This window comes from Phaseolus vulgaris, chromosome 8 (genome assembly GCF_000499845.2).
Source record: "Phaseolus vulgaris cultivar G19833 chromosome 8, P. vulgaris v2.0, whole genome shotgun sequence".
Lineage (NCBI taxonomy): Eukaryota > Viridiplantae > Streptophyta > Magnoliopsida > Fabales > Fabaceae > Phaseolus > Phaseolus vulgaris.
In genome coordinates, this window is record NC_023752.2 from 29,094,544 (window position 1) to 29,166,632 (window position 72,089).

General features: G+C 39.4%; 1 protein-coding gene and 1 long non-coding RNA gene across 2 annotated transcripts; one reads left to right on the top strand and one right to left on the bottom strand.

The window, feature by feature from the left end:
• The first annotated feature begins 18,924 nt into the window (after positions 1-18,924).
• On the top strand, positions 18,925-19,493 carry LOC137826887 (uncharacterized). The gene is made up of 2 exons (XR_011083610.1): positions 18,925-19,069; positions 19,215-19,493. It is a non-coding gene; the product is annotated as an uncharacterized lncRNA (long non-coding RNA).
• A 19,509-nt stretch (positions 19,494-39,002) lies between these two features.
• Positions 39,003-40,285, bottom strand: LOC137824902 (uncharacterized). The gene is made up of 5 exons (XM_068630580.1): positions 40,224-40,285; positions 40,021-40,147; positions 39,667-39,942; positions 39,497-39,586; positions 39,003-39,371 (listed from the first exon to the last, which is right to left on the bottom strand). The coding sequence occupies exons 1-5, from the start codon at positions 40,283-40,285 to the stop codon at positions 39,003-39,005; spliced, it is 924 nt and encodes a 307-aa protein (XP_068486681.1).
• Between the last annotated feature and the right edge of the window lie 31,804 nt (positions 40,286-72,089).

The window sequence follows — 72,089 nt, forward strand, 5'->3', positions numbered from 1 at the left end:
TGCTTTCTTACTCTTTGCTTCTCTTTTCATCCTTCCAACTTCAACTCTGGCTCGACAACTCAAGGGTACGTAATAAATAATATATACTCTCTAAGTTCTCTATACTTCCTCAATTCTCATACGCATGCATCTTAATCTTCATAATATATTATGTTTGTTTGAATTGAAATACAGCAGTATAGTAATGATGTAAATATGGTAATCATGCAGGAGTGTCGCCTGGGACACGAGACCCTAATAATCCTGCTATTAAATGTGATCCCGGTAAGTCTTATAGGACTTGCAATCCAGCAGCAGCGAAACCAACACCACCATGCTCACCATATGTACGTAATTGTTGATGTGTAACACTTGCTGTGTTAAACCATGGTGTTACCATCTCTATGTATGTTTTTGCTTTATAATTTCCACTGCTTTGGCTCAATAACACTGTTGTTCCAGTTTGCTATTAAATAAAGGTTTGGCCTCTAGGCTTCATTGTGTAAACTTCTCATTTTTATTTAATAAGTTTGTCACTGCAAGAAATGCTAGGAATAATTATCATACTTAAAGTGTAGACTGAGCGTGGAAGGCAAATTGAATGGTTGGGTTCAACGGACGCAAAATAAATAGACTTAAAGAAAATAAGTAAAATAAAAATATATTCCGTCGGTCAAGACACAAATAAAATTAATTTTTTATTTATTTATAAAGAATACATGGATTGGTGTTGGTTGGACTTACACATAATTATGATATTTTTTCATTAAACTTTATTTCTGAAATGCATCAGCTAGATGATGCATGTTAACTTTTAATTTTTTATTTATTTTAGAGGATGCCATTTATTTTTTGTTCATGATAAATAAATGTAATTGAAAAGTTAATTATTAAAGGGATTATAAGTGTTAAAAGTGAATTGAATGATTATTACTGTTTTGATTAATATTTAATATAATTAAAAAAAGCTTCTAGTATTAAAATTATTAAGAAGAAAAATTTGAAAAGATTAAGAAAGAAATGAAAAAAAAGATAAAATTAGAGTACAAAGAAAATAACAATAGGTAAAAGAAGTACTTCAAAATAAATAAAAATGAGAAAAGAAAGAAGCTAATTTCACACTTACAATTTTATATGAATTAATAATTTTGGAAATTAAAAAATAAGGACTGAAATAAAGTTGCAATATTTAAAAACAAACCTACAAAAAGAATGACTGAAAAACTATGTTTTCCTAATGTTGTTTAATATGAAGGTTGTAATTAAATTGAAATTAAATAATGAAACTAAATTAAAATTTTAATTTCTCGTGGGGATGCAGGGAGGTACGAGGGTTACACACCTACTAAACACGCTTTTGTTACCTTGCTTAACATTTTGTCTACTTAAGTCAATATATGAGAAATCAAAATATTTTTTATTATTTTTAATAATGGTTTGATATTTAAATGTTTTTTTTTAAATAACTAAATTTTAATTGATCAAAATCTCAAAATTTAATAAGAAATTACAAAGAAATTAACTAAAAAGTTTAACTTTTTATGAGAGATAAAACAAAAGTATTAAAAAAGAAAAGAAAATTAAATCTAGAATATGTTTGTTCTTATAAAACGCCATTTTTTTTTATATTTAGCATAAAAAAAATCACCAATCAAATTTAACTTTTTGATGAATTAACACATGACATAATCTTTATATCACTCGTAAATTTGATAAAAGGATTACATTTGGTTCGTTTTTAAAAATATAAGACAGAAATTGGGATAAAAAACTATGAAACTTATTTAGATATTATTTGTATCTTATTGTAAAGTTAGTGCTATACATTTTTTTTTATAAAATAGGATATTTTATAAAATTTTTAAAATATATGAAATTAAATTCATATAATTCTTTCAAATTTCTTAATTTCATATTTTATAATTCTTTTAAAACTAAATTATATAATCCTAACCACAAAAATATTTTAAAAATTTATTACATTTTTTACAAAATCTTTTAAAGTCTAAATAAATCCTTTTTATGTAAAATAATGTTTTGAAAACTAATTGAATACATTGTTTTAACATACTATGAAATGACCATAGCATATTTATACACATAAAAAAAAGCTTAATTTCATGCATTTGTAAAATATTTTACAACTGAAAATTAATTAGAAACATTTTAAACATTTTCATAAAGTATTCATCATAAATAATTTTTTTGAAATGTTTCACGACCAAATAAAGATCCGATCGCAATGAGATTTATTAAAACTCCAAATTTAGTCTCCTTAATGTATGTACTTTATTAGTAGCATCTTTATCTTTATATATAAGAACAAAATAGTTTGAATATGTCTACAAATATTGATTAAAAAAAAAATAAGAGACAGAAAGTTTAATCGTACTAGAGACACAAACAATTTATGTGAAACAAGAAAACTTTTTAGGCAACATTCTTATGTTGGAATTTAAGGTTGTTTTTGACATGCAAGAAAGAACAACAAGTAGTCAACTTTTGGATTCCAATAATCATGCCTTGTAATCTTTTAGAAACTCCCTCAACACTGTATGAAACCTTTTGTTTTTAAGGTTTTGAATGTCACTCAATACTCATCTTGCCAAGTATTAGGTATATTCCGAAACAACAAAATAATATAATAAGTTTAAATATATAATTCGGTACTTTGCAACTTAAGAACATGAATCATAAGTGTATCTTAAATAGTAGGCGAAGTGTCAATAATCAGACGAAAACACGAGAACAAGATTAAAAAATATATAATTTTTAATTACTACAAGGTTTTATACTTAAAGTAGAGTCTTTTAACAAAAATTAATGTACTGTCATACGCATAAATCATCTATTTAGAAAAAAAATCTAGGAAATATCATATTGTTAAAATAGTTAATATTAAAAGGTATTTTTTTAGTAAACTATTTTTGTACTTATTATTATATGCATGATTTAAGAGTTAAAGATTGCAATATTTACAATAAACTATAATTTAACTATAAATGATGAAATAATTTTACCTTTAATATTTTTAATATTTTTTATGGGTTATGACTCACCTTTTTCGTTTTCTTGGCATAATTGGGAGGTCACTTACCACAATTAATTGAAATCAAAGGGAGATTACTTACCACAATTAATTGTTATCAAATGGAGGTTACTTACTATTAATTGTTTTTATTATTGTTGTCTCCTAGAACCACTATATATAGTGGCTTCCTTCAAGCAATGTAATACAACAAATAACAACATACACTTGCTTCCTCTCTCTTTTCATATACTCTTTAATTCTTCTCTTGGATGTAAGTGTTCAACCCATGTAGAGAGAATTTGTTTTGGGGCTATTTATCTACTAGCCTAAGAGGAATTCATTGTACTCTCAGTACCATTATAGTGGAAGTTTTGGCTCTCTCGCTGGTGGTTTTTTACCTCTATTTAAAGGGGTTTTCCACCTAAAAATTTATGGTATCATTCTCTTTCTCTTGTTACTTTAATTTCTCATAATCTTTGGCTGAAATTATCATGTTTCCACACACGATTTCCCTACAAATTGACATCAAAGCTTTTCGATAATTCAACCAGGATTTATTGTTCAATAATGCCAAAATTTGATATTGAGAAATTTTATGGTAAAATCAACTTTGCTATCTGGCGAGTCCAGATGCTAGCTGTTCTCACCCAGAATGGTTTACAGAAAATTCTGGCAGATAAAATGATGAGGCCAACCACTATGACGGAGGAGCAGTGGGATGAGATAGATGGAACGACATTGTTTACAATCCAGTTATACTTGTCCCCTGAGGTGTTGCGTGAGGTCATCAACGAGAAAACTACAACAGGCATATGGAGTAAATTAGAGTCTCTATACATGACCAAAAGTCTTGCAAACAAACTCAGGTTAAAGGAGCGAATCTTTACACTCCGAATGTCCGAAGGTACTCCTATCCAATATCTCCTTGATGAATTTAATTCCATCATAATTGATTTGGAAAATTTGGATGTTAAAATTGATGATGAGGATAAAGTCGTTCTAGTTATTGTTTCTCTACCACCCTCGTATCGACAATTCAAAGAAATTATGTTATACGGTAATTATCTTACCTTAAGCTTGGATGATGTCAAGACTAATTTACTAGCCAAAGAAAAATTTGATACTGAAATTCATTCCGGAAGTTTTGGTGAAGGATTAGTAGTTAAGGGAGAAACCAAGAGAAAGGTAGGAACAATAAATATAAATCTAGGTCAAAATCTAGAGGCAAAAACTCCAAATATTGTCGTTATTGCAAGAAAAAGGGACACGAGATCTCTGAATGTTATAAATTGAAAAATAAGCAAGATAGAAAATATAAGGGAAATGGTAAACAACCAGAAAAATATACCGAAGCCAGTATTGTTGAAACTGAATCTGATGGGGATTGTTTTGTAACTTCCAACACTGAAGAAAGGTCTAAAAATGAATGGATTCTTGATTCTGGTTGTACTTTTCACATGTCTCACAATAGAGACTAGTTTACCAAATATGAACCAATTTATAATGATCTTGTTTTGATGGGAAACGATGCTCAATGCAAAGTTGTTCGTGAAGGAACAATCAAAATCAAGACACATGATGAAATTGTTAGAACTTTAACAAGTGTCAGATATGTCCCTGAGTTGAAACAGAATCACATTTCCTTAGGCACCCTTGAATCTCATGGGTGTAGATACTCAGTTGAAGGTGGAGTTTTAAAAGTGTCTAAAGGTGCTTTTGTGTTACTAAAGGTAGTTCGATGTGATAGTTTGTATGTGCTGCAGGGTTCAACAGTTACAAGTTTTGCAGCTGTTGTTTCACCCAACAAAGATAACACCAAGTTGTGGCATATGAGATTAGGCCACATGAGTGAAAAGAGAATTCTAATCCTCAAGAAGAAGGATCACCTTGGTAACCACTGTACTGGAAAGGTTGATTTCTGCAAACATTGCATTCTTGGTAAGCAGAAAAATGTTAGTTTTTCTAAAGCCATATGCCGAACCAAAGGTACTTTGGATTATATTCATTTGGATCTTTGGGGTTCGTCAAAAGTTCCCTCCAGAGGTAAATGTCGTTATATGATGACAATTATTGATGATTTCTCACGAAAACAGTGGGTGTATTTTCTCAAATATAAGAATGAAGCATTTTCCACTTTTAAGGAGTGGAAATTATTGATTGAGAATCAGACTGACAAGAAGATAAAAAGGCTAAAGACAGACAATGGCCTTGAGTTATGTTGGAATGAATTGAATGATTTCTGCAAGAAGGAAGGCATTTCCAGACACCTCACCATCTCCACAATAAAACAGGGTTGTAGAAAGAATGAATAGAACTATCCTAGAGAGAGTTCATTGCATGCTCTCCCATTCTGGTTTGAGAAAATCTTTTTGGGATGAAGCGGCTTCAACGACATGTTATCTGATAAATCGCTCTCTTAACAGATCAATTGATTGCAACATTCCAGAAGAAGTTTTGGTCAGGTAACCTTGTTGATTATTCTAATCTTAAAATATTTGGTTGCCTGGCTTAATCTCATGTAAACGAGGGAAAATTAGAACCTCGTGCTAAGATGTGCATTTTCTTGGGTTATGGCTCAGAGGTTAAAGGCTATCGTTTATATGACCCAAAATCTCACAAAGTAATTCATAGTCAGAATGTGACCTTTAATGAAAATGCTATGCTCTATTCTGTATAAGATATTGTCATTTTCTCAATTGATACAGGTGACCAGAAAGATGCTCGAGAAAAGGTGGAGTTTGAGATTAAAACACCCGCTCATGAGGAAAACGTTCCCAATTCCTCTAGTACTCAAGATGATCAAGTCACTGTTATTGATAGTACCAGAAGGAAAACGAGTCATTAGCTGCAAGTGGATCTTTAAGAGAAAAGAAGGGATCCCTGGTGTTGAGAGTACAAGGAATAAAGCAAGATTTGTTGTAAGAGGTTTTGATTAAGAGAAAGGTATTAACTTTAATGAAGTATTTTCACTTGTTGTTTGTCATACTTCAATACGTATATTACTTTCTTTAGTTGCCTTGTATGATTTGGAGCTGGAACAATTAGTGTGAAAACTGCTTTTCTTCATGGTAATCTTGAGGAAGAGATTTACATCTAGCATCCTGAGGGGTTCATTTTTCCTGGAAAGGATGACCATGTATGTGGTTTGAAGAAATCTCTCTACGGCTTGAAGCAATCACCAAGACAATGGTATAAGAGGTTTGATTCTTTCATGGTTGGACATGGATACTCCAGAAGTAGCTATAATAATTGTGTCTATTTTCAAAAGACATCCGATGGATAATTTATATACTTGTTGTTATATGTTGATGACATGTTGATTGCCGCAAGAGATAAATCTTTAGTTAACAAGTTAAAGGCCCATCTTAGTAGTGAATTTGATATGAAGGACTCAGGTCCTGCCAAGAAAATTTTAGAAATGGAGATCAACAGAGATCTTCAAGGTGGAAAACTTTTTTTATCACAAAAGAAGTATGTTCTTAAGATGCTTGACAAATTTGGAATGCGAGATTGCAAAACTGTTAATACTCCAATTGCCGCCCACTTCAAGTTGTCATCAAATTAGTGTCTAAAATTAGACGAGGACAAAAGGCGCATGTCACATGTCCCATATTCAAATGCATTTGGAAGTCTCTTGTATGCTATGGTATGTACTAGGCCTGATTTAGATTATGCTATTAGCATTGTTAGCAGGTTCATGCATAATCCAGGCAAGGCACACTGGGAAGCCGTTAAATGGATACTTCGTTATCTGAAAGGTTCTCCAGATCTTGGTTTGGTATTTGATCAACATAGAGCCGATCCTGGAGAAGTAGTTGGCTATGTTGATGTTGACTATGGTGGTGATTTAGATCAGAGAAGGTCACTTTCAGCATATATTTTTACCTTATGTGGGTCTGCTATCAGCTGGTATTCTTCACTTCAAGCCATTACGACTTTGTCCACCACTGAAGCATAATATATCGCTGCTACAGAAGGTACGAAAGAGGCTATATGGCTTCGAGGCTTGGTAAGTGAACTTGGTCTTCAACAATATGTTCTTGTTATATTTTGTGATAGTCAGAGTGTTGTCCACTTAACCAGGAACAACAAGTATCACTCAAGGACCAAGCACATTGAAATTAAGCACAATTTTATCCGAGACATTGTTGATACGGGAGATATAATTGTTGAAAAAATTCATACGGCCAAAAATCTTGCAGACATGTTGACCAAGCCACTTCCACTGGCTAAGTTCGATCATTGCCTGAACTTAGCTGGTATTACCCATACTTAATAAAGGCTTCATGACGAGAGAGTGTTCCACTCAAAGGCAATTCAAGGTGGAAATTTGTCAGTTATGACTCACCTTTTCCATTTTCTTGGCATAATTGGGAGGTTACTTACCACAATTAATTGTTATCAAAAGGAGGTTACTTACCATTAATTGTTTTTATTATTGTTGTCTCCTAGAACCACTATATATAGTGGTTTCCTTTAAGCAATGTAACACAACAAATAACAACATACACTTGCTTCCTCTCTCTTTTCATATACTCTCTATTTCTTCTCTTGGGTTTAAGTGTTTAACCCATATAGAGAGAATTTCTTTTGGGGCTTTTTATCTATTAACCTAAGAGGAATTCATTGTACTCTCAGTACCATTATAGTGGAAGTTTTGGCTCTCTTGCTGGTGGTTTTTTTTACCTATTTAAAGGGATTTTCCACCTAAAAATTTCTGGTATCATTCTCATTTTCCTTGTTACTTTAATTTCTCATAATCTTTGATTGAAATTATCACGCTTCCACTCACCATATCCCTACGTCTTTCTTTTAGAGGAGACATTGAATATCCTAGTTGAAGTCGATCATTATAGGAGAGGAAGACATTGAATATTTCAATCTCATATTTCACCCATTTTCTTAAAAAACAAACAAAAACACACACCATTAAAACAGATAAACTTATATATGATTTAATTAATAATTTAAACCAACTGTTCCTTTAAAAAGCTATTGAAATTGGATGTCAAACTAAACGTATTGTTGGTTTAAAAATTTGAATTTGATTTTATCGTGATTTTATATTTTAAAGAAAGGGTTGATACGTTAAAAGTATGAAATATATATGAACTAATTTTGATATCTACTTTTAATTAATGAAGAATTTTTTTTGGATATACGAATATAACAAGTTATTAATTTCAAATATGTTAATATAATATTATAAAAATAAATATTTCAAATGTATAATAAATTATCTAATGTAAAAATTTCTGTATATTCTAAGTATAAATTTATAAAACTTTTAATATGTTGATTAAAAAAATATAACTTTTCTTTTGTTCAACAAATAATTTTTTCCTGTATTGACTCATTATCCATATGTTTTCCAATCAATTTTTATTTAATATATATATATATATATATATATATTTATAAATCGGATTTATTTTTGAAAAGTATAAAGAAAATTAAAATAAATTTGTGGGTTATGACTCATCTTTTTCATTTTCTTGGCATAATTGAGATGTTACTTACCATTCACAATTAGTTGAAATCATTGGGAGGTTACTCACCGTTCACAATTAATTGTTATCAAAGGGAGGTTACTTACCATTAATTGTTCTCATTATTGTTGTCTCCTCGAACCCTTCAAGCAATGTAATACACAACAAACAACAACATACACATGCTTCCTCTCTCTTTTCATATACTCTCTATTTCTTCTCTTGGATGTAAGTGTTTAACCCATATAGGGAGAATTTGTTTTGGGGTTATTTATCTATTAGCCTGAGAGGAATTCATTGTACTCCCAGTACCATTATAGTGGAAGTTTTAGCTCTCTCGCCGGTGGTTTTTTACCTCTATTTAAAGGGGTTTTCCACCTAAAAATTTCTGGTATCATTCTCATTTTCCTTGTTACTTTAATTTCTCATAATCTTTGGTTAAAATTATCACGCTTCCACACACGATATCCCTACAAATTGGCATCAGAGCTTTTCGATAATTCAACCAGGATTTGTTGTTCAATAATGTCGAAATTCGATATTGAGAAATGGTAAAATGAGTTTTGCGTGAGTCCAAATGCTAGTTGTTCTCACCCAGAATGGTTTAAAGAAAATTCTGGCAGGTAAAATGACGAGGCCAACCACTATGGCGGAGGAGCAGTGGGATGAGATCGATGAAAAGGCATTGTCTGCAATCCAGTTATGCTTGTCCCGTGAGGTATTGTGTGAGGTCATCAACGAGAAAACTACAACAGACATATGGAGTAAATTGGAATCTCTATACATGATCAAAAGTCTTGCAAACAAACTCCGGTTAAAGGAGTGACTCTTTACACTCCGAATGTCCGAAGGTATTCCCATCCAATCTCACCTTGATGAATTTAATTCCATCATAATTGATTTGGAAAATTTGGATGTTAAAATTGATGATGAGGATAAAGCCGTTCTACTTATTGTTTCTCTACCACCCTCGCATCGACCATTCAAAGAAATTATGTTATACGGTAATTATCTTACCTTAAGCTTTGATGATGTCAAGACTAATTTACTAGCCAAAGAAAAAATTGATACTCAAATTCATTCTGAAAGTTCTGGTGAAGGATTAGTAGTTAGAGGGAGAAACCAAGAGAAAAGTAGGAACAATAAATATAAGTCTAGGTCAAAATCAAAGATAAATAGAGGGCTAGAGGCTCAACCCTAGTGTGTCAGATTGAGAGGAAAACACCATAAAGTGAATTGTAACCCAAATGGGAGAATGGAAGGTGCTAGAAGTATGTGTGGCTAATTCTACCCTTTTGGATTGGGAGTAATCTGCTCAAACTCTTATGTATTGAGGTGATATCTTATATATTAATATTTAGTTCTTGATTGATTATTGGTATTGTTGTTTTATTTTAACTTTTTGTGACAAATTGAGAATCTTAAATCTGACCGAGAGGTATTTTTAGGGTTCAGACCTAAACATCAATACTTAACATATTTGAGTGCTAGAGATAGACTTCAAATGTTAATTATCATTAACGCCTGATTGTGATTTCTAAGTTGTTTTTATAAGTACACGAGAGATCGATATTTAGGAAACATTCTTAAAAACTTTATATGTGAGAGATCGATATTTAGGAAACATTCTTAAAAATTTTATATGTGAGAGATCGATATAAATGAATTTTCTACGGGCATCAATTTCAATCAAAGAACTCAATATTAACATGCTAATCAAAATACATGAGAGTTGGAAGATGAAACCTAATCCCTATTTTTCCAACTGAAACAACTAATTCTTTGTTTGTTTTCTGATTAATCAGTGCCTCCACAATTACTTCAAAACTATTTTTATTGTTCTATTGTTATATTTAACGAATTTTGTATTCGATAATTCACGGTTCCTTGTTGGATCGATATCCGTCCTCAGGGACAATTATTACTTCTGACCAACGTGGTGCACTTACCGTAAAATGTCAAGTTTTTGGCGCCGGGGGAACAAGTTTGATTTGCTGAGTATAATTTCCTAAATATTGTGAATATACTAACTTTTTTTTTTTATGTGAATAAATTTTTTAGTTTTTAATTTTTTTTAGATTTGAATATTTTTGTAAAGATTTTGTTTTTCCTTTTAGATGTGAATAATTTTGTTTTTTTTTTAAATAATTTGTTTTTTTTCCATAGTTTTGAATATGTAAAAAGGTTTTTCTTAGATGTGAATATGTTTGTTTTTTTATAAAACTGTTATTTTTATGTTAATATTTTTTTCTTATTAGTTTTTGTTTTCTTTAATTTTTTATTTGTTTACTTTATTTATTTTATTTAATTTTGTTTTGATTTTGTTTTGTTATATTTTATTTTATTCTTTAGTTTTTTGTTTTTATGTTTCTTACGTAGTTTCTTTTAAGTTTTTTTACTGTAATTATTTTATTTTGTTTTTGTTTTTATTCTTATTTTTATTTTATTTTTTATTTGGATTTGGATTTTTTTATCATATTTTATTTTATTTTATTTTATTTTATTATTATTTTTTTTACGTTTAGCTTAAGTTATTTATTTAGAGTTTACAAGTTGTTTATTTAGAGTTTACGTAATTTTTATTTATTTATTACTACTACTTTCTGTTTTATTTTTGTTTCATTTTTATTTTATTTTATTTTATTTTTCTTAATAGTTATTTATTTAGTTAGTTATTTTATGTTTTTATTTTATTTTCATTTTTAGTTTTATTATTTTCTTTAATTTCATTCTTAGTTTTTATATTACGCAAGTTTTTTTTTCTATCCATATATTCTGTTTTAGTTTTCTTAGTTAGTTAGTTATTTAAGTTTTTTTTATTTGTTTTATTTTGTATTTTTTGTATTTTTTATATATTATTCTTGTTTTATTTATTTTATTTTTCTCTTTGTTAAATTTTTGATTTTTTTGATTTTTTTTTTCTGTTTTTCATTTACTATCTATTTCTCTTTCTTTTGTTATTTTAAATTTTCTTTTTTTTATTTCATTTTATATAAAAAAAATTATTTGCTTGTTATACTAATCCATACTTGAGTTGTCTTATGATATTAAGAAAACAAGTTGTTATAGATTGAGAAATTGAGAAGACAACTCGAAAGAATAGAAGTTAAAAATAAAGAAAAGAGAAGCAAGGAGAAGTTAGAAAAGATTGAGAGATGATGATGACTGTATCTATCACAAGTTGAGAGTGTACCTATCACCAGTTGAGAGAGAACATATGGTTTTAATAATGAAGTGACTAGGAAATTCTATCTAGCGAATCACTCCTATCAAATAAGTCTAGCTGGTAAACCATGGAGAATTTCAAGGGAAACCCAACCTATGTATGTCGACCTTGAAATAAACCGGCGTCAAGCTAGATGACGTTAAACGAGCGCTTACCGGGAGGCAACCTAGTCCACATTTTAGTTTTATGTTGTTTTGTTACCTTTGTTAATTTTATTTTTTCAAAAAAAAAATAATAATAATAAAAAAAAAAATAAAAAAAAATCCTATATGCCTCCTAATCATTTTGCAGGTTATGTATTTTGACCTGGGGACATGTTCTATTATTTAGGGGGCAAATCCAGCAAATGAAGCAAGACTATAGATAAAGATTTTTACAAAAAACTGGATGACTTCGTAAGAAGATGGGATTGAGCAAAAATATGGTTTTATCTTTCTAATTCTCTTTTCTTTTTAGTTATTTGAATTTTATTTTCAGTTTAGTTTTTATTTTTATTTTTTTGGTTATTTTGTTTTCTGCTTATTTGCTTATTTGTTTAGTTTGTTTAAATTGCTTATTTTGCATTTTGAATAAATTTGTTGTTTTGTTAGTTTGTTAGTTTTAGGTCTTGAATTATCTTTGTTGAATAAATTTCAGTTTTAATTTGTTTGTTTTCCAGTTTATTTTTCTCAAATAAAAAAGAACTAAAACATTAATTTTGAATTGTGGAAAAAAAAGAATTTGTGTTTAAATATTAAATAGTGAGATGAATTAGACACAAGTTAGAAAAGAAAATATGATTGAATCCCTATTCAAATATAATTGAAATTCTGATACATGAAAATTTAAGAGGATGATTAATTAAGACAGAGAATGATAAAACAAAAAGGAATGAGACCAATTAAACCAAGTGAGTGTGTGAACCTTAAACAGTTTTGAGAGTTTTACTGATGAATTGACAGTTGTGGTTGCTTAATTTTTATTTTTGTTACATCATAAAAGAGCATGAAGATGATTGAGGCATTTGTTGTGTTAATTAGGAGACCAGGGCCGAATAGCCAACCTGTATATTGTTAGAATTCCATTTTTTTTATATATCCCCTTTGGGCCAATAAATTTTTTGTTAATATTGCACCTTTACCTTTATTGATATAATTTCCTACCCTTTAGCATGTCTAAGGAAGGAGAACATAAATGCAATACATATAGAAAAGGGAATGGTTGATTCTGATTGTGAAAGTTCAAAAAGTTGAAAATAGGAAGAATCTTTTCCCATTATTGAAAAAGTCAGAAAGAAAATGAGGAAAAAGGTGACATTGAAAGAAAGTGGTAATTAGATAACATATATGTTCTCTATAATTGAATTGTAGGTATGTTCTTTTTTCTTTAAGATGTGCATTTTGTTATCTAAGAAAAACCAATATTTTTTGGAAGCCCAGCCTCATTACAACCCTGAAAAAGACCTCAAGATTCATGTTTCTAATATGTTTGTGATTTGAAGATGAAATGAAAAACAATTGTGATTTGTTATGATTCAGTGAAAATAGAGAGAAACACTTACCCGTGAGCATATGAGAAGATATTCCTTGATGAATTGTCATTTATTTGTTTTCATTTGATTCTGGAAGTTGATTGTGTCTATATTTTTCTATATTTGAATTTGGAAGCATCATAAGTTTTTTTAATTTGATCTGTTGTTTAGTGAATTAAGCTGTTTGATATTTAAATTAAAAATATATTCATTTACTTTGTTTGAGGACAAACAAGATTCTAAGTTGGGGAGAGTGATAAGTGTCTAATTTCAGTAATATTTCATATTAAAATATAGGCACTTATGAGAATTTATTGCTAATTTACATATAAAATAATCCCTAATTTATGAATTTATACATTTATACATTTTTATGAGTTTTATTTGAATAAGAGCATTTTATTCTCAAATTTTGTGTTAATTGCAGATTTTTATGGAGGATTGAAGATTTGGAATAAAGGAGAATAATTTGAGCTAAAAAGAGAAAGTTGGAAGGTCCCAAAATGGAAAAAGATGCAAAGGAAGATTGGACCTTTTTTATGTTTTATCATTTAGCCCATTAGCGCGACACTAGAAGCAACCTAACCCTAAAAAACTAAGATAAATAGAGGGCTAGAGGCTCAACCCTAGTGTGTCAGATTGAGAGGAAAACACCATAAAGTGAATTGTAACCCAAATGGGAGAATGGAAGGTGCTAGAAGTATGTGTGGCTAATTCTACCCTTTTGGATAGGGAGTAATCTGCTCAAACTCTTATGTATTGAGGTGATATCTTATATATTAATATTTAGTTCTTGATTGATTATTGGTATTCTTGTTTTATTTTAACTTTTTGTGACAAATTGAGAATCTTAAATCTGACCGAGAGGTATTTTTAGGGTTCAGACCTAAACATCAATACTTAACATATTTAAGTGCTAGAGATAGACTTCAAATGTTAATTGCCATTAACGCCTGATTGTGATTTCTAAGTTGTTTTTATAGGTATGCGAGAGATCGATATTTAGGAAACATTCTTAAAAATTTTATATGCGAGAGATCGATATAAATAAATTTTCTACGGGCATCAATTTCAATCAAAGAACTCAATATTAGCATGCTAATCAAAATACATGATAGTGGGAGAGATGAAACCTAATCCCTATTTTCCCAATTGTAGCAACTAATTCTTTGTTTGTTTTCTTATTAATCAGTGCCACCACAATCACTTCAAAACTATTTTTATTGTTATGTTGTTATATTTAGCGAATTTTGTACTCGATAATTCACTCTTCCTTGTGGGATCGATATCCGTCCTCAGGGACAATTATTAATTATGACCAACGCGGTGCACTTGCCGTAAAATGTCATCAATCCTCTCAAGAAGAAGGGATGATAGAAATCGTCCAACCACACACGACCCCATAATAAGGAGGTTGAAGACCTAGATGTTGTTTATTGATTTAATTGCAAATATGGGTCTAATTGGGCTTTTGTTTATTTTTGTAGGCCCAATGAAGAGGACAACTCTAGGGTGAAGGAATGTACAAACATATCCAAGAAGACCTCCAAGTCATTAAAACATAAACTAGAGCTTTTGCTTGAAGAACACAAGAAGACTGAGTTTCTGCTGACTGGTCAACATTATTTGTGGGCCAAACTTTAGCTTAAATAAATTGTATAAAGTTGTTTAGGATTTCATGGGCCAAATATTTGGGTCAAGTAGCATAGGTTTTTAGGCTTGTATTAATTTAGGCCAATAGTAAAATATGACTAGTTAGGGTTAAAAGTGACTAGTTAGGGTAACAATTGAGTTTCTTTGAGCCCAATGTAACCCTAAAATGTTTATGGTATATTGGAGAACGAAAATCACCTTGGTATGGAGCACATGGATGTCCACATGGCAACATATGAGTGGAGAGGTGTTTGGCTCTTATTTTACAAGATTAATGAATGAGTGAATTGTTGCCCAAGTTGCTAGCCAATCTCACTCTCTTGTCTTGCCTCTTTAGGATAAACACTTTGCTCTTCTTCTTCACCTAGCTCAAGTGATATGGCCCAACCAATCACTATCCATACTTAGCATGCACCTTCAAGGAATCCGCAAACTGCAAGTGAGTCTCCTTGCACGCCTCCTCCATTGATGCTTCCGCCATTCATCTCAAAATTTAAGAATCCAAAACGGAATGAAGGCACAATCCATCAGAAGATACCAAGAGTTCCCATACCAAGCTTGAGACACACTTGATGAAAACTTAATACTTTCATTATAAAGGACACTACAATGAGAGATAAACACTTGGGAGAACATCATAAGTCATTTCCAAAAATTAATATTAGTTCCTGCTCCCATAGTCCAAGAAGTATGCTCCAAAACAACATCATAAAAGGTTTTAATACCAGACCAAATAGAGAAAGATTTATGAGCAAGATTTTTCAGATGGTATTTAGAGTTGAGGAACCTTGCTTTAAAAAGGAGAAACCAATGTTTATTATTATAGGCAAAGTTCTATGTCAGCTTTAACAAATACGCATTATTCTCCACCTGGATGTTGGTAACCCAAATGCAACCTTTATCAGTAGGAGCACATAAATTGTTCCAACTAACAGTACAAAAATATTTCTTCATAATATCCCAAGTTCATATAATTTTTTTGATCCATTGCTCCACTTGTTTAATCAAAGAAGAAGGCCACAAGAAATCTATAAGAGAGATAGCAAGTGATAACTAAGTTAACAAGCTATATCTTGACTTTATCCACAAAAGGTTGAAGAAAACAAGATTTAGGAGCACCCATAAAAATAGAAACACCCAAAGAATGTCCGAGGGTAGACCCGAACGCACAAGGGGAGCCTTTGCTATCACCTTATCTAGGTCATCAGGTTTCCTAAGCGTCGTAGCGGTATTTCTAACGGCAATCTCAACCCAGTCATAAGTCGGACCCAACGACCCACTAGTACTTTCGCTACTACCGGACGATGACTCCCCACTCTCGCTCGACTCTCTACTAACTATTCTATTTGAAGAAAGTTGAGACGACATAACTAACCTTTTGTTCACGAATCAAAGCTCGGTCGGCAATTACAGATCGTACAGCAACACAACTCGCAATATGGACTTGGCGATCGGAGCGATTCGGATGCTGAACTCAAGAAAACGTGGTATCTCTGCAAATGCAAGCGCTATTTATAGCATTTCCCCCTCACCCTCATCTGTTAGATGTCCGCTCATCCTACGGCCTCTATCAGCCAGAAGTCGAACCGTCACTCAACCTACACCGCTAAATCCATCTCCGCCGCCTTCGACAAAAAGAAAACGTCCCATCATACCGTTATCATTAATTTCTGACACCTCGGAAACCCCAACAATCATTACGACTCTTCGGCTTTTATTCACCTCGAGCCTGGGGGGCAAGTGTACCGGTAGGCACCGAGCAAACACACGTGGCGGACCGACCGAGTGCATAATAAATACAACCATTTACATAACAAGATAAGGTGGTTAAGATACACCTCCGAAAAATGTGGCAAGCTAAGGTAGTTGAAATAACACCTCCGAAAACCAAGGAGAACGTGCTTATAAAAGATATACTCACCGGGCATCCCGGGGAAAACCGATCAAGACCTATCCACGACCACCCTAAACCCAAGAAACAGAAAGCCCATTAGGCAATCCTATAAATACTCTACCCAAGCCAGAGAAAGGTACGTTTTTCATCCACTTACTGAATCACACTTATAATCTCTCACTTACTTGAGCGTCGGAGTGCCTTCGCAGGTACCCTCCCCCGCCCGACCGAAGGAGACACCAAGAAGGAACGACCGACTGAAGAAGAGGATGATCAACACGTCAGCAATTATACTACGTCAACCGACCGTGCCTGAGCCCCATCTCTCCACTCAGGTACAAAGACTAATAGCGTATGAAGCAACACAAATACAATCCTTAATTAATCTTATTGCCTTGACAAAACCAAAATAATTCTGGCGACTATGATAGCTAATCTATCAGCAAGAATCTTGGGAATGAAGGAAAGTAGTACATCTATCTCCATCGTTAAACCAAGGCAGGCGAGCTTTTTCTTTCCAAAAAAATATTGATAATGTAAAACCTATTCCGACTCCTCTTTAACCTGTTTTTCTTAAGCAAAAAGAACATCAAAATCTTGTAAAAGAGGCAAATCAATCATCTTTTGAATGTTAAGAAGATTTTGTTATTTATTGTCCACCAAAAAGTGAATGTTGCCAAAGTTATGGTGATTCCAATGTTTCAATTCCAACTTCAAGCGTTTTAACTTAAGTTGAAGAGCTCTCATACAGCAACCACTAACCGAAACAAACCAAAAGTTTTTAGTAACCTCCATACAAAAGGATCCTGTAACCACATTTTAAAAAATTTGAAAGAGACCATCCTATGGTTGATAGCAGAGTAGGAAAAATGAGCAACAAGAGGTGCATGATCAATTTTATTTTATTTTTTACCAACACTTGATAATTGCATGATGTCCATTCATCCATACTTTCAAGATTATAAAAAACTCTATCAATTTTCTTATCAATTATGAATTGTCCTTTAATTCATAGTGAAGTCATCTAAAGCCAAAGGTGTATCAATCCCCCTGAAAATAGAGAAAATTGCTTTCGGCTACCAGTATTCAAGAGGCAGCCCGTGAATCGTAACCTAGACTTGTGTTTCTGTAAGCTTCATAAAAGCAGGAATGAAATCCTTTGTTCAGTCAAAGACCTTGAGATACCAGGAGACAGTTTCCAAGAACCAATAGCAAGCACCATCCATAAATCTTCAAGAGAGGAGAAAGTAAATTCATAAAAGTCTTTCCCTAAAGGTGTTGCTTTCGAGGGACTGATAAAGCTCCAAACCGAACTAAGTTTTTTTTTAAAATCATTATGTGTAAGTGGTATCACAATCATGTAGTGGAGATGATTCTTGCATTCTTCAAAACTTGTGATTATAACCTCAACAATTTGTACCGCAACCAGGTTCCCTTTCATGCAAGGAGGTGGCAATTAAGACAAAGGAATATCACAAACATTGTTTACAGCCTGAGCAAAAAATTTCTTCTGGACTTTCCACAAACGAAACCTTGATATGCGAAGAGGAGTCTTCATCAAAGAGACATCCCTAATAAATTTAAAAACCAAAATTTTCTGAATCCATCAAATCACCTCAAAAATTTATTTTAAATTAAATATATATTTTATTTTGATGTTGTTTTCAAAATTTATTTCCCTCTGCATACTCTACTAGTTGAAGACAACTTGGAATAAATTGGATGGAAATTTTTAAACATCCATTGATTTTTATAGTCCAATATCAATAAAGAAATATACATTTCTCTCAATGAATTTAATTCCCAAACAAATGTTTGTACTTCGAGGAAATAACCTAAAATTGGTGTGTGTGATCCAAAAAGTATAGTGAATGATTGGCCATCTTGATAAAGATGTGACAAGTAAACATTTTTTTCTCTGTCTCCCTCTGTATCCCTAGATATGAATCAGTCAAAGGTTAAACTTGACATTTAGATTTGATAAATGTGCAATGTTCTCTAATTTCTACAAAGTTTGGAAGCTGTCCAACTATCATTGAGAAAGAGAAGTTGATATGAATGAGGTAATAGGTAATATTTTGTGCAGCACTGTATGAAGTCTTGTTGGAAGTCTTCTTGCAGCACTGTATAGAGGTCCCTATTACTTCACTGAATTGAGACTATAAATACATCATAACATTCTTCACATATTCATATTTCCCAACCATGAAGACTATTCTTATTGCTTTCTTACTCTTTGCTTCTCTTTTCACCCTTCCCACTTCAACTCTGGCTCGACAACTCAAGGGTACGTAATAAATAATATATACTCTCTAAGTTCTCTATACTTTCTCAATTCTCATACGCATGCATCTTAATCTTCATAATATATTATGTTTGTTTGAATTGAAATAGAGCAGTATAGTAATGATGTAAATATGGTAATTATGCAGGAGTGTCGCTTGGGACACGAGACCCTAATAATCCTACTATTAAATGTGATCCCGGTAAGTCTTATAGGACTTGCATTCCAGCAAAGAAACCAACACCACCATGCTCACCATATGTACGTAATTGTTGATGAGCCATTTAACACTTGCTGTGTTAAACCATGGCGTTACCATCTCTATGTATGTTTTTGCTTTATAATTTCCACTGCTTTGGCTCAATAACCCTGTTGTTGTTCCGGTTTGCTATTAAATAAAGCTTTGGCCTCTAGGCCAATCCAATAACTTGATTGTGTAAACTTTTCATTTTTATTTAATAAGTTTGTTGTTATGTTTTTACATGTTAGAAAATAAAAATATATTAAGGCCCTTGAGATGTGACTAAAAAAATATCAAAACTTAAACATCATATGATTGATTAAGGAGAAAAAATAGAGGCACTTTTTATTGGGTTATAAACAAAGCGAAGATAAAGATGAAAAAAAGTCTTCGATACAGAAAAGAAGAGAAGAGAAAATACAGAGATGAGATAGCGTTGAGTTTTTCGTTAGACCAAAAGTGGTCCAAAAACAATTGTATTATTTCCGGTAATAAGTAAAGAAATCAAACTACAGATTAACTGAAATAATAAATAATTAATATCTTAAACCGGTAATAAACTTAATAAAACTGGAATTTAAAATTATTTTAAAGTGAAAGTTGGTACCTTCATGGAATCTTGGCGTATAGGTTTAGACTTTAAAGGAAGCAAAAGTGCATAAATATATTCCGTATTATACTACGTATCATTTATAGCATTATATAAACGAAAATGATTGTTTAACAACTCGACAACTCTGATGTGTAATGAAGGAATTGATGTGACTAACGGTAAAATTAAAACTTTTTGATAACTTTATTTTATCAATATAACAATATAAGAAAATATATCATACTTAAATTAAAAAAATTAAAAAATATGATTGTCAAAAAAATTATTTATAGATCATATATATGAAAATCTATTTTTTTTTCAAAATAAAATGAAAATTTTAATAATAAAAGTCACATGTTATTATTAATAATATATTTTATTATTTATTTATTTATAATTTATGAGATTCATAATTTTCAAACATAAAAAAATCCTCATAGTATCTTTAAAATAATTCAAAAATTTAAAACTTTAAACATAGAAAGTTAACTTGTGAAATAGTTATATTATTCGTATAGTAAAACTTAATAGTATTTTCTATTGATTATTTACATCCTTATTTCTTTCTTGATAGAATTTTAATAGACATTCTTTATAAGTTTTTACTAAATTATTGCGAGAAGTCTATATACAAAGTTTAACCTTGTAACCTATTTAATAAAGTAGATATGCATAATAATATACAATGGTTATGTGCAACATAATAAAATACTATCATCAAAAGAATTACAAAATTTACAAAAATAAAAGAAGTATTAAAAAGAGAACAAAATAATTATATGTATTACGAATTTCAGAATCATTTAATCAAGAGGATATCACTAGTGCAAATAACATTTTCTACAACAACATATTAGGTCGGTTAAAAGAGCATTTATTAAATAAAATTGAAGTGGCATTTTTGTAAATATTGGACATATATTACATTGGTTGTTACTTCCAACCAATGTATATGTATTGATTTTGAGTAAAAAAATATTTAAAAAATTACATTTTTCAATGATATATTACAGGTATAATATGTGTTTATTTTTAGTGTAAAAAAATGTTTAAAAATTTACATTTTTCGAGGTGATATATTACACAGATTGTGAGGTCCAACTGATGTAATATGTGTTGATTTATGTTTTAAATGAATAAGTTTTAAAATTTAAGTGATGTCAGGTTCATATATCACATTGATTATTACTAAGAAGCGATGTAATATATGCATTTATCCTTTTTTTTTCTCAAGCACAACATTGCTAATTTCACACTTGATTTTTATTGGCTTAGTGTAAGACATTCGCAACCATTGCCACGACCTTTGTTGCCATCGCAGCACATTGCCTTTGCTACCACTGTAGTACGCTACCTTCATCGTCACTACCACCACTCCTCATCGTCGTTGTTAAATGTCGTCGTTCATTATCATTGTTCACTTCCACCGTTGTTCACGCCACCTTTGTTGAGAACTTCTGGTCCTGCCACAAAAGGTTAGCTTTTATTAAGTTTTAAATATTTTTATTGTAATTTAATATTTGGTTTAGAAATAAAATTTGTATAGAAAAATAGTTTTAATATTATGTATTACATTTGAATAAAAGATGATTAAAAATTAATTTGATACGAGAACATGTTTATTGTGATGGTTTGTTGAAGAGTTATATAACGTGGATATAGCATGGTGAATTTGTAGACGTAACACCTCTATCTGAATTTCAATATTCTAATATACACGTGTGATTCGTTGAAAGCACACATGTGTGATTCGTTGAAAGATGATTCAAAGACATATCTATGTTTCGGTTGTTCAAGTTTCACATGTTAGTCAACAATATTAAAATTAATTAATATTAAGGCAACAAATTGGTGGACCAATAAAAGTTTCCCTGAATTGTTGGAGTTGTTGCATGAAATGTTTCCAAAATGTAATACATTGTCAACTCGTCATTATGAGATGAAGAACCCTACCCCTTCAAAAACCCTAGTGAAGATGAATGTGAAATCCCATGTGAAGGTGACTTATTGGTGGTAAGGCGAATGTTGGGAACAATTCAAAAACATTTTGATGAAACCCGAAGAGAAAATATTTTTCACACTCGTTGCCTTATCAACAACAAGTTATGTTCCATGATCATAGATGGGGATAGTTGTGCTAATGTGGCAAGTACAAGAGTAGTGGAGAAGCTTGGATTACCCATTATCTCTCATACAAAGTCCTATAAATTACAATGGCTTTGTGAAGAGGGTGAAATAATGGTCAATAAACAAGTCCTCATAACATTTGCCATAGGAAAATATAAAGATGAAATTTTATGTGATGTTGTGCCAATGAAAGCCACACATGTGCTTTTGGAAAGGCCTTGAAAATATGATAGAAAGATTTTACATGATGATCATACCAATAAAATTTCTTTCAACTTCCAAAGGCATAAGATTATATTAAAATTCCTCTCTCCCAAAGAATTTAATGAGGATCAAGTAAAAAGGAAAGCAAAAAGAGACAATGAAAAAGGTGAGGAAAATAAAGTCAAATCGGGTCTCATCATCTTACCACACACATTAAAAACGATAAAGTTGACCCGTCTAAAAATACAAACTGCCTATCCTAAGTATTCTTCTTCCTTATCTTTTTCATCTCCTAATCATTATAAATACTTGACATATTTGTTAAATAAATTTAGGGATAATTTTCAAACTCCTCTTAAAGGTTTCCCCCTTCTAAGAGGACCTTAACAACAAATTCACTTAATCCCTAAAAATTCTCTACAAACATCGCTTGTATATAGAACTAATCCACCTGAACTTCCAAAGCTCAACGAACATAAGTTTGTTTCACTTCACACCTCTCAAAATGTTTATATCTTTCCTGTGAACAAATTAACTATGTTATCAACAGGAATTTTAAATTTGTGGTCGGATTCTTTCCAACCTGGGGGCATGATACAACCCAACTCTACAAACAGATGACCAAGGGCACAAAAGATACTTCACACCTAGATCAGTCATCTCAAAATAAAAGACAAGGTCCCACCAGTCCTCAGAGGAGCCTCAGTAGAAGAAGACCTAGACATGGGCCAGAATATCACATGTTCTTTCTTCTAGTCTTTTTACAAGACAAGATTAGGTCTCTAGAAAACCTAGTTTCTAAAAGAATTCATCCATGTGTCGCCTATGATCTCTCTCTCTTAACCTAGCTTCTAGAAAGATTATTTTTAACCTAGCTTCTAGAAAGATCATTTTTAACCTAGTTTCTAGAAGGAATCCTACCCATGTGTGGCACCCCTAGGTTGCCCTACCTTCTAGAATACTTCTCATCATTATCGCCCCCTCTCTCTTCACTCTTACTCTCCAAGGCACTCACACTCATAAATAAAGTGCCTTGCCTCTTGTATTTCACATTGAAATTTGAGTAAAGAAGCTTTGTCAGAAAGATTTCTTGAGTGTTTTCCAATCCTCTCCAAGTCTTATCTTGAGTAGAGATTGCATCAAGTGGCGACTCACCCCTCACTCATCTTGGAGCTCTCTCCCCCAAGTGATGTGATTCAACTCCATTTCTCCACTCCATAAGCTTCTTCTTTCCTTCACTTTTCCTTTCAATTTCGTCATTACTCTTCATTTATTTTGTTCATTGTCTCTTTAATTATTCTGTCATTTATCTTCCTTTTCAATTTGGTTTCTTCATTCCTCTGTCTTGCTTTAATTTTCACAATCATCATCTTATTAATTGTGTTTCTTTTTTGCTCTTTTAGAGAGAACCTTCACACTTACTTAACCACTTGGTTAAGTTCATGTCCAATGACAATCTTCACTGAGTTTCACCTATCATTGTTAATCAAAATCATAATACATGTGAAAATTTTAAAACACATGTACAATTCTAAAATCAACTCACATCAAGATTCCACTAATGAAAACATGATTACAAGTACTTTTGTTGCTACTTTTGGCTTATAGTAAGCACACAAAGTTATTCTTAGCTATTTGCTAATTTTTCCATGAGATAAGCACAAGTATACGCAAGGCCTCTCGTGGAAAATTACACAAAGCTTCTTCAAAATATACAACAATAAAGTTTTTAATACAAGGTTCACACTCAAATGAGTGGTTATAAAATTTGAACACTCTTTGTGCTAAGAGATGGCTTCACAATAGTGAAGAATTTACAAATAGATAACTCTTTTTCTATATCGCCTAGTAAACAATTTTACCTAACCATTAAGAAGCTAAAATGAATAAATGCTTCTTGGTTTAACAAACTCGTATGCACGGTTAAACTTGTATGTATGGGAGTCACAAAATGATTTGTTATGGCCTGATTTTTTTGTCCTTTATGTGAGTGTTGTATCATAGATTGTTTAACTTTATGTTGTTACTTCTATAGAGTCCCATTTGTACTAGTGAAGGACAAACTTTATTTGTGTCACCATCACTACAAGAAAATCTGAAATTAAATACAGATTATTACATACGAATAAAAATCTATATATAAAGTCAATGTTACATACATATATTTATATACGGATTCTAATCCGTATGTAAGTTATTTAAAATTTAATTTAAAAAGCAGAAATTATTACATACGAATATATAATCTGTATGTAATTTATTTCAAATTTAATTAAAATATAATAAAAAGTTTTTACGGATTATATCCGTATGTGATGTATTAAAAAATTAATTAAAAAAAACTGTTAAATACGAATTAACTCCATATGTAACTTATTTCAAATTTAATTAAAAAATAAAAAAATGTATGTAATGTAAATTAAAAAAAAAACTGTTACATAATAAAAAAATGTTATATACGGATAAAATCCTTATATAACTTATTTCAAATTTATTTAAAAAATAACTAAATATATTATTTATATTTATAATATTTATAATATTAATAATATTATTAATATTACTAATATTAATAATATTATTATTAATATTTATAATATTAATAATTATAATCTATACCTATATATAAAGGGATTCCTTCTTTAACTGCTCTCAAATTTTTTTCTATTTTATCCTTAGATTAATATTTGATTTTATTTCATTATTTTGGTTATTGCGTCATTTTCTACTTTTTTTTAAAAAATATTTGAAATAGATTATCGGTTTTGAATTGAAAGATATGATTTATTTTAAAATTATGAGAGAGAAACAAATATTAGGAAACGTGAGTAGTGGCCAAAGTAGTGACAACAATTTTGAAATGTAACATCTTCTTTTTAACTTCATAAATATTTTAACTCCCCACTTCTTGGGTTAACTTCCACGATTCCCTTTAACTGTTAACTCCTTATTTTAAGTCATTTAATAGTGCTCCCCCTTTAACTCCTTGTTTTAAGTCACTAACACCCAACCTTCTCAGAAGAAATTATTACTTTTACTTTTGGAGAATAAGAAGAAGGCGAAAGAAATAGAAATGTTCTTCTATATGTTCCTTCTTTTTGTTAGTATGCTTCCTCTTAACTGAGAGTGACGAAGACGAAGAATGGTTCCGATGGAGTTATTGGAAAGAAGGCTTAACATATGCAATTCAGAGATACCATCACTAAGTCAGACACCTAATTGAAAGGGAGACAGGCGCAACTCCGTGACTCGATCATTGGTGCACGCTACTCCTCTCCAATCGGTGCATGCTACTGCCGCTTACTAATGCCATAACAACTTCCCTTTCTATTTTTTTTTGTTTCGGTTCGTTCTTTTATAATAATTTATTATTTACATCTTTGTCTCCTCTTTCCTTTCTATCTTTTTTTTTTCCGATCCGTTCTTCTATAAAATGTTCTTCTATAATAATTTATTATTTACGTCTCTCTCTTCTTTTCCTTTTCTCTCTTTTTTTTTTCTTTCTCTTGGTTCTTCTATAATAATTTATTATTTAGTCTCTCTCCTCTTCCCTTTTTATCTTTTTTTGTTCGTTCTTTTATAATAATTTATTATTTAGTCTCTCTCCTTTTCCGTAACTATACCAACCTTTTTTAAAAATACCATTATCTTTGAGTTGATTTGATGATTTGAGTTCTAATGGAATCATTATTTTTTAAATTGTTTTTGTTCAATATTTCTGTAATATAAAAATGTGTATATTTAATTGTTCTATAATAACAGAAACGGTTAGTAGATTTTAATTTTTTAAACACAAAAAGAATTTAACAAAATAAAATAAAATCAATAGATACAAGTTTATTATTTGTTTTTTTAATTTTTTTTATTCCCTGTTAGTTTGGGATTTTATAGAAAAAGGGTGTTGATTATTAAGGTAGTGTTAAAAAGGGTGTTGATTATTAATGTTTTAAAATAAATAATTAATATTATTTTGAAAAATTAATATATTTTGATGTGATAGATGAAAATCTTTTATTGTTAAAGATCCATTTTTTTTGTGAGTATCATTTGGAAGTGAAATATTTTATTTGTTCTCACTTAATGGAGAGATTGATACGTTAATTTTATTTTTTGTTATCACCTAAGTGGCAGAAGAGTGGAGAGATTGGTTACTTTTCTGTTTTAAACTGATATTCTTCTTTATTAAATAAGCATATTTTTAATTTTTAATTTTAAAATTTTATTTTATTTATTCTCACTTAAGATATTGGTGCCTTTTATTAGGAAAGAGTGGAGAGATTGATTACTTTTCTGTTTTAAACTAATATTCTTCTTTATTAAATAAGCATATTTTTAATTTTTAATTTTAAAATTTTATTTTATTTATTCTCACTTAACTGACAGGAAAGTGGAGAGATTGGTGCCTTTTATTAGGAAAGAGTGGAGAGATGGGTGAAATGTGGATTTATGGACGGTTACTCTTTTTTAGGCAAAAGAGTGGTATATAAAAAAACTGTGAAAGAGAATTAATATAAAAACATATGTCTCCAAAATCCTAATTTTGAGATTCTGAAACTGTATTGTTGTTCTTCCGTCTCCGCCACTTCACCAGGTCTTCCATCTCATCAATGCTTCAAAAACCCTAATGTTGAGATTTTGAAATTGTGTATTGCTAATTTTCTTCATATTTCATCTCTTTTATTTATCTTATTTTAAACATATTTAATTAAAAATAAATATAAACATAAATAATAAAAAATTAACACAAATAATAATATATTATTTAATTTGATTAAATTTTATATTTAATTATATAAAAGTAAATAAAAAATAAAAAATGCGGATACACAGGCGCGAGGGCCTGTGTACTCCACTAGTATTTATAATATTAATAATATTTATCATATTTATAATATTAATATTAATAATATTATTATATAGAAATAAAATTTGTATGTAATTTATTTCAAATTTATTTAAAATAAAACTAAAAATATTATTAATATTTATAATACTTATAATACTTATAATATTAATAATACTTATAATATTAATAATATTAATAATAATAATGATAATAAATGTAATAAAAATTATAAAATGACAAAAGAATTTGTGGTGTAGTGGTTAAAATTTATGTGTTTATTGACTTATTAGACATATTTCATTCGTTTATGGTATAAATCTTATTACACAAGTTTGATAGTACTATTTTTAAAATATACTAGAAAAGTTGTTAGATTTTTAAAATTTAGTCTTATTTGTCATCCTTAAAATCATGAGTTAAAAAATATTTAAATATAAATTTATGCTTAAGAATCTTTTAAGAAAAATATTCAAATGTAAATTTATGTTTAAGTGTTTTATTTAAATATTAAATGTAAATTTATGTTTAACTATGAATAAATAATTTATGCATTAATATGAATATGGTGTGAAAGGTTCATTATAATCATGTAAGGATATAAAGGATAAAAATTATGATGGGTTTTGGAAAAAAAAGTTAAGGACTTAGTCTCAAATTTTGTTTTATTCTAAATTATAATATATGGGTAGATTTTCAAAAACTTCATTAATAAAATTCATTATTTTGTGAATATGTTCGTTGAGAAATTTTGGATTATATTTAAATTATAATTTGAATAAATGTGATGTTTCATTAGATTAATTTGCATTTTTATCCGTTCTTTTAATATTTATTGACTCTTTTTCAAAAATTGAAAATTAATCCAGCTTAATCCAGAATAAATTGGATTGAACCACATTGAATTTGACTTTTTTCAAGAGGATTTGAATTCAATTTAAAAATGAAACCGAATTAATTAAATAATATATATAACTAAAACTAATTCAATTCAATCCACATACACCACTTATATTTATATAGACTTCAATTTAGAATTTGGTACAAAAGCTATATTTTAAAACTATAAACAATGACAAAATTAATGTATTTTTTAATAATAATTTGCCACCATTGGTTTAGTATACGTAAAAATAATTTGAAACATTAAAGTCGAGAATACTTAATTCATAATTTGGTTTAATAGTGGTATATATACGTGAATAAATCCTAACTACTAAAACTCATGTTTATTCAAAATTAAGAAGTGGATAAATTATATATTGTAACGTAAAACATATTGAAAAATATTACCAGAAAAAAAAAAACATATTTGCCCAAAATATTTCAAATTAATTAAGGTGCTGTATTTTTTCGTTCTTAAAAGATTTACTTATATATTTATGCATATACGTATAAATCAAACGTGGAGTTCGTACACTGTGCAAGTTCATTGTAGCTCACAGTTTCACTCTTTATAAGAACATTGTTCCACCATGACTTTAGCTAATTCCAACCACGAATACTACGAGAAAGACCATCAAATTTTCAACTTTGACAAAAATCTCTCTTCTTTCGACAATGTTGAGTACCTAGAAGAACCACTTTTTGTCCCACGTGATTCCCAAGATAATTTGGATTATTGGTTCATTTTGTGGAACAGCACGGATCTGATCTCCATTGATTTCATGAGAAAACCAAAACAAGGTGAATAACAAGGAATTACAGCAGCATGAGAAGGAAGATGTGACGAGAACATGAAAATCTATCATGGCTACTTGCAGTCTTTGTTAACGTTGCAAAACAAATCAACAAAATTTCGGAAGTCTAGAACTAAGATCTGGAAATCAAGAAAGAAGAACTGCATGGGAATGATGTTAAAATTGGAGGAAGAAGATGTAGTCACTGTGAATCGAGAGACACTCCTCAGTGGAGAGTTGGTCCTTTGGGACCAAAAACTTTGTGCAATGCTTGTGGTGTCACTACAAGAAAACAAGGATTTAACGTGAGTCAGAAACGGACGCAAAAGGCCAAAAACGGACGCACAAGCATCGGATTTTTGGTAGCCACAGTCCCGACGAAAGAACCTTGGAAGCAAATGGAAATTAGCATGGACCAGTGAGTTGGACGCACGTTGCGTGGGTTAAACCCACACAAAATGGACGCAAATTGCATAATCTGAGTGGACGTACAAACGACGCATATGCGGCGGCTTATGAGTGGGCCAAACCGACGCAAAATTTAAATATTGCCTATGCGTCGGTTTGGCCGACGATAAGGAAAAAATAAAATATATATATATATATATATATACACACACACACACATATCAGAGGTTGTGTGGCCTAGCCCACGCAAAAGTTGATCCTGCCGGTTGACTTAGCGCTAGAGCGTTGCCTCGTCACGAACCTCCTCACCAGCTTGACTCCACGTGCCCTTCAAGTCCACACCACAGAAAGCCTCTTCTGAGAACCTGAAAACACAAGGTGGCGCCTCTGCAGCCGGTGGCGCCCCGACGCTCAAAAACTGAGAGAAAATATGCTCTGTAGGACCATACTAAAGCACACAACCCTAGCAAATGAGCCGTAATGAAAACGTACCACTGCACATTATGTTAAGTTTACCTTTATAGCTAGGTTTCTTCTCTCTCCAGGCCGTTATGCTTTTGGACGTGTGGCTCGCATCCAGCCCTGAACATGTCGCCATCTGGGCTGGGATAGCAGGTAGCGCCCAGCCCTACACGTGTCGTCATCTGAGCTAGGGTAACTCGAGCGTCATTTCTCTATTGCATCCAATCCTACACGTGTCATCATCTGGGTTGGAGTAACAGGTAGCATCCAACCCTACACGCGTCGTCATCTGGGTTGGGGCAACTTGAACGTTATTTCTGTGTAGTAACCAGCCGTGCGGCTAAGTCCTCTACTCAAGGAGCAAGCTAACGTGCAATATGCCCTAGAACACCATCTGACCAGGCGAGTATTGGGTGCAGCATAATGCACCATCTCTATGACATCGCTTGTCGTTAGTGGTACCTTCCTTATTGCTACACCATGCATGTTCTAGCTGGGGGAACCTTGCCACTAGCGAATGTCCACTCTGGGAATCCTGTCGTTGATGGACAAGTTGTTCCCTTCCCCCTACTCGACCTCCATGCCCCATGCTAGCGCAACAATCATCTTACCGAACTTGCTCTTCTGAGCCTCCAGCAGCTTTAACTAAGTTTACTGGGAGATTCGGCGATGTGCTTCTTGCGGCGATGTCAAGCCACCTGGTCGCCAATTGTCTAACACGTCGACGTTATACAATCTAGGCGACAACCGATCATGTATGTTGTAACACGTTGCTTCCACAAACGACGACTACACTAGCTTCTGAACCACTCACCCTTCTTTAGCCACGTGCTCTGCTAAACCTGCCTCACGTAGTCACGTGCTAGACACGTCATCACACCCGATGACCTGGTCGGTACACAAGCCCCCCAGTCTCGAGCTGCGACTTGTTCAGGAAGAAGACTAAAGAGGTTTAAATCCGGCGGCCTACGTGGCCTCGCGCGTTGGCGCTCATACTGTTCACTGACTTGACATTTCACCAACTTCTTCAATCATTCGACACGTGGACTCATCAACGGCCATTATCCACTGTCGTTTGCGCTTCTCGCAACATTCGAAACTCTTCGAAACTCTTAAACACTTCGCGCCATTTCACTGTTTCATTATCTTCTACCTCTCTTCAAACTCTTGAAACGCTCCAGCGAACGCTCCGATTCCCCCAACCTCCATCTTTCTGAATACTCTTCTGATCATCTAAAGGTAACTTTTTTTATCACTTCTACTGATATTTGCTGCATTTTGATCGGTTTGCATCATCCATTACCTGTCTGGAGCATACGTTGCGGGATGTTTTCTCTGCTTTGTTTTCTCTTTTCTTCGTTTAGGGTTTCTGCACTTTTCTCTGCGAGCCCCTCTTGTTCTTCCCTCTTCTGCTCTTCTGTCGAGTCTTTCTGTTTACGAACTCTTATACCTTTTCGTCTTCTTGCTGCTTCCTCGATGACTCGTTCAAAAATCACACCAACCCTCCTCCATCTCCTCGCAACCCTCCGACGAAAACCCGTAGGGCAAACCCTTCCTCTTCCCGCGACCCCCCAAGGGGTCCCAACGTCCCTTCCGACCGAGTCGCGAGACCCGCGTCCTCTCATCCTAGCCAACCACAACCAAACCCACCACAAACCAGCGCGGTGGTGAAGCCTCTTCCAGATTACAAACGACTATACCCGTGGGCCTCCGCAACCTTGCTGGGTGAGACTTCATCCGTCAACTCCGATCGCGACATCTTTCGCCTCAAGAAAGGTGATAAGGAACACCTCTCTTTCAGTAAAGAGCACGATGACAAAGTATCCGTGCGCCCTTGTCCTCCTGGTGAGCCCATATGCACCGACGATCGGGGGAGCGACGACGCCCCCTTCTGCTTCATTTACACCACCATGTTCAAGAAGGTCAAGCTTCGGTTTCCCTTCACACGCTTTGAGAGGGAGCTCCTAACCGAGCTCGACATAGCCCCCGCCCAGCTTCATCCCAACAGTTGGGCGTTCGTACGGGCTTACCAAATTCTCTGCGCACACTTGGGACATCCGGCCTCGGTGGATGTGTTCCTCTACCTGTTCGAGGCGAAGAACCCGGGCGATCGTCTATGGGTCAGCCTCAACGGGATCGCCGGGAGGTCCATTCTTTCCATCTTCCAGCAATCCTATAAGGATTGGAAGGGGAAGTTCGTGCGTGTATGCTGCAACGATCAAGACCCTTCCCTTCTCGACGGGTTCCCCTTGTATTGGGTGAACAAAGGAAATAAAGAGTCGGGCTTCAGGAAGGCTAGGGAGCCAGAAAAGATGGGGGAGCTCGACAAGGACTTGTGCAGTTTCTGGAAGAAAGTCGCTTCTTCCAACGTGACCTTGTCGACTGCCTCCATCGTCTCCTTCGAGTTCTATGAAAGCCAATTGGACTTTCACATAGGTCTGTCCTTAAGCCTTCAAGTTCCCTTAGCTTGACTTTGCATTTTCTCGTTTCTACTCTAATGTTGCTGTTCTAATTTCGCACATGGTTTCAACTTCCTCCATGCATTATTACCTGTCGATTTTCTGTGCTGGTTGATAACTGTTGGCCCCCTTTGCAGATACGATGCTGGGACAAGATAGGATGGCTGAGCTACGCACCATAGCCAGGTCCCATAAGCTTGCGGTGGGCTCTCAAACGATCCCGCCGCCCAGGGCCAATCCCCACCAGTTGGTCCACCCGCTACTGCCGCTCTTCCAGCCCCCCAACGCAAGAAACTACCTCTCAAGAAGGCCAAAAGGAAAGCCCCCAGGGTAGTGTCTGACGAAGAGGCGGATGAAAGCACCGAGGACGGGCTAATCTGCAAAAGGAAAAGGGTGGCGGTGATCGAGCCCCCAGCAATTGGGAGCGTTGCCCCAAACTTCATCGAGAACCCCCCCCCCAGCGCCTCCACACCATTCGAGTCCGCTGGGGATGTTCTCGTTTCAAACGCCTCAATTGCTGAGGTCGCTCCTGAGCAACTTGCTGATACGCAAGCCTCCTCCCAAGCCGCCGAGAAACTCCCCACCTCACCACCACGCCTCAAAGCTCCCCCCGCCGTCCAACCTTGTGAGGGTGGTGGTGAGCACCAACCTCCGCCTCCTCCAGCAACCTCAAGCCTCCCAGCTGCTCTTCAAGAAGCCTTGAAGTCCTTCACCGTGCGCCTAAGTGCCATGGTTGACGATTGTCTTCCCCAAATCGTCGGCGAAGGGCTCAAGGACTCTTTGGAGAAGTTCGAGCTCGATAATCGGATCAACCAGGAGGTGGCAAGTACCGCGAAAGCTGATGCCGAGAAGACCAAATGCGATATGATGATGCAAGGCTTGGAGTTTTCGCGGGTTGAAAACGCCCTCAAGGACGAGCTCAAAAGCGTGCGCAAAGACAACAAAGAACTGCACTAAAAACTTCACGACAAACTCCAAGACGCCGTCGAGCTGGAGAACAGAATCGTCCCTCTGAGGGAGAAGATTGCCACGCTGGAGGAGGCAAAAGCAACTGACGCTCAAAAGATGGCCAACCTGGAGAAGAGGTCGATCGAGAGGGAGACCCTTCTGGGAAAGGTTGAGCAAGATCAGGATAAGGCCTCCCAGGAACTAAGTGAAACTGCTGCTGAGCTTGCCCGAGTTCGCGAGGAGAACAACGGGCTCAAGAAGAAGGCCGACGAGCTCGAGCTTGAAGTCACCCAGGTTCGTGAAGAGAACAGTGGGTTCAAGACGAAGATCGACGAGCTTCAGCTTGAGGCTGCCCATGTCCTCACTTCCGGCTTTGGCGCTGCTTTGGAGCAGTTTGCTTGCAAATATCCCGACCTTGATCTTTCTGAGTTCTCAGTATACAACGAGGTGGTGGACGGCAAGATCGTACCCCCAATTGACTTATCTCCTTGATGCCTCTTACGTTTACCTTGGTCTATGTGTAATAATTTTCATTCTGTTCGAACTGTTTGGTACTCATGTGCACACACACACACACACACACACATATATATATATATATATAATCTTCTAATTTATCTGTCGTGCAATCAACTGTTTTAACTGTATGGTTTTTTCTCAACTTAACGCACCTTGTACCAACCGGTACTTAACTCTCTGCAAACCACCTTAACTTAAACAAACGGTTAATTTGAAACAACAGCGTTTAACACGAAATCACTTACTCGGCAGAAAGGGCTTAGGTCGATCTTAGTATCTGAAACCTCTCTCGCCCGATCGACCAAGCGCACAAAGGCATTTCTACGTCGTCGCCCAGAACTTCACTGGCGCGGCTCTTGCCATGCGATTCTCTTCCTGTTTCATTCTCACGCAATGGGCTTCTGGTGACGTCACCTTCCTCTTAACTGAGAACGTCCCTTGTGGGACCACCTTCTGATTTCATCCCTGCTCATCTGGGAGGAGAGCTGTCTTTCAGATCGCTCTCTACCTTCTCCGAGCCTTTACCCTGAGATAACTTACATCATTGTTCCCTCATCTGGGGGTAGAGCCGCCTTTTGGATCCTTTTCTACCTCCCTGAGTTTCAGAACAATGATTTGGGTGGTGGGGTGTTCTCTGCGAACCTCTCCTACCACCCTTTAACTTCTAACTTAACTGGTCTTACTAGGTCAATATTGGTGTCTCACTCAAGGGGAAAAAGTTCTTCTCCAACCCTCTTTTCCCATACTTGAGATCGTTAACACCCCTGACTTTTCAGTTTCATCTTACCTGAACTCACTCGAGGGTGAGAAGGACTTTTTCTGATGCCTCAACTTGCCCAGGGGTTACATCTCCTCCTCCCCCGGATGCACTGAGGGCTTTCAACTTGCCTCAATTTGCTCACGCAAAGAGGTCTTGTGGTCTGTTCTTGCCTGTGCTCACTCATGGCGAGGAGGACTTCTTCTGATGCCTCAACTTGCACAGGGGTTACATCTCCTCCTCCCCTGGATGCACTGAGGGCTTTCAACTTGCCTCAGTTTGCTCACGCAAAGAGGTCTTTTGATTTGTTCTCGCCTACGCTCGCTCAAGGCGGGGAGGTCTTTTAAATCTCTTTCTCGCCTGCACTCGCTCAAGGCGGGGAGGTCTTTTAAATCTCTTTCTCGCCGACGCTCGCTCGAGGCGAGGAGGTCTTTTAAATCTCTTTCTCGCCTGCACTCGCTCAAGGCGAGGAGGTCTTTTGAATCTCTTTCTCGCCTGCACTCGCTCAAGGCGGGGAGATCTTTTAATCTCTTTCTCGCCTGCACTCGCTCAAGGCGGGGAGGTCTTTTAAATCTCTTTCTTGCCGAGAGGAAATCTGATACTTGTGCCTCCGGTCGCCGGGAGGCGGTAAGGACTTAAAAACTTTTATGTTTTGAAAATTTTGTACTGGATGCATGCGGTTTGGATTTACCATTTTAAAAACTACACAAGGGCAATAAAGTCTCTCTCTCCAAACTTGGCAAATAGACAGCATGCAAACTTAATAACTGGGAAACTTCGATAAACTTCGAAACCTTCTTTACTGGGTGGCCTCATTAAAACCCTCCTTAGGGAAAAAGAGTGCCCCCTTGAAAATTTGTTCAAACTGATACATCTTAAACTGTTGGGGTTAATTGCTACTTACAATGCCTTAACTGTAGTAAAACTTGAGATGGGTGGCGTTCTCGGACCTCGCCTCGATATCTTCCATCGGCACATCGCCCTCGGCGTTCACCTCCAACGCCGCATCCAGCACTCGCGGGGTTTCCCGTGCGTGCTCTGTGCCAGGGGGAGGCGTTGTGGTTACGTGGCACACAGACCTCTTGTTCTTGAGGCTGTTTTCGTAACACTTCTTCGCCTCCTTTTGGTCAGAACAGATGGTGATGATCAAACCCTCCATAGACAGTAGTTTGACCTTCATGTGCCTTGTCGAAGGCACAACTCCAGTTCTGTTGAGCGTTGGTCTTCCCAACAGTATGTTGTATGCCGACGGAGCGTTTACAACAAGATACCTGATCTTCTCTGTTCGTGAGGCCAAACCGTCTGTGAAGGTCGTCCTCAACTCAATATACCCCCTTACCTCCACTTGATCACCGGCGAAACCATACAAGCAGCCTCCATATGGCCTCAATTGATCGGGGGACAGTTGTAACTTTTCAAAAGTCGGCCAAAACATCACATCTGCCGAACTTCCTTGATCGACCAGCACCCGGTGGACAGTCCTTCCCGCTGTGACAAGCGAGATCACAATAGGGTCGTTGTCGTGAGGTACAACGTCCCTAAGGTCTCCTTTGGTGAACGTGATGTCCACGTCGGGTGAGTGATCTTCGAAAACCTCCACTGACATCACCGACCTCGCGTACTTCTTTCGTTGAGATGCGGTGCACCCCCCACCTGAGAATCCACCAGCTATGGTGTGGATCTCGCCGTGGACGGGCACCTCGTGCTACTGTCCTTCATTGCCTGCTGGTTGGGAACTTGCTGATTGGCCCGCTTGCTTTTCCAGCAAGTAATCCTTCAGGAAACTGCACTTGACCAACTCGGCAAGTTGGTAACCCAAAGCCAGACACGAGTTGATGGAGTGGCCAAAGCTCTTGTGGAACTCACACCACGTGTCTGGTTTTGGACCCAAAACCTTTTCTGTCGTCTTCTCAGGCACTTTGAGCCTGGCAGCAATATTCGGGATGGCGATCAGATCAGCCCAACCCCATCACGAACTCATACCTTGGTGGGCGATTAGCCTCTCTGGGCCGCCCTGACCCCTTCCCCTTACTCTTATTAGGGTCATAGGGATGACGCATCCTCTGGTCCCTCTTCCCCGCCACTGCCTCCATTACTCTTTGCAGCTGGACCCTCGTCTGGGCGCGCGGTTTAGCTGGGGCCACGTTTCCCCTTTTCTCGGAGACTTCGCTTTCAGCGGCAATGTGAGCCACGACACGTCGCCGGATTTCAGCGAACGTGGCAAGGTGACTCCTGATAAGCGACTCACTAAAAGGTCCGGGCAACACGCCCTTCTTGAAGGCATGTACAAACATCTCCTCGTCTTTACCTTGCAAGCGGACTATCTGAGCTCCGAATCTATTCAGGAAATCCTTCAGGGACTCCCCCTGGTACTGCCTCACGTCAAACAGGTCGTAAGACACCAATGGTGGTGCCTTGTTCACTATATACTGCTCAACAAACATCTTGGAAAACTGTTGAAACGTGGTAATGTGGCCAGTAGGTATACTGACGAACCAGTCCAACGCTGTTCCACTAAGAGTGCTCATGAACACCTTACAATAAACCGCGTCCGACCCCCCCGAGAGCATCATCTGAGTATGAAATGCCGTGAGATAGGCCTTAGGGTCCTCCACCCCAGTGAAAGACGCTTTCACCGCCACAGTGTTAGCCGGGACCACCGAGTCCATGATATCTTGAGAAAATGGCACGGGAAAGCTGCGCGGTGGGGATGGGGGTGCAGATCTGTCCCCGACCGCACGCTCCTCCCGCTCTTGAAGGGCTTTACGCAGCTCTTCGTTAACCCTGTTGAGCTCTTCATTCCTAGCTTGCGAGGCCACCAGCGCCTCGTGCATCCTTTCCTGTTCAGAACGTGATGCAGCCACGTTCTCCTGCAGCGTCCTCATCATATCCATCACCTGCGTCATAGACACATCATCCTCGTCTGTTGATGGCGCGACTGAACTAGACCGCGTTGTCCTCATCCTTTCTCAGCAAAACTCCAGGAAACTTCAAACAAACGGTGAAAACTCCAAGAACCGACTGCGATAGCGAGCATTCGAACAGAAAGCACCAAAACTCAACAAACACGAACTATGGTTGGGAATCACCTTTTATACGGCCCCACGGTGGGCGCTAGATGATCCTGCCGGTTGACTTATTGCTAGAGCGTTGCCTCATCACGAACCTCCTCACCAGCTTGACTCCACGTGCCCTTCAAGTCCACACCACAGAAAGCCTCTTCTGAGAACCTGAAAACACAAGGTGGCGCCTCTGCGGCCGATGGCGCTCCGACGCTCAAGTCAGTAACAAGAACACCCAAAAACTGAGAGAAAATATGCTCTGTAGGACCGTACTAAAGCACACAACCCTAGCAAATGAGCCGTAATGAAAACGTACCTCTGCACATTCTGTTAAGTTTACCTTTATAGCTAGGTTTCTTCTCTCTCCAGGCCGTTATGCTTTTGGACGCGTGGCTCGCATCCAGCCCTGAACGTGTCGCCATCTGGGCTGGGATAGCAGGTAGCGCCCAACCCTACACGTGTCATCATCTGAGCTAGGGTAACTTGAGCGTCATTTCTCTATTGCATCCAACCCTACACGTGTCATCATCTGGGTTGGAGTAACAGGTAGCATCCAACCCTACACGCGTCGTCATCTGGGTTGGGGCAACTTGAACGTTATTTCTGTGTAGTAACCAACCGCGCGGCTAAGTCCTCTACTCAAGGAGCAAGCTAACATGAAATATGCCCTGGAACACCATCTGACCAGGCGAGTATCGGGTGCAGCATAATGCACCATCTCTATGACATCGCTTGTCGTTAGTGGTACCTTCCTTATTGCTACACCATGCATGTTCTAGCTGGGGGAACCTTGCCACCAGCGAATGTCCACTCTGGGAATCCTGTCGTTGATGGACAAGCTGTTCCCTTCCCCCTACTCGACCTCCATGCCCCATGCTAGCGCAACAATCATCTTACCGAACTTGCACGCTTGAACTTACTCTTCTGAGCCTCCAACATCTTTAACTAAGTTTACTGGGAGATCCGGCGATGTGCTTCTTGCAGCGATGTCAAGCCACCTAGTCGCCAATTGTCTAACACGTCGACGCTATACAATCTCGGCGACAATCGATCATGTATGTTGTAACACGCCGCTTCCACAAACGGCGACTACACTAGCTTCTGAACCACTCACCCTTCTTTATCCACGTGCTCTGCTAAACCCGCCTCACGTAGTCACGTGCTAGACACGTCATCACACCCGATTACCTGGTCGGTACAAAAGTCAACCCATATTAAAAAAAAAAAGTTGGCGTGGGCCAAAGGCCGACGCATAAAGGGAAAGAAAAAAAAATTATTCTGTTTTCTAGCCAATTTACCTGTAAAGAATAAATACCAACCAAATCACATTCATACAAATTACTATCATTCACAATACATCTACAAACACATCCAAAGTACAAAAATAATACAAATAGTTAAACAAAGTCTTTGATTCATTCAAATATTAAAAATGGATATGAATACTTAAAAAAAATATTACAATTAAAATTGTACTTTACAAATTTAACTAAAAGCAACAAAATTAATCCCATAGTTATGTGATAAACCTATAAAAAAATACAAACAATATAAATAAATAAATGAAATAATTAAAATACTTAGTATATAATAAAAATGTCAAATAGTTAAACTTACAGTATAGGATGCACTTTAAGGAACATGTTGATCATCCTGCTCTGGGTCATACTCATGATCGAATTGAGTTGTGCTATTGGAAGCATTTTTGTCACATTCCATTGAGATAAGTTTATCTTTTATAACCTTCAGCTCATCCTCCAAGTGTGCATACTTCTGACTCCACATACTAAGTTCAGCACGAAGCATTTGATTATCAATCACATGCTCAGATTGTGAAGTGCTGGAAGCAAAGGCTTGAGTGAGAGAAGAGACTCCTTGGCGGAAATTAGCAGCCAAGTCTGTCGTACCATACACCCGACCTCTACTCTTTCCTCCGATAGCTTCCTTCCATGTTTGAAGCTTAGTTGCAGGATCAAGTTGGTGGACATCAGTGTTACAGTCCTGAGAACTATTTGCTTGAAGGGGCCTTCAAGCGTTCATGATAGTTTTCCTACATAGATCATTACGAAATAAAAATGTTAGGAAATTAAAATATAAATATAAAAAAAGTTAAAAGAATAACTTACATAAGTTTCTCGAGCACGAGTATCAACCCATTCACCCTTCTTGTTTGTGTGGATGGCCATAAATAGTTCATCAGGTTTTGGAGGACGTTCCTAATAATGTTGTACAATTAAAAGCATTATAGGTTGCAAATGTAAAATGATTTTCATGTAAGGCAGTGACAAGTACTTACAAAGGTAACTGCAATATCTAAATGTGATTTTTGACCTGTGGAGTGCAGTGCTCCACCACGAGCTGAACCCCTATTGGCTTTATTTTGAGTTGATTTATCTTTGAATTGTTGTGAATCCCAATAGTTTAGAAGTTCAGCCCATGCTTGCTCACCTATCCAAATAGGTCGGACACTCTTTGCCCTAGCTTTGGTCATGTCACAAAGTCTTTTTCTGACTTTAGACTCGTAGACCTTTTTAATTTGGCATTCATCCTGAGGTGCCCAAGTGACTCTAGTCTGCTAAAAACAAGAAAATAGTTACTTTGAGTCCACAAGAAAAACAAGTGACTGTAGTTTGTCAAAAACTAAAATTACCTGAAGGTCAGTCCACCATTTCAGTTTGTCCTCCTCGGGCATGGCATCATAATGATGATATGGACCTCTAAATTGAGATCGAATGCAATGTCCAATGGCCTCACTAGCAAAATGATTTTGTGTCCAACTACAAATACAAACAAATAAAATTACAGACATAGTAATATAAAGATAAAATTAAATATACATTTATGATGACTTACCCTCTACCAAGAAGTCGGATTGATGTGATTCCAATAGCCACATAGAACAAGATTCTTGACATTTTTAGGAATCACCTTGAGCTGGAAAATATAGAGGCACTTTCTTAGAAGTTGGATCATGGTTCTAAGTCAAGAACTCACCAATAACAAGTACCAAATCCCAAACTCATTTGGATGAACCAAATATTGTCAAATTGAATCAACAAAGGAATTATATAATGGATTGACCGAACAGAATTAGGCAAGAACACATATGAACCGAACATAAAAGGAATTGAAAACAAAACAGAACATATGTGCTGGAAAATGGAATAGCCGAACCAAAACAAATCAAAAACACAAGGCAACATGAACAATTGAAAAAGAAGAAAGGAAGGAGAAGAGAATGCTCATGAAGATGGAAGAATGGTTGGATGATCACGCCACTAGAAGTATGGATGCTCCTAGATGAGTGTGCAAGCCGCCACTTGAGGAAACCATGGTCCTTCAAGATAAGACTAGAGTAGAAGGCTCAAAAGCTCTCCAAATGCTCACTCCAATTTTGAGTATAGTTTCTTTAGATAAATTCAAATATGAATTTAACAAGGAAGGCACCTCTATTTATAGCCTAAGGTGCTGAAAATGAAAGCTAAAACAATTCAAAATTCCCTCCCAAATCAATCTAGAACCGGCACTAATTTGCAAAGCAAGGAAGGTGTGATCCTTTCCTTCACTTTGGCACCCCCTATTCTACTCCTACACCTCTCTACTAATGCACCCCCCTAAAGCTCCTAACTAAAACCTAAAAGATGCTATAACAAAAGAGGTTTCTAAAGTTTCCCTCTAAGCACCTTCAACTAAAGAAACTACAAAAAGAGAAAATAAATGTCCTCTAGCTCCCAAAGCTTTGAACATGCTTCTTGTAATCCTTTGAGGTGGACTTTGACCTCCATGGGCGTCCTCCATTTGTGCCTCCACCTCTTCTTGAGCTTGATGAGTGGCCTCCATGTTCTCTTGAGCTTGATCTCCATCACGGATGATGACCCTACCAGTAGGGTCACGCTAGACCTCCTCAGGGGGGAGGTCGTGCTCTGAAGCAGTAGTGACAATGGGATAAGGAGTAGTCTGCACAAATGTACCAGAGGTGGTCTGCACAAATATACCAGGGTGGCCTGCACAAATGTACCAAGGGTGGGCTGCACAAATGTACCAGAGGTGGTCTGCACAAATATACCAGGGTGGCCTGCACAAATGTACCAAGGGTGGGCTGCACAAATGTACCAGGGGTAGGTTGGAGTGGAAAACTCCAAGTCTGGTGGAGTGGTGTAGGGACACTCTGATGGCAAGTTGGAATAGAGAATGATGGCCCTGGTGGTACTGGAATACTAGGAGGGTGTGAAGATGATGAAATATGTGTGTGATGAGGTGATATAGTGGGGTGTGGATAAGCATGCCGAAATTCTCCATGCTCATGGAGGAAGACGGGCTAGAAGATGGTGTTGAGGAATGGGATGAAATATATGGACTACCAGGATCAGACGGTGGTATAATACCAAAATAAGGGATGTTTCCCAGGTCTATAGCTAGCTCATCGTGCATCGATATAGAAACTCCACGTCTCGGCTGCCCACGCCTAACAATCCTACCATCCCTCACTCTAGTCCTAACCATTTTTCCTGAAAAAATATTCGTTCATAATATTAGTATAAATATGTAATATCACATGTTTTGTTTATAATTGATTACAAGTAATGTACATTAGTCTTCATTGTTATCAAAATCTGAATCGTCATTATGTATGTGATGTTCCAAATAATCTTCATTTAAGAGGTCAACATCTTCATCATCGTCATCATTACGTGCTTCAATATCATCATCGTCATCAACTATTTTGACATTAGATGTGTCAGCTAAACATTGTAAATGTTCAATTCTTGTAACTGGTAACACATTAAACATCTCCTCAGCTTGATACGGCAATTCATCGTTGATGTTGTCAACTTGCAGATATCCTTGAGGTTTTGTTTTAATTGGAACACACCACCTACGAAGGTTTTTACATATGTTTGGATAAGTGAGATAATAAACTTGTTTGACCTTCTGCGGAAGAATGAATATATCTGCCACTTAACTTGATTTCAACTAAATTATATTGTGAATGAAATCTAGTACCTGTTAGAAAGAATGGCTTTAAACTAGAGGGGGGTTGAATGGTTTAAAGAGGGTTTTCGCAAACTTTTTAGTCTAGAATGAAATTCCTTCGAGAAAAAACAATTTAGCACATCACTAGAAAAACAATCAATTGTTTCGCAGAAACAATCGGTTGTTTATAACAGTTAACAAATATAAACTAAAACTAAAGAGTTGAAAGGATAGAGAGATTGCACACACAGTTTATACTGGTTCACTCTTAAACCAAAAGCTACATCCAGTCTTCCCAGAAACCACTTGGGAATCCACTAAGCAATCAAACTTAGATTACTTAAACACACCACCAAAGAAGTGACCTTGATCCCCTCAAGACACACACTTCCTTTGACTCAGCACATACACCACCAAGAATGTTGATCTTGACAACCTCAAGAGCACACAACACTTCTCGGCCTCAAACAACAGAGTTTACACAAAGTACAGAAGGATTACACTTGTTACAGAATGATCTGAAATCAATACAAATGAAAATCCTATTCCACTCTCTCTTGATCAAAGCAATCTCAAAGCAATCTTTAACTCTTGAAAAGCAAAATCAGTGAAAAAATCAAATATGTTTTTCTATGATTTAATCTCAGTTCTTGTTTGTTACATAATTTGAACAAACTCTTTATAGCTTTCAAAGACTGGTCAAAGCATTTAAAACAGGAGCGCATTCAGTTATAAAAACATTTAAAGCTCAGTCAAAGCACAAAACGGTTTTCTGTTATGGTTTCAAAACAAACAATCGATTGAATGCTCAAATCAATCGGTTGTTTTGGTTTGATAGCAAGTCAACCACCAAAAACAGTTTTCAACCTTTCTCAAAACACCTAAGTATAAAACAATCGGTTGTTTCGACAAAACAACATGTTGTTTTTCACTTAGTTTGAAAAACGCTTTCAATTAAAAAGGTTTTAAAATGCTTAAGCTTTGGATTCAATCAAGAGTGGATTTACACAGATAATCTACCCCAGATCCTATACTAGAACACCTCAGCAACAGCAAGCACATCCAGCCTTCCATCAAACTCAAAAGGATTTGGATTCTTCAAAGCTTGAACACACTTGATTCAACAATACCTGATGGCAAATTTATGAAGCTCTTCTTAGAATCATGTGAAAGATGGTGCGGAAGCCATGGGTGTGTATGTGCAAGATCCTTCTAAGAGCTATGGTGATCTTGAAGGTGCATGATATGTAAGGAAGTAGGGAGGTTCGGCCAACCCTATGGTAAGTGAGGAAGATGAAGATTAGAGCCTAGAAACTAGGTAGAAGCAAAGCTTGGCACAATGTTGGCAGCATAACTTTACTATCAATAATCTTGAAAAATACAAGAGATGGCCTTCCCTTTTATAGGCTAATGGGCCGTGAAAGCTAAGCTAATTACACATGAAATGGGAGCAAAATGAAATGCAAATGACAAGGCACATGGCACATGGCCGGTCATGTGTGCTAAGGTTCTAGAAAGTGCACAAATCTAGGGTAAATCACATATGAGACCAATTTGTGCTTCCTAACACTACCCTAGTTACTAAGCCACCCCTAATGGGCCTCCATGTAACATGTATAAGGTCTTCTCTCTTCCATCCGTTGCTGCATCCATGTGGGCATGAATATGCTTAGCCATTGACCTTGTAATAGGGCCTAGACAGTCTAGGCCTCCTCCTAGACGTTCCATGTGTAGCCTTCCTTCTTCACGTCCTAGACGCTATCTCCTTGAGTCTAGACGCTCATCACGGTCTAGTATTAGGTCTTGGACTTCATGGTGAGGTGTGCTTGACCCTCCTCCATCATCCCCTCCCCCTTGGAAAGGATTTGTCTCAAATCCAGCTCGTCATCGTCATTGGTACCTACAAATGGAGAAAGATCGATTACATTAAAGATGTCATGTACTCCATATTCAAGAGGTAGGTCCAATTTATATGCATTGTTTTTGACTCGCTTGAGGACTTGAAAGGGTCCATCACCTCGGGGACTTAGTTTGGACTTCCTTTGAGTTGGAAATCTATCTTTGCGAAGGTGAAGCCAAACTAAGTCTTCTTCCTCAAAAATTATTTCTTTCTTCCCTTTATTGTTGTATTTTGTGTACTTCTCATTTTGTTGTTGTATTTGGAGTTTAATCTTCTCATGCATTTTTTTCACAAAGTCGGCTTTGATTACTCCTTCCTTATGCACAAATTCTTGTGGATTAGGAAGAGGTAACAAATCCATGGGTGTGAGAGGATTAAAACCATATACTACTTCAAAAGGGGAAGCATTAGTAGTCTTGTGAACTACTCGATTGTAAGCAAACTCAATGTGGGGAAGATACTCATCCCAAGATTTATGGTTGCTCTTCATGATAGCCCTAAGCATAGTCCCAAGAGATCTATTGACTACTTCGGTTTGGCCATCCGTTTGAGGATGACAAGAAGTTGAAAATTGTAGTCTTGTTCCAAGTTTGCCCCAAAGAGTTTTCCAAAAGTGGCTTATAAACTTGGGATCTCTATCGGATACGATACTTCTAGGGAGACCATGAAGTCTCACCACTTCTCTAAAGAAGAGTCGAGAAATATTTTGAGCATCATCTACCTTGTGGCAAGGAATAAAATGGGACATTTTGCTAAAACGGTCCACTACCACAAAGATAGAGTCATGGCCTCTTGCAGTCCTAGGAAGTCCTAAAATGAAATCCATGCTAATGTCTTCCCAAGGAGCATTTGCAATCGGCAAAGGGGTGTAGAGTCCATAAGGCATTGTTCTAGACTTGGCTTTTAAACATGATATGCATCTAGAACAATGTCTTTGGACATCTTTCCTCATGTGTGGCCAACAAAATTTTGCTTTTAAAAGGTCTAGGGTCTTGTCAACCCCAAAATGGCCCATGAGTCCCCTCTCATGTGATTCCTTGACAAGGAGTTTCCTATGTGTGCCTTGGGGAATGCAAAGTTTACCCTCTTTAAAAAGATATCCCTCGGACACATAGTAACCTCCTTGCGCTCTATGTTGACATTGGGCATAGATGGATGAGAGTTCTTGATCTTCTTGATAAAGCTCTCTCATGTGATCAAATCCAAGAATTTGGGCACCCAATTTTGAAAAGAGTGTATGTCGCCTTTAAAGAGAATCGGCCACTACATTGGTGCTTCCTTTCTTGTATTTGATTACATAAGGAAATTGTTCAAGAAATTCCATCCATTTAGCATGTCGTTTGTTGAGCTTGTGTTGGCCCTTTAAATATTTTAAAGACTCGTGATCACTATGGATGACAAATTCTTTGGACACAAGATAGTGTTCCCAAGTCTTTAGGGCTCGCACAAGTGCATAGAGCTCTTTGTCATAGGTGAGATAGTTGAGGGTGACACCATGGAGTTTTTCACTAAAATATGCAATGGGGTGTCCACCTTGCAACAATACCGCACCTATGCCTACCCCCGATGCATCACATTCTATCTCAAAAGTTTTGGAAAAATTTGGAAGAGATAGAATTGGTGCATTGGTGAGTTGAGCTTTTAGCCTTTGGAAGGCTTGCTCATGCTTTTCATTCCAACAAAATGCAACATCTTTTTTAACAAGTTCATTCAAAGGAGAAGCTAGACTAGAAAAATTAGGCACAAACCTTCTATAGAAGCTAGCTAACCCATGAAAACTCCTTACATCACTTACATTTTGTGGAGTGGGCCACTCTCGGATGGCTTTGATTTTCTCGGGGTCTACATGCACCCCCCTTTTGTTGACAATAAAACCTAAGAAAACTACACTATCTACACAAAAGGTACACTTATCCCTATTGGCAAAAAGGCTATTTTTCCTAAGCACTAGAAGAACTTCCCTAAGGTGACTTAGATGGTCTTCTAGGGTTTTACTATACACTAGGATATCATCAAAATAAACTACTACATATTTACCTATGCAATCTCTCAAGGTGTGATTCATAAGCCTCATGAATGTACTTGGGGCATTAGTGAGCCCAAAGGGCATCACCAACCATTCATATAATCCAAATTTTGTCTTAAAAGCGGTTTTCCACTCATCACCCTCTTTGATTCGAATTTGGTGATATCCACTTTTAAGGTCAATTTTGGAGAATATGGTTGACCCATGTAATTCATCAAGCATATCATCAAGCCTTGGGATTGGATGCCTATACTTGATGGTGATGTTGTTGATTGCTCGACAATCACAACACATGCGCCATTTTCCATCCTTTTTGGGCACCAACAAGACAGGTACAGCACAAGGGCTTAGGCTCTTTTGAACCCAACCCTTCTCCAACAAGTCTTGAACTTGTGATTCTATCTCCTTGGTTTCCTCGGGGTTTGTTCTATAAGCGGGCCTATTTGGTAGGCTTGCCCCCGGAGTGAAGTCAATTTGGTGTTCTATACCTCTAATGGGAGGGAGTCCAATGGGCCCCTCATTAGAGAATATATCTTCAAATTCACTTAAAAGGTTTTCTATTGGAGGAGGTAGATTCATAAGTTCACTACTTGTGGCAGTGCATGTAAGTGCTCCTTTACAAAAGATAAGGCTTGGTTGTTCAACAAGAAGCAAATTTTCTAAAACGTTTTCAAAAAGCTTTTCTTGTTGAGCAACCTTGTGGGAAGGAACACTCTTCTCCCACGCCTTCCTATCCCTAAGGATTTTCTCTTTTTCTAGCGCTCTTTTTTTTTTTGTTTTCCTCATCCCTCTTATGCTTCATTTGTATTTGGTCTTTCACCACTTGAGAATGTGGTAAAGGACTAAGTTCAAATTTCTTATGTTTGTGGGTGAAGGAAATCTTGTTAGTGAGACCATCATGCAAGGTTTTCTTGTCAAATTGCCATGGTCTGCCTAATAAGATGTGGCAAGCTTCCATAGGTACTACATCACATAAAACTTTGTCTTTGTAGTTCCCTATGGAAAACTTGATTTCCACTTGCTTGTCTACACTTAGTTCCCCATTTTCATTAAGCCATTGAAGTTTGTAAGGTTTTGGGTGAGGAACTATTTGTAGATTAAGCTTTTCCACCATTCTAGCACTACAACAATTACAACTAGATCCATTATCCACAATGAGGGAACATATGTTTTCTAAAACATTGCATCTTGTATGAAATATGTTCTCTCTTTGTGTTTCCATGGATGTGCTAGGGTGATTGTTGAGGGTTCTCCTAATCATAAGCAATTCTCCCTCTAGTGGAGCTACCCTCTCATCCTCTCCCCCCTCCTCTCTCTCACTAGGCTCATCCTCGCCACTAGTGTATTCATCTACACCCTTAAGAAACAAAGTCCTTTGGTTTGGACATTGTGCTTGCACATGTCCTCTACCATAGCACTTGAAACACTTAACATCTCTAGCTCGGATGGTTGGGGTGGAGGTGTCTTTGGTTAAGGGTTTGGTAGGTTCTTTTGGTTTTTCTTTTGATGTGCTACCCTCCCTTCTAAACTCTTTCTTGGGATAAAAGTTAGAGTAGGAACTCACCCTTTGACTTGAAGTTTTGCACAAGATTTGTTGTTCAACTTTAATGCAAAGTTGAACCAAGTCATTCAAGTCTTGGTAAGGTAAGAGTTCTACCCTATCTCTTATCTCAAGTGATAGGCCACTAAGGAACCTAGCTTTGGTGGTTTCCTCCTCTTCCCTAATGGATGCTCTCATCATATAGAGCTCCATTTTCTACCTATACTCTTCTACACTCATGTTCCTTTGTTGGAGTCTTTGGAGCTTGTCCATCAACTCCCTATGGTAGTAAGAAGGTATGTGGCGGCGTCTTAGGGCTCCCCTAAGGTCATTCCAATATGCAATGGGAGGTTCCCTATGAAGACGCCTTTCTCTTTCGAGAGAGGTCCACCAATACATGGCATTCCCTTGGAAACTAAGGGTGGCTAGGGGGACCTTACGTTCTTCACTCACCCTATGGCAAGCAAATAGTTGTTCTACTTTCATCTCCCAATCTAGGTAGATTTCTACATTCTCCTTACCATGGAAGTGAGGTAGGTCTACTCTAGTTTCCCTTGGCCCCTCTTGTTCCCTTTGCCTATTCCTTCTAGGGGGTGGTTGGTAGTAGTCATTAATTCTAAGGCTTCCCTCCCCTAGAGACTCATTACTTCTAGATGCATGAGTATGAGTTTTTTTTTATTTTTGTGATTTTTGTGATTTCTCTTCTTGGGCTTTAGCCAATTCATTAATTTTAGTCTCATTCTCCAATTGTCTAAAAGAAATCATTTGCACAGCTTGTGAAACTTCTTTCAAAAGAGATTTTATAGATTTTACTTCACTTTCAATAGACTTTGGAGAGTGAGGAGGAGACGACATGGCTAAAGTTTTGTGTATATAAGTGTTTTACCTTGAGAAAATTTAGGAAAGTCAAAGAAGGTAGTTTTCCAGGTAAGGGAGGTGAGTCACAGAGGACTACTTAAATACCAAGCCTTTGCCTTAGCCAAAAACTATCCCTCAATGTCTTTACACAAAGCTTTCTCTTAGTAAACCACTTAGAACACCATTAAGTTGAGAAATCAAATGCAAGAAAACAATGCAAGCTAACTATTTAACAAAGCTAGACGATTTAACAAAGCTTAAACAAACCAACCACACATGCAAAGCGTAACTAATGAAGCAAGTTATGTAATTAAAAACAATTAACAATTGCTAATTAAAAACTCTACACTAGTCGGCCCTAGGTGAGGCTTCTTGGACACTTGGAGCCCTTGAAGACACACTCACCGTCTAATCACGTAATTAAAGAAGTAATTAACACAAACTAAGTTGCAAAGAAAGTAAGAAAACTCCCTTTGTTGATCCTCTTTTTGCTATTGGCACTTCCTTGGTTGTCTTTGCTTGTTGGGCCCTCCAAGTGTTTGTGGTATTTTGAGAAGTGTTTGATTCTGCCTTTGTCATTGTTCCCCTTAGAATGAAGGTCCTAATTCTCCAATTCCAGCACCTATCAAGAAGACTAGACCTTATCCAAGTCAAATTTCCACTCAATTAAGCACCAAAAGAGAATAAATTCCAGCACCAAATTTAGAGGCCAAAGAATAAAAGCAAGAAACAAATTAATTGAAGAAAACAGTACCACACAAATGGAGATAGATTGTGACAACTAGAAAGAGTTCCAAGAATATTAAACAAGAAAATAAAGGTACTCAAATAAAGGTAGGCACACAAATTGAATCCTAAGAATAGCACTAGAATTAGATTACAAAATAAAAAACAACACCACTGGAAAATTGTTGTGGGCCAGAGAACGTGTTTTTCCCCAATTTATGCCGAGCTGCCCTTTTGGAATTTGCCTCTGAAAATTGATATGCAAAATATTCAAGATCTTAACTAAAATCTGGCTTTGGAATCACTCCAAACGCATGAGCCATTTTTTTTAATAAATTTTTCAATTTCAGTGTTCAGTTACGCCAACTGTAGCGCCCAGATTTGCACACTGATTTTAAAATATTTATCATTTTTTTTCTATTGACTCTTTTGAGCTGATTATTTTTTTGTATTTTCTGTAACAGCCTAATCTTGCATATTCCAGAGAATCAAAAATTTCCTATGAGTGAAAATAATTTTCTGGAACGAAACAACCAGCATAGAGAATGTAAAACAGGGGATTCTGGAAAACTGGAAACAAAAACAGCAAGAGACCAAAATTTAAACACAATGGAGTTTGTGAAATAGTATTTGTGTAGGATCTAAACATAAATATGAACTCAAACTAAAAATAAAAGGCACTAAAAGATCAAATCACAGCAGTTTCAAACAAAAATTTAGACCAAAATCAAGAAACAATCAAGCCAAACAAAGGACTACTATGAATTGATGACATTGTGGATGAACATGACTTGACAAAACATATATGGATTCAGAAATTAAAGACTCAAATAGCATAATATGAACCAAATAAAAGTGCAATAAAGACTCAAATTCCTAAAAGAAAAACAGCAACTCAAAGGTGTATGGAATCCTATCACAATTTGCACAAGGATTGTTCAAGATCAATTGAACAAAGTGCACCGGTTGGATCTTCCAAGTAGCACACCAAAACAAATTTAAATTTAAAAAACAGAAAGACAATTATGGAAACAAGATGAACAACATGAAATAAAGAAGAACTCAAAATGAAAAGACCAAGAACAACTCATCTTTGAAGAACCTATGCTCATGATACCAAATGATGGCAAATTCATGAAACTCTTCTTAGAATCATGTGAAAGATGGTGCGGAAGCCATGGGTGTGTATGTGCAAGATCCTCCTAAGAGCTATGGTGATCTTGAAGGTGCATGATATGTATAGAAGTAGGGAGGTTCGGCCAGCCCTATGGTAAGTGAGGAAGATGAAGATTAGAGCCTAGAAACTAGGTAGAAGCAAAGCTTGGCACAATGTTGGCAGCATAACTTTACTATCAATAATCTTGAAAAATACAAGAGATGGCCTAGCTAAGCTAATTACACATGAAATGGGAGCAAAATGAAATGCAAATGACAAGGCACATGGCACATGGCCGGTCATGTGTGCTAAGGTTCTAGAAAGTGCACAAATCTAGGGTAAATCACATATGAGACCAATGTGTGCTTCCTAACACTACCCTAGTTACTAAGCCACCCCTAATGGGCCTCCATGTAACATGTATAAGGCCTTCTCTCTTCCATCCGTGGCTGCATCCATGTGGGCGTGAATATGCTTAGCCATTGACCTTGTAATAGGGCCTAGACGGTCTAGGCCTCCTCCTAGACGCTCCATGTGTAGCCTTCCTTCTTCACGTCCTAGACGCTCTCTCCTTGAGTCTAGACGCTCATCACGGTCTAGTCTTGGGTCTTAGCCTTCATGGTGAGGTGTGCTTGGCCCTCCTCCATCAATACCAACATTAATTGTAGATCAAACCATTCACAATAGAAAAGCAGGATCTTCTTATTGAGAGCAACATACTCCAATTCATATATATGATGAATTGTATCATAAAAGTCATCTTCTCCTCCGCCAGTGACACCTTTAACATACAACCCACTATTTGTTGTTTTCTTACCATCAGCCCATGCTTTTGTATGAAATTTATATGCATTAACGAAGTACATGTTCCATGATGTTGTGTTTGAATTAGGTCCCCAAGAAAGTCCCTTCAAGTTTGGGTTTATTGTTAGAATGGATGGCTTTAAACTAGATGGGGGTGAATGGTTTAAAGAGGGTTTTCGCAAACTTTTAAGCCTGGAATGAAATTACTTCGAGAATATCTTGATTAAGAAATCAGTTTTTCAAAACACAAAGCAAAAAGCACAGCACCAGAAAAAACAATCGGTTGTTTCGCAAAAACAATCGGTTGTTTATACCAGTTTGCAAATATAAAAACTGAATTTAAAGAGTTAAGGATAGAGAAAATGCACACAGAGATTTATACTGGTTCACTCTAAACCCAGAGCTACATCCAGTCTTCTCAGAAACCACTGAGGAATTCCACTAAGCAATCAACCTAGATCACTTACACCACAACCAAAGAAGTGACCTTGATCCCCTCAAGACACACACTCCTCTTGGTCAACACACCAACACTAAGAATGTTGATCTTGATCCCCTCAAGAACACACAGCACTTCTCAGCAAACACCCAAGATTTCTTTCAACAGATACAATGATTACACTTGTTACATAATGAAATCTGAAATCAATACAAGAGAAAATCCTATCTCACACTCTTTGATCAATCTCAAACTCTAAGCAATCTCAACTTTTCAAAAACTCAAAATCAGTGAAAAACTCAAATCTGTTTTTCTGTATATATCAAAGTTGTTGTTTGTTATCAAATCTTAACAAACTATAAATTGCATTTAAAGATTGGTTAAAGCATTAAAAACTAGAGCGTAAACAGTTAGAAAATCATTTAGTGCTCAGTCAAAGCACAAACCATTTTTTTGTTATGGTACCAAAACAAACAATTGATTGTTTCCACGAATCAATCGGTTGTTTTGGTTTTGACAGCAAGTCAACCATAAAAACAGTTTTCAACCTTTTCTAAAAACACCTAAGTATAAAACAATCAGTTGTTTCGGCAAAACAATAGGTTGTTTTTCACTTAGCTTGAAAAACACTTTTCTTTTAAAGGGATTGAGAGTGTTTATGCTTTGGATTCAATCAAGAGTGGATTACATATTCAATCTACCCCAAATCCTATCTAAGACAGCTCAGCAACAACAAGCACAGCCAGCCTTCATCATCCTTCAAAGGGCTTGGATTCTTCAAAGCTTGAACACCACTTGGTTCAACAATCTACCCCTATTTGATGAAGACAAATCCCTGATGCTTGTGTTTGATCTGATTGAATCTGAACAGTACCTGCAAAAATAGCATATATACTATCCAAAGCTTCTTACAGCAGCAGGTTAGATTTTCACACATTGAAAGCATAAATCCTGATAAACAATCGGTTGTTTTTATCAGCAGCGGCAGAAAACAGTTTTATATCAGAGATTTTAACAGATTACACAGTTTCAGATAAAGATATACAAGAACCAATTAATTCTCCCCCTATTTTTCTTCACAAATAGACTTTAACATGTATTTAAAACAGATTTAGGAGAGATTATTAAGATCAAGGATACCTAACTCATTTCTTAGGAAGAAGAACCTCTCTTTTGGTAGTGGTTTAGTGAAGATATCAGCTAACTGCAGTTTGGTCTCCACAAACTTCACTTCACAGTTCCCATTGCTTACATGATCCCTGATGAAATGATGCCTTATCTCAATATGTTTGGTCCTTGAGTGCTGAATATGATTTTTGGTAAGATTGATGGCACTTGTGTTATCACACATCAAAGGAACTTTGTTGATTTGTAATCCAAAGTCTGCAAGTTGTTGTTTGAGCCACAGAATCTGTGCACAACAGCTTTTAGCAGCTATATACTCAGCCTCAACAGTAGAGAGAGCAACACATGCTTGCTTCTTGCTATGCCATGAGATTAGGCTTGAGCCAAGAAGGTGGCAAGTGCCACTTGTGCTCTTCCTATCTAGCTTGCAACCTACAAAGTCAGAATCTGAATAACCAATTAAATGAATTGGAGAGTGATAAGGACACCATAACCCAACATTTGATGTTCCTTTGAGATATTTTAGAATTCTTTTTGCAGCTTTGAAGTGTGACTCTTTAGGATTTGCTTGATATCTTGCACAAAGACACACCGCAAACATGATGTCCGGCCTACTAGCTGTTAGATATAGCAAAGAGCCAATCATTCATCTGTATTTGGTTTGATCACACCCTTTCCAACAGCATTAGCATCCATGTAGCAGCTTGATGGCATTGGAGTGCTTGCTTCTTTGCAACTTTCCATTTCAAATTTCTTGAGAATCTCCTTGCAATACTTTGATTGACATAGAAAGATTCCATCCTTTGTTTGCTTAACCTGCAATCCAAGAAAGAAAGACAATTCTCCCATCATAGACATTTCAAACTCACCTTTTGATGGATTTCCTATAAGCTCTTCTTGGATGTTTGGTTGAAGATGGTGCGGAAGCTAATGGATGAGAGTGGGCAAGGTCCTCCTAAGAGGTGTGGTGACCTTGAAGGTACATGAGAGGTATGAAGAGTAGGAGTGGTTCAGCCAACTCCCTTTGTAGGTGAAGGTTTGAAGATTAAAAGCCTATTCCTAAGAGAGTTTAGGTAAGGAGTGAGAATGGCACAATTTTGGCAGCATTTCACTATTCAATTAATCTTTCAAATACATGAGCCAAGCTCTCTTATTTATAGTGTTTAGAGGGCTGGAAATTCAAAAGAAAGTGGAGGGAAATTCAAATTAGAAGCATTTGAATTTGGAGCCAATTCCTAGTCACAAGGGAAGTGTGACTTGGTTTCTATTTTTGGCACCTCCTAAATCTATACCTACACCTTCTTTTGTGTCACATGGAAGGTGTGACTTAGCTTTATACATTTGCACCTCTTATATTTATATCTACACCTCCCTTTATGTTCTACTAAAAGTACTCAAAAGTAATTACAAAAGAAAGACATCCAATGATGCTTAGTTTGCCCATATCTTCTATTTGTTGGGCTTGAGTTGAAGCTTGAACTTGTATTTGGGCTTGGGCTTGGGCTTTTTCTATCATGGGCTTGGGCCTCTTCCATCATCCCCTCCCTCTTGAAAAGGATTTGTCCTCAAATCCAATGCTTCTTCTTCATCACCATTATGTGGATGTATGTGGCTGGATGGTTTCCATCGTCCCCTCCTTCTTGAGAGGATCTGTCCTCAGATCTACAGGTTTGATCTCGAACAACAACCTTATTCCTATTTTGAAAACTAGGCTCGTTCTCCAGGATCAAATGTCCATCTCTGTGAGTCATCAAACAAATCAAATGAGTTAGTTGGAGCAGTTGTGTAAAAATTATCTTTACGAAGTTGCCATTCCTTTTGTTTTTCTTTTGTTTTTGGCACCTTCTCATAATATTTCTCTATTTGTTGTTGTACTTGTTCTTGAATCCTCTCATGCATTTTTTTATCAAATTCTGCTTTTGTAACTCCTTCCTTATGCACAAAGGTATGTGTATTAGGAAGGGGCAATAAATCTAAAGGAATAAGAGGATCAAACCCATATACAACTTCAAATGAAGAAATGTTAGTAGTCTTGTGAACTACTTTATAATTATCCCTAGATTTGTGATTGTCTCTCATGATTACTCTAAGCATAGTAGAAAGAATGATATTTTCAACTTCATTTTGGCCATTTGTTTGAGGATGATAAGAAATTGAAAAGTTCAACTTAGTTCCAAGGTTTTCCAAAAGAATCCTCAAAAAATGGTTTTCACATTTTGGGTCTTTATCTAACACTATGCTTGGAGATAAACCATAAAGTCTTATCACTTCTCTAGAGAAGAGCTTATCCATAAAAATGGAATGAATACCTTTTGTGGTCCAAGGAAGCTCTAATATAAAATCTAGCTTTATATCTTCCCATGGATCATTTACAAAAGGTGAAGGAGTATAGAGTTCATGAGACATTGCCTTAGGTGTAGTTTTTGATCCGATCGGTCATCGGTAGTCAATGACATCAGCATCAGAGAACCACGTGGACCACTCGCAGGGTGACACGTGGACCAGGTGGCAGAGAGGTAGGGGGACGATCGCCAAGAGAGGTGATTGGTGGTCAGTAACCAAGTTACCACCGACAGATCAGGCGGCAGAGAGGTCGGGGATAGATCACCCAGAATGGTGATCGGTTGTCGGTAGCCAAGTGACCACCAGCAGACCAGTTCCCAGACTCGCGCCTGGAGGCAGAGCGCGAGTAGCGAATAAACACTGATCAGTCATCGGGTGTATTGTCATCGGGGTCTCGTGTTACACGCAGTTAAACTGGGACTAAGGTTCCCAGCGAGAGCGTTACGCATGGACCTCGCATGGGCACACCTCAAGGAATCGTGCACGAGAGTGGCCTGAGGGAACTAGTAAGCCAGTCGGTGATTGGTGATTCCCTCAACCCATTACGTGCGTGTTATCCTGAAGGATAAGTCGTCTACGCAGAGAGTAACGTTTGGTGAGTGCGCCTAGACCAGCCACACCCGACGTTCTCCTAAGAGTATGCAATTTGCCCAGATAAGAGAAGCATCCTAAGTTACTCCGCAAGGGTGTAGCTTAGGCAGACAAAGAGAGGCGTTAGAGCCCTTCCAGTAAGTGACACGTGTGTGGTTAGATGTGAGTTGCAGGCCTCCACGTGTCACCATCTGAGAGGGGTGCGGTCCAGACAAAAGAGCACTCCGTACCGCTAAAGGTACAGACAGGCGCAGCCAAGCGCAGACTCTCACGCTCCCCATTGCTGATTCTGAAGGTACGCTTTCTCTGAAAAGCACGACAGGGTTCTGACACATGCCAGAAAAGCATAACAGAATTCTGTTGTGCCCAGAAGCAGAAAAAGAGAGATAAAAGGCAGAATCAGGGGGAGGTTGAGGGGAGAGAAAAAAGATAGAGGGAAAACAGAGTGCAAGTTTTTCTGATACACACACATTTTTACTAAGTTTCCAGTTTTCTGGTGGTTCTGTTGAACTAACTTGATCGTCGGAGTGCAAACGGCCGCTAGAGGCGCCGTCTGTGTATTTTGCAGGTCACATTTTGAAGACATCTGAGAGAGAGTTCAGAAGGTGATTCTTCAGGAGACACAGTCGCGAAGACAGGGCAGAAAGTGTTACGAAGCGATTCACCCACGTTCAAGTTGCCGGCAGGATCATTTGGCGCCCACCGTGGGGCCCGAGTGAATCGTTGTCCCACATATACCATAGTTTTAAAGTTCACCAGAGTTTCATCAGTTTCTCTGATAGAGAAGATGCCTAGAAACAGACAACCATCACCTGCGCCATCCGCTGACGAAGGAGCTGTGACAATGGCGCAGGTCCTGGAAATGGTGCGCACGCTGCAGGATAACGCTGCAGCGTCGAAAGTCGAACAAGAAAGGATGCAGGCGGAGTTTGCTGCGTCGCAAAGCAGGAACGACGAACTGAATCGTGTCAACGAAGAGTTGAGAAGAACGCTGCAGGCGCAGAGGGAGCACGTCGTTGACGAAAGGGTGTCTAGGCAGCCTTCACCTCCAAGGGCATTTCCCATGCCATTCTCCCCCGAGATTATGGGAACCATGGTGCCTTCCAACCTGGTGGGGGTAAAAGCGTCGTTCAAAGGGGTAGAAGACCCGGAGGCGCATCTGACGGCATTCCACACCCAGATGATGTTGTCTAGGGGCTCAGACGCTGTATACTGCAAGATGTTCATGAGCACACTGAGCGGAATCGCCATGGAGTGGTTCGTGAGTTTACCAGAAGGGCATATCACGTCTTTCTCTCAGTTCTCGAAGCTCTTCATTGAACAATACATCGTCAACAAGGCACCTGCAGTGGTGTCCTACGACCTGTTCGATGTGCGCCAATACCAGGGGGAGTCGCTGAAAGATTACCTCAACCGCTTTGGAGCACAAGTGGTTAGACTACCCAGCAAAGATGAAGATATGCTTGTGCACGCGTTTAAGAAGGGGGTGCTGCCTGGCCCTTTCAGCGAGTCTCTCATCAGGAGCCATCCCAGCACCTTTGCAGAGATCCGACGACGTGCGGTGGCGCACATAGTGGCAGAAACAGAGGTTTCTAAGAAGAGGGGAAGTGCTGCACCACCCAGACCGCGCGGAGGGCAAGGAAAACCACAGCAAGCAAGGGTGCATGAGGCCAAAGAGGGGAAGAAGGTGCGGGAAAAACCTCGTCCCTATGCACCAGGCAAAGACCAGAGTAAGGGGCGTGCAAGGGAGAATAACGCACCCCCGAGATACAACTTCATGGTGGGATTGGCGGATCTCATCGCCCTTCCTGCCGTAGCAGCAAGACTACGAGTACCAGAGAAGACAGACAAGGTACTCGGAAGGAAGAAGAATGAATGGTGTGAGTTTCATCAGGCCTTTGGCCATACACTTCATTCCTGTTTGGCGCTGGGACACCAACTGGCAGAGTTGGTGAAGTCTGGCTTTCTAGCAGATTACCTGCGTGAGCCGCAGGGTGATCGCGCGTCAGGATCCCAAACTGGAGAGCAACAGCATGAAGTCCCTGTGCATGGGGAAGTGCAGACGATCGCTGGAGGCTTCTCTGGTGGGGGATGCACAGCTTCACAAAGAAGGAGATACACTCGATCTGTGATGGCGGTAGATGCAGTGAATGAGAGTCATTACCCTGAGGTGGACATTGTCTTCAGGAAAGCAGACCTACGAGACGTTGTCCCGCACGACAACGACCCTGTGGTCATTTCTCTCATCACAGCAGGAAGACGGGTGCATAGAGTACTCGTAGATCAAGGGAGCTCGGCGGATGTCATGTTCTGGCCAACATTCAACAAGCTACAGTTGTCCCCTGATCAGTTGAGACCGTATGCTGGTTGTCTCTACGGTTTTGCAGGGGATCAGGTAGAAGTGCGGGGATACATCGAGCTGAGGACAACGTTCACTGACGGAACGACAGCCCGCACGGAAAGGATAAAGTACCTGGTGGTGAACGCCCCTTCTGCGTACAATGTCCTGTTGGGAAGGCCAACGCTCAATAGACTGGGCGCAATACCATCGACAAGACATATGAAGTTGAAGCTGCCGTCGATGGAAGGGGCCGTGATAACCATCAAGTCGGATCAGGCTGAGGCAAGACGCTGTTATGAGAACAGCTTGAAACAAAAAAGAAGTGTGTGCCATGTCACCACAAAACCACCACCAGGCGTGCGCGAAGAGCGATTGGCGGTCAGGGAGACACAAGGCGCTCAGAGGATGGAGAGCGCTGCGGTGGGGGGCTCCCAGGTGGCCCAAGTTGAGGAAGAAGATGAAGGCGCGATCACTCCTCGCGAGTCAGGGATCGCGAGAGCGGTCATTGCCAGTGAGAGGAGGCCCCACCCAGATGAAGGATGGGTCGAGGTGGACATCAGGGGAAGAAAATTCAAGTTGGGGGAATCCCTCGTTGAAGAAGAGCGAAGGCTGATCATGGGTGTGATTGAGAAGCACATGAATGCCTTTGCATGGTCATCATCCGACATGCCAGGTATCGACCCCGATTTCCTCTGCCATCGTCTATCAATGGACCCCATGGTTCGACCGGTGCGACAGAGAAGAAGGAAATTCAACGAGGAGAAGAGGAAGGTGATCCACGACGAAGCGCAGAAGCTCCTTGTCGCAGGGCATATCAGAGAAATCCAGTACCCCGAGTGGCTAGCGAACATGGTACTGGTGCAGAAGGCAAGCGGCAAGTGGAGAATGTGCGTGGACTTCACTGACCTCAACAAGGCGTGCCCCAAGGATTCTTACCCCTTACCCAGCATAGATGCTCTAGTCGATAGCGCCTCGGGGGGAAAGCTACTCAGCTTCTTGGACGCTTTCTCGGGGTATAACCAGATCAGGATGCACCCAATGGACGAATGCAAGACCGCGTTTATGACGGAACGGTCTTGCTATTGCTACAAGGTCATGCCATTTGGGTTGAAGAATGCGGGGGCTACCTACCAGCGGCTCATGGATAGGGTGCTCTCGCCCATGCTGGGAAGGAACGTACACGCCTATGTAGATGACATGGTGGTTACGTCCCAAGAGAAGAAGCATCACGCAGCTGATCTGGAAGAGCTATTCACCACCATTGCAAAGTATAGGCTGAAGCTCAACCCTGAGAAATGCATATTCGGTGTGGAGGCTGGGAAGTTCTTGGGTTTCCTCTTGACAGAGCGGGGAATTGAAGCCAACCCGGAGAAGTGTGCGGCGATCGTGGCAATGAGGAGCCCAACGACGGTGAAGGAGGTGCAGCAGCTCACCGGTCGCTTGGCAGCACTGTCCCGATTTATGTCTGCTGGAGGGGAGAAAGGTCACCCATACTTCCAGTGTCTCAAGCGCAACAGCAGATTTCTCTGGACGCAGGAGTGCGAGGAGGCCTTCATTAAGTTGAAGGGATATCTGGCAAGCCCACCAGTCTTGCGAAAGCCCCAGGTAGGCATCCCTCTCCGTCTATACTTTGCTGTTACGGAGAGGGCAGTCAGTTCAGTCCTGGTGCAAGAGCTGGACCAGGCCCAGAGGCCTGTTTATTTCGTCAGCAAGGTGCTGCAAGGCCCTGAAACCAGGTACCAGGCCCTCGAGAAGGCTGCTCTAGCGGTGGTATTCTCAGCCAGAAGACTCAGGCATTATTTCCACAGCTTCACAGTGGTGGTGATGACTGATCTGCCTATCCAGAACGTATTGAAGAAACCTGATGTGGCAGGAAGGATGGTCAAGTGGGCAGTAGAATTATCGGAATTCGATATTCAGTACGAGCCCCGAGGACCGATCAAGGGGCAGGTGTTCGCGGACTTCGTAGTCGAGCTATCATCCATCGCGACACCTGCAGAAGGGCTAGATTTTCGATGGGTGTTATCGGTGGATGGCTCCTCTAATCAGCAAGGAAGCGGCGTTGGGGTCATCCTGGAAGGGCCAAACGGAGTACTGATTGAGCAGTCCCTCCGTTTCGCCTTCAAGGCTAGCAACAATCAGGCGGAGTACGAGGCCCTGATCGCGGGAATGTTGCTAGCAAGGGAAATGGGAGCAAGAAATCTGTTAGCCAAGAGCGATTCGTTACTGGTCACCGGGCAGGTTACCGGGGAGTTCCAAGCAAAGGACCCCCAGATGGCAGCCTACCTGGAGTATGTGCAGCTCCTGAAGTCGTCTTTCGCCGAGTTTGAGTTAGTGCATGTACCAAGAGAGCAGAACGCCCGAGCAGACCTGCTTGCCAAGCTGGCCAGCTCAGGCAAAGGGGGGAAGCAGAGGACTGTCATTCAGGAGACCCTGAAGGTGCCGCGCGCGTTTGTATCAGACAACCAGGTGCTTCATGTATACAAGTCAATGGAGCGTCTAACGATCGGTCATCGGTCGTTGACTCAAGAGACGCTGAGAGCGCCGAGGGTGAGATCGCGACCCTCAAAGATCGGTGAGTCGATGGAGGTCCACGCGGAGAAGGAACCCCACACCTGGATGACGCCATACCGGCTATACTTAGAAGATGGTGTACTCCCGCTCGATCTGGCAGAGGCAAAAAGAATAAAGAGGGGTTCAAGTAAGTTTACTCTCATAGATGGAAGACTATTTAGATTTGGATTTTCTCACCCTGTGCAGATCTGTGTACACGGCGAGCAATGCACCAGACTCATGTCTGAGCTGCACGAGGGGGTGTGCGGAAGCCATGTAGGTGGTCGCGCTTTGGCAAGTAGAGTACTCCGCGCGGGGTACTACTGGCCAAAGCTGAAGGAAGATTGCATAAGGTTTGCTCAGCGATGCAAACAATGTCAGCTACATGCAGACTGGCACAAGGCACCCCCTGAGGAGTTGAGGTCCATCCATAGCCCGTGGCCATTCCATACATGGGGGATTGACATCCTAGGACCTTTTCCCCTGGCGACAAGGCAGATGAAGTTCACCAGTCATCAGTTGAGGAAGATGTGTGAAGAGCTAAAGATACAACAGGTTTTCGCATCTGTGGAGCACCCACAAACAAATGGGCAGGTGGAGTCAGCAAATCGAGTGCTGCTCAGGGGGCTGAAGCGGAGGCTAGACAAGGCCAAAGGAGGCTGGGCAGAGGAGGTCCCCAGAATTGTGTGGTCTTACCACACCACCCCACAGTCCAGCACCCATGAGACACCCTTCAGCCTTGTCTATGGGACAGACGCCATGATTCCTGTGGAGATACAGGAGAGCTCCCCCAGATTCTTGAACTTCGTTGCTGAAGAGTCCAATGAAGAGCGTAAGGTGAATTTGGACCTGCTAGACGAAGTGCGAGAAGAGGCCAGAGTCAGTGCTGAAGCTGTGAAGAGAAGAGTAGAGCGGAGGCACAACTCTAAAGTGAGGCCCAGGCGCTTCCAGGAAGGTGATCTGGTGATGAGAAAGGCGCATCAGAATGACATGCAGAATAAGTTATCCCCGAAGTGGACAGGCCCGTACAGAGTGGCGGAGACATTAGAGAACGGAGCCTATCGCCTAGAGACTTTGGAGGGAGGAGCAATCCCCAGAACGTGGAACGCCACCCATTTAAAATTTTATTTCAGTTAAAATTGTACGGTAATGGCGTTCTCACGCTAAAAGGCACATGCTTTGTTTATGGTGGAAACAGTTGAACAGACAAGGGGGCACTCTTTTCCCTAAAGAGGGTTTTTAACGAGGCCACCCAATTAAAGAAAAATTTCCAGCATATAAAGTGTTCTCAAGTATTAAAGTTAAAATCCTCCTTGCCCCAGGTGCAAGTGCAGGTGATTGGTTAGGCCCTACTTGCCCTAGGCGCAAGTACTGGCACCGATCTAAGTCTTCCTCACCCCAGGTGTGAGCGCAAGCAGAAAGGTTTGAAAGGCCAGGGGTGCTAGTAAGACCAAGAGAAGGAAAGGGAAGGTTTTGACAAAACGTCCTTACCCACTTGGCATGCACCAATATTGGCCCAGTAAAACTCTCAGTAAGAAAACCTTTCTCACCCCAGGAGTGAGACAGGGAGTGATCGACTCAACCCGCCAAAGGGCGATGACCTCAGGGAAAGGGAAAGGGGTTAGCGAGAAACACTTCCTTTTCCCCAAGATGAGGCCTCACTTTGAGCAATCGATGTCAAGGTCCTTTATGCACTTAGCGCTAGAGCGACAGAGAAAGCTAAGTAAGGACTAAAGAGCGATCACCGATGAGTCGTCAGTAATTGGCTAGTAGTACAAAGCAGCGCACGAGGACTGTTAAACACCAAGCTGAGGGAACAGCCAGTCGAGATCATGCAGATCGCGCTAAGCCTGAGTTGGTTAACACTTAGTCGCGCGCAAAGAAAAGAGAAGCAGATCGCGCTAAGCCTGAGTTGGTTAACACTTAGTCGCGCGCAAAGAGTAAGAGAAGCAGATCGCGCTAAGCCTAAGCTGGTTGACACTTAGTCGTGTGCGAAAGGAAAGGCAAAGCCCAAGATCGCGCTGAACCTAAACTAGCTAACAGTTAGTCGCACACATAAAGGTAAGTGGAGTCCAAAGAAAATACAAAGAAAAATTGAGCAATCGAAACCAAGGTATATCACCAGAGATGTTCATACAATTGTCAGTTACAAAGAGTTGAATGGTGCAGAAACATAAGGTTACAAAATGAAACTTTGTACAGAAGAAGTCAAAATTACAGAAGGAAGAGATTCAGGGAGTAGGAGGCTTGAGCTTCCCATCTACCACCGAGTGATGAATGCTGAATTGCGCAAGGTCCAGTTCTGGAAGGACGCAGCGGACTTGCTCGAGCGCCAGCTCGAATCCATCAATGAGGGAATCGGCGCCCACATTCATCAAGTCCTCTTTCTCCGCCTCCAGACTTCGCCTCGAAGCCTCTGCAGCATCCCTCTGCGTGGTAAGGGTAGCAAGGGAGGAGGCAGCCTCAGACAGCTTGCCCACTGCCTCCTCAAGCTTCTTTTCGGCGGCAGCAGTTGCCTCCTTGGCGGCCTTGAGCATCTCTACCCGCTGAGAATCCTGTTGGCGTAGGGAGGAGTTCTCAGCCTCTAACTCCTCCACCATCTGACTCCGTTTGAGCAAAGAGGAATTCTCAGCCTGTAACTCTGCCACCTTCCAGTCCAGAGGACCAACAGTCTGCCCCATCAAGATCTCCATCTTGATGGTCTCCTGGACCTGCAGCAAGTACTCCCTCCTGGCCTTCTCCACCATGCCTCGCATCAGCTCAACAGACCCCTGAGCGGCTTCAAGGTCACTGTGCAGCGACTCGTTGTCGTGCTCGAGTTCCTTCACCCTTTTCTCCAGGACCTTCTGCTTGCGATGCTGGTTGGAGAACTCCAGCGAGAGCACCACCTGCTTGGCAAGGTGTGCGTCTATCTCCTCCCCGCTCCAGTCGACGAGCTCCCCATTGCTGATGTGCTGTCGCACCATGGAGATAACTCTGCTGAAGTTTTCATGGTTGGCTCCAGTGTTGCTTGGGCGCGAGCCAGACCCACCATGTTCAGCATTGGCGGTGGAGATTGTCATTGGAGGCGGGGCACACTCTTTTTGAGCAGAAACACCCCCAGCAGGGTGAGCGGATGGACCAGGTGATTGGCCTGCTGGGGGGGAAGTTGGTGGTTGAGAGGTTGGGGGCGATTTTTGGCCAGGAGAAGGAGGACATGCGGGCTCTGGAGCCGGTCGAGTAGAGGGAGAGGGAGGTGGTGAACCTTCTTCTACCTCTACCACCTCTATCCCTCCAGGCTGGAGAGACGAGACCCCCTCAGCCACTGCTTTCTTCCTCTGGCGGTGAATGAGGGGGGAGCCTGAGCTTTCCTCTTCCACTGAGGCAGCAGCAGCAGCAGGTACCAGCGAAGAAGCCTTCACCAGTCTCTTCCTTTTCTTCCCTTGCTCGGGGCCTTCGGCTGGCGCGACCGAGAGCGGAGGGGCTTCGATTGGCTCGGTGGTGGAAGAGGAAGAGCCAGTCCCTTTGGCCGCTCGGCGTTTAGCGAGCTCCAACACCGCCAACCTCCTATCTTTCCCTGACATTGAATCTGCATAGGCAAGAAAGAGGAAAATTAGACAGCTAAGAGACGCAAGCAAGGTGGAAAGTATAAGAGCATGCATGAGGAAGTATAAATGTCCTAAGGGGCGGCAGAGAAAGAACTACCTATATATTTCTTCAGGGAAACCACATCAAACTCATCCTTGATGAGGCGAGCGGAGTCATACTTAGCACCCAGGAGCAGCCCACACAGCTCGCGCTCGTAGGGGGCCATGGTCTCGAGATCCTTGGGTTTTTTAAATTGAACCTGGGGAACCCAGTAGAGGGGGTACCCCTCGAGCAGATGAGGGCTTTGTGGGGTGGCGGATATCATATAAAATCTGCCCTTCCAGTCTTTGAAGGATTGCTGGTACAGGCCCAGAAGCACCCGTCCAGCAACCCCGTTCAGGCTGACCCAAAACCTATCCCCTGGTTTCTTCGCCTCGAAGAAGTAGAGGAACACCTCCACCGAGGCGTTGTGCCCAAAGTAGTTGCACAGAATCTGAAACGCCCGGATGAAGGCCTAGGCATTGGGGTGGAGTTGGCAGGGCGCGACGTTCAACTCCATCATCAGCTCTTTCTCGAAGAAGGTGAAGGGGAGTCGCAGCCTCAACCTTTTGAAGATCGCGGAGTAAACAAAAACGAAGGGCACCCCATTGGTGGCCCTGTCGTCAGCGCAAATGGGCATCCCTCGGGGAGGGATGCGGACTCGGATGTGGAAGTCGTTTTCCCTGTCTATGGAACACGAGGGTTCATCCGTGTCGTGGCTCAGAAGCGAGTTAAGATGGTCCTCAGGTAGCAAGATGGACGTTTCAGATAGCAACGCCAGAGGGGCCCAGTCATAGACTTTGGCGTTGTCATGGAATGAGGTGACAACAGGCGGTGGCGAAGCTAATGCACTCGCGGAGGGCTGTGCACCAGAAGAAGAGGCAAGGACGCGAGCGGTCTGCTTCAAGCGAGCCATCGTGAGATAGCTGCAATGGAGGAAAAACGAAGGGTCAGAAATAGAAAGGGAGAGAGTGATGGATGGTTCGGTGAAAAACAGAGAGGGGGAATGAGGAAGAAACGCCCAGGTAAAGGAGAAAGAAGGGGAGGCAGAAGCCAAAGCGGAAACATGGGAAAAACCCTAGCGCGGGTTGAGAAGAAGAAAAACAGGGAAGGTGAATGCATGATAACTAGAATGGTAAATGCAATCGGTAAAGATGACCAAAAAGGGGCCAGGGAAAAGAAAAACCATACCTTTGAATGATCGTAGGAGTATAGGATCACAGAGAATTCGAAGAAAGATGGGTGCGCAGAAGAAAGGTTCGCAGAGAGTTTGGGAGTCAAATGAAGAAGATGAAGGAACAGTGGAAGGGCGCGCCATTTTGAATAAGAGAAGCGCTAGCGACGCACAACGCTGGCCGTTGATGGTGCCACGTGTCGCGAGATTAAGGAAGGAAGCCCAAACGTTAAAGAAGCAGCACGTGAGGTGGCACGTGAGGCGGCCCCACTTGCCACGTGGACTGAGGGTACGACCACTTAGTCTCTTCGCTGAGAACGAGTTCTCGACTCGAGACTGGGGGGCTTGTGATCCGATCGGTCATCGGTAGTCAATGACATCAGCATCAGAGAACCACGTGGACCACTCGCAGGGTGACACGTGGACCAGGTGGCAGAGAGGTAGGGGGACGATCGCCAAGAGAGGTGATCGGTGGTCAGTAACCAAGTTACCACCGACAGATCAGGCGGCAGAGAGGTCGGGGATAGATCACCCATAATGGTGATCGGTTGTCGGTAGCCAAGTGACCACCAGCAGACCAGTTCCCAGACTCGCGCCTGGAGGCAGAGCGCGAGTAGCGAATAAACACTGATCAGTCATCGGGTGTATTGTCATCGGGGTCTCGTGTTACACGCAGTTAAACTGGGACTAAGGTTCCCAGCGAGAGCGTTACGCATGGACCTCGCATGGGCACACCTCAAGGAATCGTGCACGAGAGTGGCCTGAGGGAACTAGTAAGCCAGTCGGTGATTGGTGATTCCCTCAACCCATTACGTACGTGTTATCCTGAAGGATAAGTCGTCTACGCAGAGAGTAACGTTTGGTGAGTGCGCCTAGACCAGCCACACCCGACGTTCTCCTAAGAGTATGCAATTTGCCCAGATAAGAGAAGCATCCTAAGTTACTCCGCAAGGGTGTAGCTTAGGCAGACAAAGAGAGGCGCTAGAGCCCTTCCAGTAAGTGACACGTGTGTGGTTAGATGTGAGTTGCAGGCCTCCACGTGTCACCATCTGAGAGGGGTGCGGTCCAGACAAAAGAGCACTCCGTACCGCTAAAGGTACAGACAGGCGCAGCCAAGCGCAGACATGTGCAGACTCTCACGCTCCCCATTGCTGATTCTGAAGGTACGCTTTCTCTGAAAAGCACGACAGGGTTCTGACACATGCCAGAAAAGCATAACAGAATTCTGTTGTGCCCAGAAGCAGAAAAAGAGAGATAAAAGGCAGAATCAGGGGGAGAGTGAGGGGAGAGAAAAAAGATAGAGGGAAAAACAGAGTGCAAGTTTTTCTGGTGGTTCTGTTGAACTAACTTGATCGTCGGAGTGCAAACGGCCGCTAGAGGCGCCGTCTGTGTATTTTGCAGGTCACATTTTGAAGACATCTGAGAGAGAGTTCAGAAGGTGATTCTTCAGGAGACACAGTCGCGAAGACAAGGCAGAAAGTGTACGAAGCGATTCACCCACGTTCAAGTTGCCGGCAGGATCAGTTTTAAAACAAGAAATGTATCTAGGGTAATGTCTTTGAACCTCCTTTCTCATGGGTGACAAAAGTTTTCCTTTTAAAAGCTCTAGGGTTTTATCAACTCTAATTTGGCCCATGAGTTCTCCTTCATGAAGACTTTTTCTCTTATGTGTAAAGATAGTCTCGTTGTTACAACCATTGTTTATGAGAATTTGTACATTTTGCAATGGTTGTCTCAATAAGACATGACAAGTTTCTTTAGGCACTAGCTCACATAAAAATTTGTCTTTGTAGATGCCTATAGATAACTTTTCCTTCACTTGGTGATATCTTAGCACATATGAGAAATAATCTACTTCATCTTTATCTATGCAAGCCTCTTTCAAGGATTCTTCTTTTTTGACTAGGCTTGCAAGTGTTCCTTTACAAAAGGTAAGGCTAGGTTGTTCAACAAGAAGCATATTTTCAAAGGTATTTTCAACTTTTACTTCTTGTTGAATGACCTTGTGGGAAGGAACACTCTTTTCCCACGCCTTTTGTTCTTCAAGGGTTTTCTCTTGATTTTCTATTTTTAATATGCTTGTAACGGGTGTTGTTCTGGCCGGTTGACCGGGATCGTCTTTGCGCGTGGTTTGTCCTTGCAAGCTAAGGCACCTTCGTTTGCTCCGTCCAAGACACCTAAAAAGAGAAGTGAACAAAGGGGCGCCCTCGCGGCCGTTTGCACTTCGACGATCAAGTCAGCTAGCGAGAAACATCAAAAAAGGACTACACTGAATGACTGAAACGGTGTTACTAAAACTGTGTTGCCCTAATTGCCTTGTGCTCACTGTGAGTGTGTCGTGAAGACAACTAGGGGTTTTTCTTAGTGTAACTATGAGAATTAGGTTAAAACTCGGGGTCCTTTTTTAAATGCCCCAAGGTCCCCTTTTATACACCTCTAATCTTTAAAGCGCGTTAAAGCGCATTGAAAGCACATAAAAACATTCCTTGGAACATTCGAATCTTAACTAAATTAACGCGTACCTTGGCAAACTTTCACTGAAACCTTTAATGAGCACGTGTGCCTTGCCACGTGTCCCTTTGACTTGATCGTTTATTTTGTGTAGAGGGTCCCACAGTGCCGTCACCCAACTTAGGGTTATTCTATCATATGATCCCTCGTTCCTGCGAAGTACTTTTGGCTCGTGGGTTGATGTTCTGGGTGCCAACTCATGTGCCTCAATCGCTAGTTACTTGCCCTGGGGTATATCTACCTTTCTCTCGTACCATGCACGTGGTTCTCCCTGGATATGGCCCTCTCACGGGTCGTATCTGTTCCAGGGTCTTCAGCAGTGGCGTGGGTACTTCATGAGTTAGGGTATCCCCTTCAGGTGCTAGACTTGCGGCCTTGAAGCCGCCTTTCTCTTCTCCTTACTACTGTTCTAGACTGTCGAGGCCCGAAGCCTCTCCGACGACGCCTCTCTCCCTCGGGCGATGCTTCTCTTTGGGCGACACCTCACTTGGGCGACGCCTCCTATTGGCGATGACTCGAGCGGTCGACCTGCTAACTTCTCTTCCTTGGGTCCCTCAAGGGGCCCCCATTATGCGTTGACTCTGACCTTCGATCAACGCCCGATGAAGGGACGGTACACAAGCCCCCTAGTCTTGAGCTGAAACTAGTTTCAGCGAAAAGACTAAGGCTAAGGCCTCGCCCCTTGTATTGGACAAAGGACGCCAGAGCCTTGAAATCTAAGCCTCTCAAGAAGCTGTCTCCGAGGGATCAGGAGGCTTGCAAGATCCTAGCGGGTGCTGGAGGCTTTGACGCGGCCGCCTTGATAAGCCTAGAATATAATGCCGAGTTGTTGGCGAAATACATATGTGCGGGAGACTTCCCTCATGACCTTCCTATTCCTTGCTCTTATTGGATTCTTGTATGATTTTGTTTTGAAGCGCTTTATTTTGTGCCCGTTTCTTACCAGGCTTGTCCCTTTTTGCATAGGTTCGAAGATAAACGATCAACAAAGGTCACTGCTGACCCAGGCTTTGAGGTCTGGGGACGGAGCTTCTTCGTCGCATTGCTCAACTCCAGGGGCCACCGACGAGTGACCTGTTTTTGCTTCTCGTGTGAACATTTGGAACGTGTACAGGATTATCTTTTCACCTAACTTGCAACTGTTGTGAACTCTGTCTGTAACCATAACTCTGGATTTGCGCTTTCCTTTATGTTAAACGCTACTCGATTTATTTTTGCTTGCTCGCATCCGTTTTTGTTTTCTTTGTTGTATTGCGTGCGTCGCCTTCAGCATTCGCCTCTCGGGTATTTGACCTTAACTCCTTAGGTAGTACGTGCCCTTCTCCTCTGTTCTCTGTTCTTTTTCTTTGAATCATGACACATATTCTCCTCCCGATTCCCTTTCTCACAGCCTCATTCGCTCTTAGTACCCGTGAGGGATGTTCACGTGCTTGAACTTCCTCGCCCGAACCCCCAACAACTTCAACTGAGTTTACTGGAGAATAGGTGGTGTGCATTTTCGGGCGATGCCTGTACGAGGCGATGACCCGAGCTGTCTTCTTGGGCGACGCCTCATTTAGGCGATGCCTGCACGAGGCGATGACTCGATCAGTCTTCTTGGGAGACGCTTTACTTAGGCGATGCCTGCATGAGGCGAGGACTCGAGCAGTCAACCTGTTGACTCTGATCTTTGGTCAACGAAAAGGGAAATGCCTCGCCCCCACTATCTACGTGGCATTCCCTGCTGACGTGACATTCCTTTGTTCAGTTTGATTTGACACTCTCGAGACATCTGACGCGACATTTTCCGCGTTCGACGTTTAAGCTATGTTTTAATCTCTCGACACGTGGTGCGATCCAACGACCGAGGTCGAGCGTCGCTAGCGCTTCCAAGTTAACGTTACATCTTTCGAAAGCGCGCGCTCTCATCCACTGTTTCATTCACCTCTTGCACTTTCTCTACTGTTCATCTTCCCCAAACTCTCTCTGCAATCTTCGTTTTCTTCCTCGCGTTTTCAATCCTCGAATCTCCAAATACTCAAAAAGGTATGATCTTTCTCCATCACTGGCCCTCTTTTTAACCTTCGTGCTGATGCAACTGCCTGGGACTGTTTAGTTTCCTCGTATCTCTTGTATTCTCCTTCGCATTTCACTGTTCCTTTTCCCCTTCCCCTTTTCTGAGCTTCCTCGTGCGGGTAGGGATTCGCGTAAGGTTTTTGTTTTTTCCTCCTTTCCTATCCTTTTTTGCTAAGACCTTTTCTCATCTTTATTCTTCAGTTTCTTCGCCAATGGCTCGTACTAAAACAACAGCCAATCCTCCACCCCTCAATGCTAACTATAGATGATGGAGGAGGGCCAAGCACACCTACCCAAGGAAGCCAAGGCACAAGCCAAGGAGAGCGTCTAGACCAAGACCAAGACCACGGAGAGCGTCTAGGACGTGAAAGTGAGCGTCTAGGACGTGAAGGTGAGCGTCTAGGACGTGAAGGAGGGAGGCTATCCATGGAGCTAGACCGTCTAGGACCCCTTACAAGATCAATGGCCAAACATATTCAAACACAAGCAAATGAGGCCACGGATGGAAGAGAGAAGGCTTTGTATATGTTTGCATAAAGGCCCATTGGGGGTACTTAGTAGATAGGATAGTGTAAGAAGCATTTTTGATGGAAACCTTCTAGAATCTAGGGTTGTGTATGGCCGGTCATTACACCTTAGAATTTAGATTTAATTTTGTTTTATTTTCTTTAGAAATGTGGCTTAACATTTACGTCCACATAGCCTATAAATAGGGAGGCTATCTCATTGTATTTGACAAGTTTAATTGAGTATTGTTATGCTGCCCATTTTGTGCACTAGCTTTACTTCTCCTAGAAATCTAGGCTATAAACTTCACTCCTTTCACCATTCTCCATAGAGCTGGCCGAACCTCTCTATCCCATACTCATCATGCACCTTCAAAGCCATCACAACTCCTAGGAGGGCTTTGTTTCACTCACCCATTGCTTCCGCATCCATTTTACTACTTTGATTCAAGAAGAACACATGAAATGCCATCATTTGGTATCATGAGCTTTTGGTTCTTCAAGATGAGTAGCTTGTCTTTTTAATTTCAGTTCTTCTTTATTTCATCTTTGTCATTTCAATTCCTTACTTGTCTTGCTGTTTTTATATTTTAATTTGTTCTTGGTGTGCTTTGTGGAAGATCCAACCCAAGCACTCTTGTTCATTTGATCTTGAACAAGTTCTTGTGCAATTTGTGATAGGATTCCATACACCTTTGTGTTGCTATTTTGTTTTAGGCTTTGAGTCTTTATTGCTTTCATTATTTTGCTTCATATTATGCTTTGAGTCTTTAATTTTCTGAATCTATACATGTTGTGTCAAGTCATGTTCATCCATATTGTCATCAATTCTTAGTAGTCCTATTTTTTGGCTTGATTGTTTCTTGTTTTGGGTCTCTTTATATTGCTTTAATCTGCTGTTATTTTGATCCTTTGGTGCTTTTTATTTTTAGTTTGAGTTCATAATTGTGTCTTAGTTCATACACAATTTCCTTTCTCACATTTTTCCATTGTGTTAATTTTGGTTATCTTGCTGTTTTCTTCCAATTTTTCCAGATTTCCCCTGTAACACCTCTCTGTTCTGGGCTGTTTTGTTTACAAAAATTTTTCCACCCATAGGAAAATTCTGAATTTCTGGAAAATGCAAGTTTAAGGTGTTATAGAAAGGACAAAAAAAGAATGAGGTCAAAAGAAGCAACAGAAAAAAAATGATAAATCTCACAAAATCAGAGTGCGAATCTTGAGCGTTCCAGCTGGCCTAACTGCACACCAAATTTGCAAATATTATTAAAAAAAAATGGTGCATGCGTTTTAGGTGATTCTAAAGCCAAAATTTAGCTAAGATCCTGAATTTTCTTGTATCCAAATTTCAGAAACAAATTTTACAATTACAGCTCAGCATAAATCAGGGAACAAACACGTTTTCTGGCCCACAACATTTTCCAGTGGTGCTGTTTTTTTTATTTGGTCATCTAATCTAGTGCTTTTCTTTAGGAATTCCTTTTGTGTGCC

Bases quoted from the DNA above. Each gene is read 5' to 3' on its own strand.
- LOC137824902 (XM_068630580.1), bottom strand. From the start codon at position 40,285: ATGTCAAGAATCTTGTTCTATGTGGCTATTGGAATCACATCAATCCGA. The intron at 39,943-40,020 runs GTAATTTTAGTT...TGTTTTTAGCAG, and splicing joins AATGGTGGACTGACCTTCAG to ACTAGAGTCACTTGGGCACC. The intron at 39,587-39,666 runs GTAAGTACTTGT...CAACATTATTAG, and splicing joins TAGATATTGCAGTTACCTTT to GAACGTCCTCCAAAACCTGA.